The 71,580-nt window shown below is 46.6% G+C and overlaps 2 protein-coding genes across 2 annotated transcripts in view; one reads left to right on the plus strand and one right to left on the minus strand.

Annotated features, from left to right (window-relative positions):
• Positions 1-18,541: 18,541 nt before the first annotated feature.
• Positions 18,542-28,261, minus strand: FAM167A (family with sequence similarity 167 member A; the record flags this gene model as incomplete). The annotated part of the gene is made up of 2 exons (XM_080340962.1): positions 18,542-18,805; positions 27,887-28,261. 2 exons carry the CDS (start codon positions 28,259-28,261, stop codon positions 18,542-18,544), a joined length of 639 nt encoding a protein of 212 aa, XP_080197088.1.
• Positions 28,262-63,758: 35,497 nt separating this feature from the next.
• BLK (BLK proto-oncogene, Src family tyrosine kinase) overlaps positions 63,759-71,580 on the plus strand; it is a gene marked incomplete at both ends in the record, with an annotated part of 29,391 nt that continues 21,569 nt past the window's right edge. The window contains 2 exons of the mRNA XM_080340954.1: positions 63,759-63,860; positions 66,592-66,640. Of these exons, the coding sequence (XP_080197080.1) occupies positions 63,759-63,860; positions 66,592-66,640 (151 nt within the window). The remainder of the gene's footprint in view (positions 63,861-66,591; positions 66,641-71,580) is intronic.

The raw sequence follows: 71,580 nt of genomic DNA on the forward strand, positions 1-71,580 counted from the left end.
CTTTCTCAGTGTCTCTGTGGATGGCTGAGAAGAGCCTGGCTCTGGCTGGGTGTCTGTTTGCTCTCTAAATGTGGGACGAGCCAACATTTCTGCCTTTTCATTTCCTGCTTGCACATAACTGTGCCAAGGAAATGTGAATGCATCCCCTCCTGGCTGCAAGAATTAATAACCTGTTTTCTGAGACAAATGACACCAGCCTCTCTGTGTTCACGGCTCAGCAAACACTGACGCTCGGCTCTCAGGCTCCCAGCTCTGCTCTGCACGTGATGCAGATGGAGATGCAGAGCTGCTCTCGGGGGAAAAGTATCTCCCTCTGAGACACCCCTTTCCTCTGTTTTCCAAGGTCCTTGCGGGACTTCTGGGCACAATGACACATAGAATCACAGAGTAGGTTTGGTTGGGAGGGACATTCAAAGCTCATCCGGTGCCACCCCTGCCATGAGCAGGGACATCTTCACCAGCTCAGGTTGCTCAGAGCCCCGTCCAGCCTGGCCTGGGATGTCTCCAGGGATGGTTCATCCACCACCTCTCTGGCCAACGTGGGACAGGCTCTCACCACCCTCACTGTAAACAATTTCTTCCTTATGTCTGGCCTGAATCTCCCCTCCTTTAGTTTAAAACCATCACCCCTTGTCCTGTTGCAACAAACCCTGCTAAAATGTCTGTCCCCATCTTTCTCACAGGGCCCTTTTAGGTACAGAAAGGCCACAATAAGGTCTCCCCGGAGCTTCTCTTCTCCAGCTGAACAGCCCAACTCTCTCAGCCTGTCCTCCCAGCAGAGCTGTTTGAGCCTCGGATCATTTCTGGGGCTCCTCTGGCCCCTCTCCAGCAGGTCCATGTGTGTCCTGTGCTGAGGACCCCAGAGCTGGATGTAGAACTGCAGGTGGAGTCCCCACATATCTCTGCCTTCCCCCATCTGCTCCTTCTCTGGACCTTAGGCTCCCTCAGAGTGTGTTTGCACAGCCCCTTGGGTAGGTAAGCATCAGTCTCAAGAGGAGTTGTGAGGATCTGGGTGGTACAAGCAGGATTGTATGTAGGAAATGTCCTCGAAGATCAGAACATGGTCCCTTAAGCCCACACTGGCCAGAGAGGTTTTTAGAGGGAGCTCATGAACCTGGCACTTGTCTGTGGACCAGTCCTCAAGTGCTTCCCCCGCTTCCTTACCTCTTGGGTTAGGGATAGTAGGGAGGACAACCACACCTGGTCTTTAACATCAATTTATATCCCTGCTGCCCATTACTATTTTTCACTCTTTTCCCAGCACCCTCCTACTTTGTGATGCCCACTGCCCCAAGAGCTAATTCATGTTATCTGTTTTGAACTGATTCCCTGATGATTCACCACTTGCTCGCTAGGACTTGGTGAAAGACAGGTCTGCAGTTATCATATCCACCTCCTTCGTGCCCACTTCACAGGGTCAAGGGTGCCTCAGGACAGAAGACAAGTCCAGGCACTGGTTAGTTCACTGCTATGATGTATTTAGTCTCAAGCGTGTCCACTGCTGGATAAATCTACTGATGGAAAAGCACTTGAGACACCTTTGTGGAATGTGACGTCTCTGAGATTTGCTGTTCTGTTGAATCTGGTGGGGAGGATCCTCAGGAGGTTCCAGACTTGTTTGGAGGCAATAGGTGGTGGACAACAAACAGAGAGACACACAACCAGCATCATTCGTAAGTGTTGTAGGAAAAAAAAAAACCAAACCAAAACAACAAAACGCTCCAAAAACAACTTGTTCATCTACAGTCAGAACTGATACCAAGAGAAGGAAGATCAGGACAAACAGGGAAATTTTACGAGGCATAATTAATCAGAACCACCAAATAAATCACAGCTCTCCCTCTGAGAAAACTGGAGAAGCAAAGAGGCAGAAAATGAGGCTGAGCCTCTCTCTCCCCCCACCACCCAATGTGCAAATCCATCATGAGCAAATTCTGGAGCAGCAGAAGGTCACCAATTGATTTGGAGACCCGAGTTTCTGAGTACATCATGATGCAGGCGGCCGCGCAGCTCCCACTGCAGCAAATGAGCTCAGAATATGAATAGAGAGGGGAAGGAGAAGGAGCACGTTTGACAAGCGAGCAACAGGGAGACAAAAAACCCTTCCATGCTGAATTAACACAGTTTTGTCTTGAGTTGCAACCTCCTCCCTGCCTCCCTTTGCTCTCCAGAGCAAAAGCCTGGTGGAGGTTAAAGGATGCTGGAGGAGGGGATTGTATGGGGTTGTTTTTTGCTTGAGCTGGAAGCTGCTTGCTTTGGAAAGGGTGTCACAGCTTCAATAGCCACAGCAGCTCTGGTCCTCCCCACTTCTCACCCTCCCCCAGCTCAGGCACCTTTTGGGAAGGACTGAGAGTGTGATGAACCTCATCTCAGGGCTGAAACCATGGTGGTGCAGTGGGGAATGGCTGCTCCTGGCTGTGGTGGCTGAGCACGGGCCCAGGAATGTGCAACAGACACATCTCCCAGCCAGCCTGGACTCGAACATAGCAATTTCCTTGAAAGACCTTCTTGTCTCAATCATTCTGGATGGGGCCCTGAGCAACCTGGTCTAGTTGAAGATGTCCCTGCTCATTGGTGACCTTTAAAGGTGCCTTCCAACTCAAACTATTCTATGATTCTATAAGACTTTGGGAGCTCTCAAAAACCTCCTGACTCCTGAGTCAATGCATTCTTCCCTGCAGACCCCAGCGGGTATGGAGATTCAAGGAGAGGATAAGAGAAATTAATGAAGAGTTGGTCTGTCCATAGCAATTGAACCCAGTCTTGCTTAGGAAAACCACACACTGATGGCAGAAGCTGAAAAAATGGGGGTCAGGATGAATATGCACCCTCAAAATGATATCCAGAGAAGGGAATGTTGCCTTCACCCTGTCCCACTGAAAGCCTGTGCCCTTTTGGCTTTTTACATGGTAAGTATAGCCACTGCCTGGACTGATGGGCCAGTAAAAGCTCTTGGGTGAAAACAGCCATCCTTCAGGACCTGGATGGACAACCATACAATTGTGTAGGGGATCTTGCAGATCCAAATGAGCTACACTTCTGATTTGTGGGCTCTGGCACCTGAACACCACAGCCTCCAAGTATAAAGCAACTGCCCAGATAAGTGATTGCATTGGGAGCTTCTGTGGTGGCTTAACAGACAGGTTTGTAGGTTTTAAAGACCAGCCCAGACGCTTATCAGCTCTGGATTTTGTAGTAGTGGAGTTGGATGAGTATTTGAAGATTAACTATGAAATACCCAGGAAAAAAGAAGGAAAAGCCACATTTTTTGGTGCTTAGAAGATCTCTGGGAGTGGTACGTGCATGGGTGCAGCCCCAGTCTGGTAAAGCTCCTGTGGTAGATTGACATAGTGAACCAGCTCCATCTAGAAAGGGACACATGACCAGGGGGGCAGCTGGGGCTTCCTCTCACACCATCCTTGAGGAGCAGTGCGAAGATGAGTCCCTGCCTGCAGTGGACTTGAACTTTGCTTTCATACAGTGGTCCAAACCCTACAGCAGCCAGGAGAAAGGATGCCCTTGGATGCGATCAGTGTGGGACGAGCAGTAACAACAGAGCAGAGAAATATCTGGGGACATCACTAAACAAGTAAAACAAGACCAGCACAGTCTTTATTTATTTCCTCTTTAATTATGTCCTCTCTTTTAATGAGATCTGTGGTGATACAGAGGACAGATGGGCTGGGTGAACTACTTATACAGAAAAAGATGCTACAAGAAAAAGCAAATATTTGACTGTTTGGGGTGTGGAGGAAGCAGAAACCAAAAGGTGAGCGGCTCCTTACCCAAGCAGGGCTTTCTGCAGTACCAGCACCATCCCCTGTCTGCTGGAGGGGCTGGAGTAGGAGTTTCTGGCAGCCAGCTGGAAGGCAAGACTAAAGGAACAACATCTGCATCCTTTTCAAGCACTTGCCCTTAGTCCTGTAGTCCAGGGCATTTCAGAGAAATAAAGGTGTTGGGGGGGATGCTGGGGATGGGAGAGGAGCTGGAGAACAGTGATACAAGGAGCAGGCTTGGGAGGTTGGTGCAGAGAAGAAGAGGGGGATTTGGGAATGAAATGTGTCATGAGGATCCATCCTCTGACAGTGACTCTCATTTGGGGAGGTCCTACTTAGGTACCAAAGGTATATGCTTCATCTCCTGTCCCCAAGGATGGCCAGCACAGCCCTCCTCCACCCTCCAACCTTTGCAGCCTTTCTGCACTTAAAAGGGGCCAGTAAGAAAGATGGGGACAGACTTTTGAGCAGGGCCTGTTGCAATAGGACAACAGGTAATGATTTTAAACTAAAGGAGGGGAGATTCAGGCCAGACATGAGGAAGAAATTGTTGACACTGATGGTGGTGAGAGCCTGTCCCAGGTTGGGCAGAGAGGTGGTGGATGAACCATCCCTGGAGACATCCCAGGCCAGGCTGGACGGGGCTCTGAGCAACCTGAGCTGGTGAAGATGTCCCTGCTCATGGCAGGGGTGGCACTGGGGGAGCTTTGAAGGTCCCTTCCAACCCAAACTCTTCTATGGTTCTGTGATTCTGTATGCTCAACTCACACACAGTGACACACATGTGCACAAGCACTGTGGCACACACATATGCTGTTTATTATCACTTTTAAATGTTTTGAACATGTTACCTGCACACACATATACATGCAAAGTCTGTTTTACACACATGTGGGTGTTCAACACAGTCTGAGCATGCACATGCCTGTGGCACATGCAGACACTGCACTGTGGTTCATACTGTGATACACCACACTCCTGGAAGCCAATTCCCAGACAGAGATCGCTTTACAAATCTGAGGCCAATTAATGGATTTTGGCAGCCATGTTAATAAATTATAATCCCTTTATAACAGTGCACAGAGCCCTCAAAACCCCAAGCTCTTTGACATGTGATTACCTTTCTGTGTGCCTGACGCCAGCTCCGACTCCCTGCGAGCATCCTCTCCTGGGATGGCAAAGGCAGCCATGGTCTCGGGGAAGCCAGCATCAGATTTGGCTTTACTGGGGTGGCTTTCCTGGTGCTCTGAAAACCAGGGCTTCATAAAAAGCAATCAGAGGGAGGGAGGTTTAGCACAGATGTGACCCCATCCATGTGGACAACAGCATCCTGGACATTTCAAGTTGAGGAATGTAATCATGAACACGTACCCTGGGACCTGGAGACAGATAAAATCTGAGGAGGGATGTTTTCACATAGGGAGGAGTGTTAATATCTGAATTACAAGTGAAAAGGAGGGCTTTGGAGGTTTGTCTGGGGATGTCCTGCAGTTGAAGCAGGCACCCAAAAATGCTGACGCCGCTGTCTACTCCTGCAAATTTCCCCTTCCCATCACCCACACTTCAAACTCAGCTCAATCCAGAGCACATGGGCAGCTCTGTAGGAGAGCATGTCCAGGTCTGAGCTGCAGCCTGGAGCACAGCATCCCTGGCACAGGGACGTCACCTCTTTATTTCCCAAAATATCCTATACTGATGAGTTTTGGCCCTTCCATCTGGCACAGCCACAGGACAGATGGTCACAGGAGGTATCTCAGGTATGAAGGCAGCCCTTCCTTGTTCCAAACCCCCACTTTTCTCTCTGCTTTCAGGCAGGGAAGGGACTGATTAGCACAAAATCCATGGCAACCCGGCCAGCAGCTTCAGAGCCAGCTCCTCGCTCCCTCCCCTCCTTGGAGCGCTTTGTCTGCCTCTGGCATATCCCTCAAGCCCTCACTTTTTGCTTTGCTCACAGATTTCAGGGGGAATGGCTTTGCTCTTCTTTTTTCCCCCAGGCAGCACCAGCTGGAGACAGAAGATACAGGTTTCCTATCCTGCAAGAGGCTCACCTGTAAAAAAAGCACCTTTGCTCCTTTTCTAACACCGCCAGCGTAACAAAGCCCATAAGTGATATACACAGATGCTCACTGGGAGCAAACAGCAAGCTGGCATGGGCGAGAAAGAGCTAAAGTGCATGCAAGCCTGTAAAATTCCTGGGGAAACCCTCTGTGGGAAGCCAGACGGGCTTATGCTATCAAGATTCATGGCTTGTTCTGGAGGTGGATAAATAACCTGGGCTTCCACCCCAAGCTGATCATTTCCACCTGCAAACAGCCCAGCAGAAAAACAATCAGGCTGTGACTGCAAAAAATCCTCTCAACAGCAACCTGGCAATTAGAAATCAGGGGGTTTGCCTTAGAAAAGACCCTACAATAACACACAGGTGTGGTCTCCTTTGAGGTTATTTCTGCATCAGCGAAGCAGTGTGTTCTCCCCTCTGGGGCTTGCAGGTCTGCCAAAACCAGCCTGGAGTCATGGCTTGTATGTGGGGCTAGAGGTCTGCAAATGCAGCCTGCTGAGGATAAAACAGTAAAAACAGGGAGATTTTACACCTTTCCAGGCAAAAAAAGGCCAGAGGAAATCCCTGTTTGAATCCTTTCCTTCAGAACCCACCCCAGACATGAAATCCATTTTGTGTCTTTTAAGAGCAGCCCTTGAATCCACCTTCTCAGTCAGCTTTCCCCCAGGGAAATAGCCTCCTTTGCAATGTATGAGAACAGTCCGGGTGCCTGGACATGATGAATTGAATCTTTGCATCCCAGGAAGATCATCAGCACTGTGCTGTTGTCAGAGACCACTGGTGTTCCCTCTGCCTCCTTAGCAATTGCCCTCGGAACTGGGGTGAGCCCCCAAGGAATCATTTACTGGCAAAAGCCCCCCAAATCCTGGCCAAGCAGCCCTATGTCCCTCTGTCTGGTGCCAGTAAGTGTTGACAGACAACCACAGCAGCAGTAGCACCATCCCTCCTGCATCACCTCGCCTGGAGGTTTCAGGCTGAGAGAGTTGGGGTGTTCAGCCTGGAGGAGAGAAGGCTCTGAGGAGACCTTATTGTGGCCTTGCTGTAAAAGGGGCCAATAAGAAAGATGGGGACAGACTTTTGAGCAGGACCTATTGTGATAGGACAAGGGGTGATGGTTTTATACTAAAGGAGGGGAGATTCAGGCCAGACATGAGGAAGAAATTGTTTACAGTGAGGGTGGTGAGAGCCTGTCCCAGGTTGGGCAGAGAGGTGGTGGATGAACCATCCCTGGAGACATCCCAGGCCAGGCTGGACGGGGCTCTGAGCAACCTGAGCTGGTGAAGATGTCCCTGCTCATGGCAGGGGTGGCACTGGGGGAGCTTTGAAGGTCCCTTCCAACCCAAACCATTCTCTGATTCTATGATTCCTGACCAGAGACATAGGGCAAGGCATGGAAAAGGGGTGACTTTGCAGCATGGGATGGGGCAGGGTATTTCTTGAGCGGCTCAGGAGGAGCTGCGATGCCTGGCACGATGCTCTCCTCGTCTCAGTATGCAAGCAGTCTTGCTGAAGCTAGTAATGTTCCTTCCCTTTGAAGATAAGCATGTGCTTGCAGGCTGGGCTGGCTGGAGCCCAGCACCAGCACAAAGAGGGCTTTGTACGAGCGCGATGCACAAGGCAATGGGGCAGAGCTGCTCTCTGAGGAAACTGGAGGCCCACAGACAAAACGGGTCCCCCGGGAAAAGCTAAAAGGGGATGTTTCTTTCTTTGCTTTTTTCGCAGAGACGGAGGAGAGCTGCACATCGTAATTAATAAGCCGCAGGTGATCAAACCCCTGTGGCCACTGAGCAGTGAAAGGAAAACAAAGAAGCATTGCGGGGAGAGGGGAGGCAGGAATAAACGCTCTCCGCAGGGTATGGCTGGGAAAGAAAGGCGAGCTGAGCTGGGAGGGTGGGAGGCTGAGACATGGTGGCATCTCTCAGATCTGCCGGGCTTGAACTCATCAAAAACCCTGTTTCTTATGGGTTGTGATGCTGACGGCCAGGATTGAGATAGACTCCCCACCTGTGAGAGAAAGGGGAGAGGAAAGCAGTGTGACACCAGGGGAAAAGCTTGTCTCTGTGCTTTCTACAGGACCTGTGTACTTGGGCAGACTGGGCTGGATGTCTGGCCAAGCTGAGGAAACACAGGCTGGTCTGGTGCTTGAGGAGGGAGCATCTGCAAATTCCATTTGCCACAAGCACTGGCTGAAGCATTGCAGCTGAACCTTTGGTGAATGTAAGACCTTGGATCCAGGCTTTGTATCTATGTCTATGCTAGTAAATAAAAGAGGTCAGGAACTACCATTTGGTCCCAAGAGTCAAGTGACATAGAACCACAGAATCATAGAATGGTTTTGGTTGGAAGAGAGCCTCAAAATCATCAAGTCTAACCATTAACTGGCACTAACCCATGTCCCTAAGAACCTTGTCACCATGTCTTTTGAACCCCTCCAGGGATGGTGACTCCAGCACTGCCCTGGGCAGCCTGTTCCAATGCCCCACAGCCCTTTGGGGAAGAAATTGTTCCCCACATCCAACCTCAACCTCCCCTGGAGCAACTGAGGCCGTTTCCTCCTGTCCTATCACTTGTTACTTGGGAGCAGAGAAGAAGAACTCGCTCCAAGCTCCTTTCAGGCAGTTCAGAGATCAGAAGGTCTCCCCTCAGCTCCTGTTCTCCAGCTGAACCCCCCAGGTCCCTCAGCCGCTCCCATCACACTTGTGTTCCAGCCCCTCACCAGCTCCGTTCCCTTCTCTCAACTCGCTCCAACACCTCAAGGCCTTTCTTGTCATGAGGAGCCCAAAACTGAAGACAGGATTTGATGAAGACATCCAGATTTTAACTAAAGTGACTGAACCATGGAGGGTGGTTAGCTGTCAGGTAGTTTGGCTTATGGAAGGGATCCAGGCCAGTTACAGAGAGAGAAGAACTGGCCCTATTTCATAGAATCATAGAATAGTTTGGGTTGGAAGAGACCTTCAAAGCACCCCCAGTGCCACCCCTGCCATGAGCAGGGACATCTTCACCAGCTCAGGTTGCTCAGAGCCCCGTCCAGCCTGGCCTGGGATGTCTCCAGGGATGGTTCATCCACCACCTCTCTGGCCAACGTGGGACAGGCTCTCACCACCCTCACTGTAAACAATTTCTTCCTCATGTCTAGCCTGAGTCTCCCCTCTTTTAGTTTAAAACCATTACAACTTGTCCTATTTCTAACCCATTTTTCCGGGAAAGAAAAACTTGCACTGTCAAGGTCTGTTCTCTGTCTTTAACTACCAACATTGCCTTATTCTTGCTAACTTTTAAGCTCATCAGCTGTCCTTGATCAATGCCTGTCCATGTTCATCCATGCATTTGATATGCTGCTCATAAATGTGGAGGAGCAGAGGACAAGTGTGGTCAAGGATGGCAGCTTGGTCTCTTGTAGCTGTGAGATGACTGGACTTGCATCTGGAGAGACATGAGAAGACAAGCTGTAGTCCTGAGGACCCTGCACCTCAGGAGAATTTACTTCAGCTTATTTGGGGAACTGTGATGTTTCTATGAGGGGAAATGTCCAAGACAGCTGTTGGATCTTTTTTGAAGAAAACTCATTCAGAGCTTGGGAACAAATCCTGCCTTTGCACATGAAAATCAGGAATTTCAGCACAAAACCTGCTTGGCTAATTAAGATGCTCCTTAGTGAAATAAGCTGCTAAAAGGGAGCATGCAAGAAATGGAAATAAGGAGAGAAAATGAAAGAAGAGTGCAAATGAATTTCTTGGGTACTTAGGGATAAAAGCAGCAGGGCTAAAGACCAGCTGGAGCAAAGACTGGCCAGGGATGCTAAGAGTGACAAAAAGGGGGTTAGCAAGTATTTTAACAACATACTTCAGGGAAAATGTGGATTGAGTGTTGGATGGTGGAATAGGCTAGTGATGGATGATTATGGAAAAGGTTGAATGCTGCTTTTTGCCTCATTTTTTTTAGGTCGGACTTGCTCCAAGCCTCTGCACACAACAACAGCATTTTGGAAGGAAAAGAACAGCTAGCAGTGGGGGAAGAAAAAGTTTAGGGACTATTTAGTGAAATTAAATGTATTTACACCTATGAAACTGGATTAGATTCCCCCTCATGCTCTGATGGAGCTCTCTGATGTGATTGTAAGGCTGCTGCCTGTCATTGACCAAAAAAAAACCCATGATGCCTGGTCTCTGTCCACCTATCAGGTGTCTCCAAGCGTTATACACATCTTAAGAAAGGGAAAGAGGAGGATGTGGAGAGCCACAGAGGTCCTCCTCACCTTGGTCCCTGGAAAGATCATGGAGCACATCCTCCAGGGATTAATTTCTGGATGTATAAAGAGCAAGAAAACAGGGACTCGGAGACCCCAAGTTACAGGACATGGTTGTATGTAGACTGGTGTACAAGCTGCTATGCCGAAGCAGATGTGGGACGCCAGGGTGAGACAGAGCATACAATGGAATTTGTTTTTCTTCTTTGGCAGCAACGACTTTAAATTTGGACGAGGAAGGATTGCATTTTGGGGGTATGAAGAAAACCCTTAGCACTGTAGTCCTGGTACTAAACCCTTTCCTTCTCTGCCAGAGCAGAATGGTGCGACAAATTTCTCCTTCCACTGTGATACGTGACAAATCTCCCAGTCTCTCAGTGTAGTTTGCGTCAAACAGTCACAGGTGAAGGCACAGAAGTGGTGAGAAATCCAGAGTTTCTGCTCTCCTGGGGACTGCCCTGACCATTGAACCATCACATGCACCTTCTGACTTGGTTGCTCTCAAACCAGACTCAAACCTGGGAGCCTTCCTCCCTCCGGACAAGAAAATGGAAGAAATACTGAGTAAGAAAATGGTAAAAAACCCAAAGAAGGGCTGTTTCCAGGCAGTGTGGCTGCCTATATAGAGCCAGCCCCTTGGCTAAAACTTTCCCCTTTGCCCAGGGCAGCGGCTCAGCCCTGCTCTGTGGCTTTTTGGCTGATCCCACCCAGGGCACACACTGGAAGATCTTTAATTTCCTTTTGATGGTTGTTGGTTTTTTTCCTGCAGAAGGATTTCCAGGAGCTTCTCACCCCGATAGGGCCCCTGGACCATCTTCCCTCCACCGTCCTCTCCTCTTATATGACAAAGAACTGTCTGATAAATAATCTCCCAGTTTATTTTTAATTGCATCTTGTTACCAATATGTCTAGGGAAAATTCTGACATCCCTGGGACCACCACTCAGAGCAGACTGGCAGCTAATGAAGATAATTAAGATTTTATAATCACCTTTCTTTAGAAGCTGGCCAAGTTTTCCCATGGGGATTTGAGAGGACTCATGTCTTCTGCCTGTGTTAGGTGGGCTTATAAGAGACCTAAGCAGGGAAGAATACCTTCATTAGGACTTTGCTAAGTTTTGTGCTATGGTTAGGCTTGTGCTAGCAAACCAAAAGGCTGAGAAGCATTTCCAGGTGATAGAGTTCAGTGGTCACCTGGCAGGATTTAGGCACGGGACAGCAATTCCCAGGCAAGGTCTGGGAGCTTGCCTGGGTCAGGGACCACTCCTAAGGTGTAGTTTGTCTGTGGATGCCCTGTTTTGTGGTTAATAATATGAACCTGGTCAGACTGGCCACTTGGCCTTGAGTCCTGGCTGCTGGTGGAGATGCAGCTCTTGGTGTTCCCCTCCACATGACTGATCTTACCTTTGGGAGGGAGGTTTGTGTGTCATGGCTTCAGAAAACTTGATCTCCACAACCTTGGCTTAAAAGTGCACTGGGGAACTGTCCTTTTGCAAGACTTGGAGTCTTGACTGCTGCTTTATTAGAAAGGTTCATTGCCCACCGCCCTGACTGCCTTTCTTCATGCAGATGCTGTGACTAAACTGGTGAACTGGAGGGCAGCAGGGTCCCTCCTCTGTCCCCAAGACCAACTTATATGGCCCAGACAGGCTCATATGGTTAAACCCTCATGCCCTAAATGAGGTGGTTGCACCCAGTTTGCCTATTCAGGATAGTGGCTGGCTTACACTCACTCCTGAGCCATACTTACCAGATGTTTGAGCCAGTTCTAGCTGGACTGGACCGACACCATGCCAGGAACCATGCTGAAAATTGAGAAGGCAGAGCTGACCCTTGGTAAACCACACGCCAAAGCCCCATGGGGGACAGGGCAGACTAACGAGCTGCTGTTTTCACAGGGTGAGCCTAATAGCATTAAGAACTTGATCCCTCTGATTTGGTTAGAAGCCTTGCAACAGGCTTCCAGTTTTAATTCACCTGCAGGACAGGCTTTTGTCTAAAAGCCCAGTCCCAGCAGCTTCCAGAGGACACGCTGAGCATGCCAAGGTGTTCACATCTGAAAGGCCAGAGGGTCCTCAGCTGTATTTCATACTGGGCAGCCACAGTATGGGGCGTCCCATGTCTCATTTTCCACCTTATAATCAGAGGATAATTGTTCTAACTACTTTTCTGGGGTGGTTGGAAGGAGGTGACCTTTGCAAATCTCTGCAGAGCATTGTTAACAACATTCCTGCTTCCCCTTGAGTTGCCTCCTTAGCTACCCAGGCTGCAAGATAAAGCAACTGGGAAAAACTCCCTCTGTCTCCCCGAGCAATCCCCATCCTAAAGGAAATCCCCTCGTAGCACATGGCATTTTGGGAGCAGCTCCCTCCAGCCCGCATTGTTCCCGGGGTGGAGAGACAATGATCTAAGAATGCAAAGCTCTTGAAACCCCTCCAGAAAGCTGTGATTTACGAGCAGCCTGTTCCAGCTGACAGAGGGGAATCGTCAGTGGAACAAAACCATTGTGTAACAGCCCCCTTCCTCCTTCTCCTCCCCCTCCAAGAGGCAGGCAGGGGTTCTTCCACCAGCATCTTGGGGCTGGGGAATTGCAAACCTCTTGCAGTGGATGACCCAGGGTGTTCTACAGCACGTTGAGATGCTGAAGGCAACAGTGACCAGGATGACTTGGCCACCCCAAGGCTCAGACTAAAGGGACTCTGCACCATCCTCCTTTTGCAAGGCTAGGGCAAGTCCAGGTCTTGGCTGCTCCGAGTGATGGGTGTCTTGGCCCTTCTTGATAAAACAGATGGAAAGGATGAGAGATGACAGCTTGAAATCAAGATCTTGCCCCGCATCTGATCTCCACTTACCTTAGAATCCACATTCAACCACTGCAGCTTGGGGCTTAACTTAACATGGCTCAGGGGTGTCCCCTGGTTGGGGAGGGAGGTGCTGGTGTTATTCAGCTTTCTAGATTTTTCAGGTAGCATAGAGACTGGTGAGGATTCCATAGAATTGTGTAACAATAGAATAGTTTGCGTTGGAAGGGACCTTCAAAGCTCATCTAGTCCAACCCTCCTGCAATGAGCAGGGACATCTTCACCAGCTCAGGTTGTTCAGAGCCCCATCCAGCCTGGCCTGGGATATCTCCAGGGATGGCTCATCCACCACCTCTCTGGCCAACCTGGGCCAGTGTCTTACCACTCCCATGGCAAAAAATTTCTTCCTCACGTCTGGCCTGGGAGCTGTTTACAGATCTTTTGGTGCTGCTCCTCCCGAGCAATGATTTTTCCCCGGTGTTTTGGGATGTCTCACTCCCTTGTGCCCATCTCCTGAGATACAGCACTTGGTTATACAACGTGCAGCGAGGGAAGCGAGCCCGAGCCTGGTTTCGGTATGCAGTCTGCCACCTCTTCCTTGTAATTCGTTTTTTTCTTTCCCTCCCCTTTTATCTTCCTTGATCTAAAATAAAACACACTTAGCAGACAGTCTGTGAAAAAAAGGAATTAAATCACAAGGTGCTGGAAACACTCCAGATGGTTTTTTCCCCCCCTATATAGATCTCTCTCTCTCTCTCTCTCTCCATATATATATACATATATATAAAAGAGGTTAGACTGTGATAGCAAAATTACCACGTAACAGAGGAAACCTGAATATTCAGTCTTTAAGTCTTTAAACCTGCCATTCCCTGGCTTTCCTGGTGTAAGTGGGACTTACTGGGGCATTTCTGTATTGGTATCTCTAATGAATTTCATTAATGGTTATATGGAAGCAATTGTGGGAGACATCAACAAAACAAATGACTCGCTGATTGTAAGATAGCACTTCCCAGTGACAAAAGAGTGAGGAATGGGACACTTTCCTAGGAACAATGACCCTTTTTATTGTCACTGCATTGGGGCTGTGACAGAAGAGCAAGGTCTTGTCCCTTGTGCCAGACCATGCCAGGGAGCATGGCCAGATGACCGTAAGTTCAAATGTGTAAAATTGCTTTGTGCTTCCTCTTAATTGACCCAAAAGAAGCCAGAAATCAAGCTGGGCCAATTAATTTTTAAATTGATTTCTTCATGCTGAAAAATATATAGAGCTTTGGGTTGACTGCAGTTTCAGGGGTTGGATCTATCTGGGTGAATGGCTGAAGAAGAGAAAGTGGGAAAGTTCCATTAAGGCTATTTCAGGGGAAATATTTTGACTGTTCATTACAAAACAATGTTTGAATGAAAATGAGGTGTTAATGGTTTCAGCTTTAAATTGAAGTTTTTAGAAATGTTTTAATTAAAACAAAATGTAACCGATTAAAAAACTAGACTGACAACCCTCCCCATCCAAAATTTGCGTGTACATGAGTTTTCTTGGGCAAGAAAAAATAATCTGAAATTGGGTCTTCTAGTTAACCCGGAGAAATCTGTCATCTTCCAGCCTGACCATTTACATTTTAAAAGGAGTTAATTATTCACATGGACTACTCTCAAACTTGCTCTTTGATTTCAGTGAGGAACATGTCTCGGTGCTGGGCAGCTGTGGACAACACTTAAGTCAACGTCCAGTAGATCCCTACTTCAAAGAGGTGGAGCAGCAACCACCTCTGTGCTGCCACTGGTGCTCCAACTGGAGATACCACCGTCTTGATTCAGTTGTCCACATGTGTGGTTGTATTAAAGGGTATTTTCTGACTGGGTTGCAGAGGCATCAACCTTGTTGACACCAACCTTTCTCTGCAGGCATCGTAGGTCATCTGGAAATGAGATGTGGGTCTAGGCCACTTGTACAAGGATAAGAACCATCACTTGAGGGCACAACTCATATCATTGAAGGCAGCTGAGACCTGGAGACTCCTTTCTGGGAACTTTCTGGTGGGAGTAGTGACCTGTACTCCTGTTTCTCAAGGCCAACCCAACCTTTGGATGACTCATTTGTTTTTTTACACTAAGTTCAGCAAAAATCAGACAAACTTCTATTTCTTTTTCTTCCCTAGCCTGATATTTTTAAAACACCTGGACCCACTTTTGACTCAGTGCCTGACAACAAAACAGCACCTAACATAAAAGAGTGCCTTTCTTTATTTTTTTCTTTTTTTTTCTGTTTTCTGTTTTCTTTCCTTTACTTTTTTTCTCTTTTTTTATTTTTTCTTTTGTTTCTCTATTTTCTTTTTCCTTTTTTCTTTTTTCTTTTTTTCCTTTTTTCTTTTTTCTTTTTTCTCTATTTTCTCTATTTCCTTTTTCCTTTTTCTTTTCATTTTTCCTTTCTTTTTTTCTTTTTTTTCCTTTTTCTTTTTCTTTTTCTTTTTTCTTTTTTCTTTTTTTCTTTTTTCTTTTTTCTTTTTCTTTTTTCTTTTTTCCTTTTCTCTTTTTCCTTTTTCCTTTTTTCTTCTATTTTCTTTTTCCTTTTTTCTTTTTTCCTTTTTTCTTTTTCTTTTTTCTTTTTTCTTGTTTTCTTTTTTCTTTTTTTTCTGTTTTCCCTTTTCTTTTTTCCCTTTTCTTCTTTCTTATTTTTTCTTCTTTCTTCTTTCTTCTTTCTTCTTTCTTTTTTCCTCATTTTTTCCTCTTTTTTCTTTTTTCTTATTTATTTTATTTTATTTTATTTTATTTTTCTATTTTTCTTTTCTTTCCCATACATTTTTGTCTAAATACATAATAAGGACTTCCACCTTAATTTCTTCTTATCTCCTCTGGACTGCAAGGCAGAGCAATTGCTGCTGAAACCATAGGGGTGTCCCAGTGATGTGCATTAACAGACAAACCTGACTGGAAACCTTGCACACCTGTAAAACCTGGAGACACCAGACTGGTGCTTCCCCAACCGCTCTCCAGGCAGAGCAGGAGCCACCAAAGACAATAAGAGACCAGAGGCAGAAATCAATACAGACATAATTTTATAATTAAAAAATTGTGCATTTTGATGAACAGCTGGCAGTTATAACCATCTCCCATTACACTTAATGCAGAAAATACATGTCTGGAACCCAGACATCTGATATTTCTAATACCATTTATAATGACCTCCTAAGACTGTGCTTGTACTAACCTCTGGCATTCGGCTACCAGACAAGAGCCCAAAGGCACATTCACCCAATGGCTGACTCCAGCTGACCCTAAAGAGGACAAGTCCCCCTCTTCCAAGGCATTATTTTCACCGAAAAGTCATCATTGCTTTCTTTTGATCGAAAAAGCCTCTGAAAATCAACATGTGGGACATGAATTGATTTTAATTAAAAAAGTAAACAAGTAAGAATTTTAATTACTTTTTTCTTTTTCAAGACTTGCATGGGGAAATAAGGCTATTTCTCTAGTGGTGTCATCACTGCCGGTTGTCTTCTCCAGAATCCAGCTGGTAGTCTGGCCACAATTCAGTTAAACCTCCACCACCTGGGCAGCATAAGGTTCAGCACCCAGGCATGGCACTGATTAACTTACTGGCACAGACAGACCTCCAGTGCCCAAAATACCTCTTTCCTTGGCAGAAGGAAATTATATTCAGTGAGATTTGGAGTGCAGGGAGAGGCATTACTAGGGGTTATGTACTATGGGAGCTTCTGGAGATCACAGAATAGTTTGGGTGGGAAGGGACCTTCACAGCTCATCTGGTCCAACCCCCCTGCAATGGGCAGGGACATTTTCAGCAAAATCAGGTTGCTTAGATGGAGGATTGAACTCAGCTCCAGAGTCCCCTGCCAGTTCCCTGCCCCATGTGGCTATGAACCCCTTTGTGATGTTAGTTTGTTCCTCCTGTGGAGGGAGATGAATTATTCGTCTTCTCTGCATCAACCTAAGCTCTCTGTGGAAACCCCAAGCCCTGAAGCCTCATTGCATCTTCCCAGGAATGGCAGAGCCTCACTGGCTTCTAGTTCACCTCGTGTTTGGGAACAAAGGCGTAGGTCCACCACTCGGCCTCCCAAGAGAGGCGTCCTGTGGGCTGACATGCACACACACACCAACTTATGCACACACACACAACTTACAGACATGGTGAGGTACAGGCACATCAACACGGCCACGCAGCTCTCAGCTTAGCACTGGCTTGCATCTCCTGCTCATCTCCAGCTTGGGCTGGTGCTGCGTGGACACAGTCACCTTCACTTAGCCACAGAGCTCTCTGCTTGGGCATGGGGTGGTGAGCAGAGATGGGCTGGGGTGATGGGTTGAGAGATTTCACTGCTCTGACGTGGCCAGGAGAGATGTAAACACAGGAGAGAGAACCCAGAGGAACCCACAGTCCCTCTGGACAGACTGTATTGGGTGTCAGGTGTCCCAAGATTTCCATGGCTAGACTGCTTGTGTCCCTGCCTTTGCTGGGCTACACCATGGGTGTCTCTGCCCTCCATGCCACGTATAGGCAGGTGTGCAGCTGTGTGCACTGAAAGGCAAGAAAATAATACCATCCATCTTTCATCCTGCCAAGCAGAGAGGGAATCCCGTGTGTCTGCTGCAGGTCCAAAGCTCATCGCAGCAGTATTTCTCCCTTTAATTTTATAGTTCATTACACAGTCCCTTTTGTCCTCTCAAAGTTCCTTTCTCTGATGGATGTGTGTTGCTACAGAGGATCCAGGATTTGCTGGTGCTGCTGTAGGGGGAATGACAGCCCGGGGTGATTTTTCCTATAGGATATGTCTTGGGTGTAAGTTACCTCCTTTGCCTTACTGTTTGCAGGGGACAACCACATGGTGTCTTGTGGCCACTGCTGACAACAAGATCAAGAACATATGTTGCTCTGGGTATAACTTCTAGGGCACACAGGTGACTTCTGGCAGGCTAGAGCCTCTATATAAATGTGTCCATGATCTCTTCCTAATCTGTACCACAGGCAAAATCAAGCTAGAGTACACTGGACTCCATGGAGCAAATCAACAAACACATCTTCTCAACACTTTCTTTTGGGGCTGCATACCATTTAACCCACAATCTCTCACCTTCTAGGAGGACTCTTCTCCACTGGAAATCAGCTTCCCACCTGAAATAGCCCCGTGGACCCTGTGCTTGGGTGAGCAGAGGTTGAACATCAATGCTCAAGGCGACATCCAGGGAGGAGAGTGACTCTGAAGAGATGGCTGTAGCCTAGTAGGAGGTAAAGGGTAAGGGCAAATGGATTTTGCTTGGCTTTTTGGCTGATCTTTGAGCCCCTCCTTTGATTTTTGAGTACAAACAACCACTCTGGTGCTGCATTCTCTTAATTACTGTTGGGGGAAGAGGAGAAGGGACTTTGCAAAGGAGCAGGCTAAGTGCACATGGTGTGTTCAGATGCTCTCCACGCTTCCTCCACACAGGTCCTATCTTCTCAACGAGCATCTCTGGGCCATTTCAGTGCCCAACTCTGCTGCTCTGCCCTGCCACCAAGACCAGCTGTGGGCTCCCTGTTTGCTCCTGTTCCCTCTGCCCCTCTTTGGCCTCTTTACACCCAGCCATCAGGCAGAGAGAGCCCTGGTGCTGCCCAGTCCTCTCTCTCTTTCTCCCCCTTCCTTCCCTCTTCTTCCCCCGCTTCAACACAGTGAGAACCGGCGAGAGTTGATGTTCATCTTGGTGACCCCGATGAGCTTGAGCGGTGTGGAGAGGCTGAAGGAGCTCACGAGGGGGAAGTCGCAGAAGAGGTCAGAGAGCTCGTCCCTCTCCTCCAGCTCGTAGGTGGCATCATTGAGCATGCGCTGGTGGAGGTGGCAAGTCTGCTCGATCTTCAGCTTGTTGATGTCGCTGCGAAGGCGCATGAGCTGCCTTGCCAGGTGCTGGTCCTGCAGGCGCATTTCTGCCTGAAACACAAGACGGAGGGTGAGGAGGGAAGACAGTGCTCGTCATTGTGCTCCTCCCTGCAAAAAGCTGTGCCAAATCACTGGAAATGTAACTCATAGAATCATAGAAACAATAATAGAATCATAGAATAGTTTGGGTGGGAATGGACCTTCAGAGCTCCCCCAGTGCCACCCCTGCCATGAGCAGGGACATCTTCACCAGCTCAGGTTGCTCAGAGCCCCGTCCAGCCTGGCCAGGGATGTCTCCAGGGATGGTTCATCCACCACCTCTCTGAGCAACCTGGGCCAGGCTCTTGCCACCCTCACTGTAAAAATTTCTTCCTCATGTCTGGCCTGAATCTCCCCTCTTTTAATTTAAAACCATCACCCTTTGTTCTATCATGACAGGCACTCATCTAGAGATGCTACACTATTGCAAAGAACTGGGAGAGAGACAGGGATCTTCCCAGCCAGCGATGCATCCCAGTCAAATATCAGCTCAGGATGGCAAATTTTTAACATTCAGGAAATCTATGGCTGCTCAAATTTTCAGGAGCACCAGGAAAGTGGAATTAAAGCCATCCATGACAAAGCTGTTGGCTTAGGAATCCATCGGCGCAGGCTTCGGAGCTTCCACCTCAACCTTTAGCAAAGCCCAAATTAATTTTTTTCATAAGGGAGCAGCCACAGTGAGAAGGAGCAATTAGAGGTGGAAAGGACCAATTAAAAGAACCCCAGAGAACCAATGCCCAAATACTCGGCTTGGGTTTCCAGTCTGCATAAATCAGAGCTGGTTCACGACAGCCGGGAACACGGCCCTCCACATCCCCCGTGGCTTATCTCACTGATTTGAAGTAGCTCTTGGGATAGGACCTCTGTGGTTTCCCACAGGAGGGAGAACAACTATCCTCCAGGCTAACAAGCTAAGTGTTTTGAAGGGTTTTTTCCTCCCCTGGCACCTAACTTCGGAAGGTGGAAGATGCAGAAGTGATGAAAGAAGTTGTTTTTTTTTTTAATTCCAACCTATAATTAAGCAGAAAATTTATTGCCGCAGGATATTGGGGGTGGTGGAGGAAGCAGGTGAACACTTGGTGCAAGCATCAACCTTTGTCTGGGGAACAGAAGCAGGCAGAGCTAGAACAGCAGATGCCAAGAAGACAATCCCCACGTCTCACCCCACATCCCTCCTTAGAGAAAAGCAACAAGCCACAAAAACCACAAAGAAAAGAGTGGGATGGGAGAGAAGCTGAGAGCTGTTAGGAAACTTTGCAGCTTAAATCTCTCTGTAAGTGCTGGAGATAAGAAGAGAGCAAAACTAGCTGGAAAACAGCCCAAAGCCTGCCCTGATGCGACGTCCTGCCTCTTTCCCTGGTGTTGCCTCCATTGCAGGACACAAGCTGGCACTGGAAGGAGCCCCTTGGGACCAAGACTCGTGATTTTGTTTTGTTTGTTTGATTGGTTTTTTTACCTTCCAGTGCACCCTGAGCTCAACCCCAGCTGCACTGTGGAGCTGCCTTGACCCCAAATCCATCCTTTACCTCACTCCTTTGATTTACATCATTGGTTTCTTGGCTCCCCGTGGTTTGAAAGAGAAGTCTGGGAACAGACCCAGGCTACATCTAAGCAATACATTAAATAGTGTATTGCAACAGAGTCTTAGAATAGAATCACAGAATTGTACAATCATAGAATAGTTTGGGTTGGAAGGGAGCTTCAAAGCTCACTCAGTGCCACCCCTGCCATGAGCAGGGACATCTTCACCAGCTCAGGTTGCTCAGAGCCCTGTCCAGCCTGGCCTGGGATGTCTCCAGGGATGGGGCATCTACCACCTCCAAGTCTTCCTCTCCACTCAGTTGTGAGCAAGGTCCTGGCATGCTTTGAGCTGAGGCCAGCTCTCACAGTCCCAAGAAATTCCTCACAGTCACTCTTCAGGAGTTAACAGAGAGGGGTTCATCCTCAGCAGGCAGCCCCCTGTCTGGATTTTAGTAGTATGGATGTGGTCACACTACACCAGCTTTCCTCCAGGCCTGAAAAAGAGCTGTTTAGTTTACGAGTACGGATTTAGCTCTAGGGGTGGGGGTAAATTTATTCTTGGTCTTGTGGATTGTACATAAAATCATAGAATAATTTTGGTTGAAAGAGGCCCTCAAGATCATTGAGTCCAACCATAACCTCACATTGTCACTAAACCATGTCCCTGAGAACCTCATCTCTGCATCTGTTCAACCCCTCCAGGGATGGTGACTCCATCACTGCCCCGGGCAGCCTATTCCAATGCCTGACAACCCTTTCCATGAAGAAATTGTTTCCTAATCTCCAATCTGAACCTTCCCTGGTGCAACTTGAAGCCGTTTCCTCTTGTCCTATCACTTGCTACTTGGGAGAAAAGACGAACGCCCTCCATGCTGCAACCTCCTTTCAGGTAGAAGGGAAAGGAGGGGGCAAAATTCCCCTCGAGAGGCTCTACAGATGGCCCTGATATTTCTACAAGAGAATTTTCTGATACCTGATGTCTTCTGCAACCAAGCTGTCAAAGCAACCTCAGGGATGCTCTAGGTTGTGGCACAAACCCTCTTCCTCTAGGCAATGCCTACAAAGACATTGGGATTGCCACTTGCAGCTTTGCCAGTTCTGCAGCAAGGCAAAGCCACCAATGACAGGAATATAATGAAAACTGATCCAAGCCAAGCAAGGCTTTTCTCAATCCTGCACCATGGAGGCATCCTGGAGGACCTTGCCTGGTGCTCTCAGCCAGCAGCTGGATTCCAGTTCAGTTGCCTGGAGAGGATTAAGTCACCTTTGTACAAATCTCAGAATGAATATCTCAGAATAAATATCCTTTTCTCTCAATCTCTCTCAAATTGTTGGCAGGGTTGTGATCATTTACCTCTTAAAAAAACCCCACTATTTCCTCACAGACCTTGTTGCCTGTGCACCCAGCAAAGTAATGTCACTTGGCAGATTTTTCTTCTCTCATGTGAGTTGCAATTAAAAAAAAAAATAATTTTGTCAATATTTTTGCCTGTTTCACTATGAATGCTGCAACTTGACATTTTATCAGGAAGGCAATCATGGGTGCTATTGAACTGACCCTTGGTCGCTCTTTCTTGTGAGTTTATCAAGCTACACAATAAACGTCAACAAATGTTCTCATTGAATGTTTTGAAGAATGTGGGATTAAAAAAAGACACCACTGCCGAAAAGGGTTTAAAAATGAATTATGAGGCTATTGTGAAGAGGGATGTGAGTTGGAGATTGCTATTTTTCCCCTTGCAGACAGCTTTCCACTTTTTGACCAGTTCTTGCTTTCCTTGCCTTTTGAGAAAGCCACCTTGATTTCATGGAAGCTGGAAGACAAAGCCCTTCAGGGCATGTCCTTCAGGTTCTTGGCCTTCTTTGCCCCTGTCAGACTTGGTGACTCTGGGGTTCACCAAGCCAGCCACATGGCCTGCTGACCCATCTGTAGAGTAGGGGCAAGGTGGCATGGGGCAAACCCACCACACATCTACACTGATCACCTAGGCTGTGACACTGGCTTGAACACAACCCTTTCTGGTTGCGCTCTGGGGCTGAATGGGGAAGCAGAGATGACCTGTCAGATGTGAACCATCATCAAGGCTTTTCCAGGAGGATAAAAACCCCTCTTCTGCCCTCCAGAAAACAAAGGTAGATGGGTGAGGAACAAAGCTTGGCAGTGGTTGACTAAAGGACGATGTGCACAATGAGGAGATGGCACAGCCTCTCCCACTCATCACTCATCACTCATCACTGGGGCTTGGCTTGAGATACAAACACCCTGTCCTCCTTCCATGGACCTGTCCCGTTAAACGCTGCTTTGTTCAAAACCACCCAGAATATTAGCAGAATTTGGGTCAGAACCCAGAAATCCTCATTCTCCTTCCATTTCCCAGAGGGTCCTCATGAAACATTCAATCCATCCCACGCTGACGACAAAACCATTGCTAGAAATGATGAATAATCTGTGTTTAAAAGGTGCACTGTTAGGTCAGCAGAGCTTCACAAAGCTCCCTGGAAAGAAATAATGGGATTACAGGGGCCACATCATGGGAAGCCGTGGGTTTTCAGTTTATGCAGTTTACCCACAAAGTAACTTGATGCACCAGTTCATCTGTGTGGGATGACAACATGATCCCACCTACTCTGTGCAATGTCCTGGAGAAACACAAAGGGAGCACCCAGCAGAAGCCATGAATTGGCTTCCTTCAACTCTCACATGCCAAATGCAGGAAGAGCCTCAGGTATGCCTTACTAACACAAACCATCTTTTTTAACACACCCTGTGTCTTTCTGCATGCCCAGATCCATCAGAGCTGCCTCTCATCTGCATGGCTGGAGCACGCTGTTGGGGTGGACAAGCTGCTGCCTTGAGCTTCAGCCAATGTCAGTATCCCAGATACGGATAATAGCAGTTGATAAATGTCTGACCAGTAGGACATGGGCATTTTACAATTTCCCAGGAGAGATTTGTGTCTTTTCAGGTGTCTTTTAATAGAATTCTACAATAGTTTGTGTTGGAAGGGACCTTCAAAGGTCATCTAGTCCAACACCCCTGCCATAAGCAGGGACATCTTCACTCAGATCAGGTTGGTCAGAGACCCATCCAGCCTTTTCCAGCATTCTGGCTCACACACTTCAGATTTCAGTGCCAAGTATTGGTGAATTTGAGACAGAAAACTTATTTTCCTACTGGGACAAAGTCAGAACTGTCCTAAGTTGTCCCAGTTCATGGCAACTTTTGTTCTTTCACCACATCTAGGAGGAAGAGGACTTTGAGGGCTTAATTTTAGAACGTGTAAACATTTGTTCTGACACATTCCATAAACAAAGAAGAAATTACAGTCTGACCACTTGGGTCTGTCACCATACCCTGGCTGGCGATGGCTTTACTTAGAGCATTGATGAAGAGCAAACTCGAGGGCAGAGAAGAGGCAGGAGGAGTTGGGGAGGGACGACCTGCAGCCCCGGGGCAGTTCTGCACATGCTGAGAGCTGCAATTTGCTCGTACACCTACACAGAACCTCTCAGCACAAAAAACAAGAGCAGGAGTTTGCGTGTCTGAATAAATCAGGTTCCCAGGGCCAGGTTCTCAGCAGGTCCCAGCTGATGCGGATGGCTGGAGCTCAGCGGGCATATGTCAGTCCTATAAACCAGGTCCAGGGCTTAACGTGCAGAATCAGGTCCTGGGACAGGTCACATGAGGTGAAGGACCAAGAACAGCAGATGGACAGTAAGACGTTGGGTTTGTCCTTCACTTCTGAACATGAGGAGCCTGAATCTGGCTGAAGCTGAACCAGAGCAGACTCTGGAGGCACAGAGGAAAATTCCTTGCAGTTCGGACGACTGGAAATGATGCTTCAGATTTAAAGGTTAACTTTAATTCCAAAGCTGGGCACTACTGGACTATCACTTTACCAGCCAATTAACCTGTGCCGTGGTCCATTCTGCAGTGCCATGGCCCATTCTGCAGTGCCATGGCCAAGGGGAAGCTCAGGCACACACATGCTCCTAAATTCACTTTGCTTCCTATACTGGTTTTGTCTGGAAAGAGTTAACTCCAAAACCGGGTGGTCTCATACAAGTTGCCTATTGGGAACAGTCTCCAGCATGCATGAACTCCTGAAGCTCTAACTGTTTGGCAAGGGTGCTATGTGGTACAAGCCAAGACCATGCTGGGGCCTTGCTGTAGAAATAACCCAGTCTAAACACGCTGGTAGCTGTGAGGAGGGTTGCACAGCATGGGTGATGGAGCTGCATGTCCTGCATCTTTGCATTTTGTTCAGTAAGGACACAGGCTGCTGCACTTCTTTCCTGGATAGAAATCTCCATGTACACCAGTTTTTGGTGTACATCATTGGACAGATGAATCCTACATGTTCTGTTGTGATAGGACAAAGGCTGATGGTTTTAAACTGAAAGAGGGGATATTCATATGAGATGTGGGGAAGAAATTGTTTACAGTGAGGGTGGTGAGAGCCTGTCCCAGGTTGGCCAGAGAGGTGGTGGATGAACCATCCCTGCAGACATCCCAGGCCAGGCTGAACTGGGCTCTGAGCAACCTGAGCTGGGTGAAGATAGAACCATAGAACCATAGAATCATTTTGGTTGGAAAAGCCCTTTAAGGTCATCAAGTCCAACCATTAACAATCTTGATATCCACCTGCTAGAAGGATGATGCCTAATCTCAACAGAAAATGGTAACTTTTGTCTGGAAAGCTTGTCACTACTCATGGCAGAGGGATTGGATTTGATGACCTTTGAAGGTCCCTTCCAACCCAAACTATTCTATGGTACTATAATTCTACATACTCTAAATTGACTTTCTCATGAAAGACTGTGTAGAGTTGGGAAATGTTCACCCTGCAGTGGAAGACCACATGGCAGAGGCAGATTTTACCCCATCTATGACTACTGGGTCATTTTTGGATGATCTTCATAAAGATACCTGGGATACTCACACCAACCTGGGGCAAGGCTGAGTTTCTTGATCCTCCCAGGTCTGTGGCCCCCTACATTAAATCAGACCAGAATGACTGATTGCCTGCTTAGGGTGACCTTACCCAGTGCGTGGGGTGCTGGTGTCCTGACCGGCTGCCCCAAGCATTGTCCTATCTGAGAGATGCTGCTCAGTCTGGCCTTGGCTCCTGTCTTAAATAAATACATAAACTTAGACATAACCATATCCTGCTCTGAAGCCTTCCTGACTGTTTTATTGTTACAACATGGGCATAAACAAGGAAAAATCCTGGCTGCGTTGGGAGGAGTGGAAGCTTGTTCATTAATTTGAGAAGAAGATGTGTTTTGCCCTTGAAATGTAATGTGAAATGCATCTTTTTGTTCCAGCACCCTACGATGCGATGGCCTCGCTTTGCTCTCACTGTTTGCTGGCAGCTCTTTCCCAACAATAGTGCCTCCAACATAGTTATTTTGCTGTGTGGTCAGTCAAATACATGTTCTCTTTTTTGGGGAAATTGTTCTAAATTACATGAGTCATGTCCAGATCCAGCAAAGACTGGTATAATTAAGAGGCAGGAAAATGGAAAGTGAGGAACAATTAGAGTTTGCTTTGCCCTTTTTCCTCTTTAATTTAAACTCTTAGCTTTTATCAGATGGTGGTTTATATACCACACCCTAGTCTAAAGGTTATAATGGGACTCTGAGACAATTTATACTTCCACCATGGGCAGAAACTGAAAGAAGGAATCAAACTTCTTAAAATCTGGTGTTCTGAAGAGGAAAATCTGCTTCTCACTGTCTTTGGGCACCCTGAGACTTGAGCTTTAAACCAAGTGCACTGTGAATTTAAGACTGCATCCCAGATGCAAGCATGGACTCAGATTCAGGTCTCAGATCAGGAGCTGAGATTCTCCAGAGACCAAGTGATTTTAGGGTAGCAGCTCAAAACTTTTCATAATAGTCCTTGATTCTTGAAAGCACTGCACTTAACTTGTGAAAGTCATGGTCCTGAGAAACATCTCAGCCACCAAAACTGTGACAACCAGAAACACCTCTGTAAATAACTTGTCTAGAGATCAATCTAGACGGGCAAATACAGAAAGAGCAACAAAAGGTTGGCAAAGAAAAATTATCTGGAGCAAAAGTCACAAAGAATTTTTAAAAGCTGTTGTTCGTTGATGTGCGTGATGAGTTTTCCTCGAAGATTTTCAGAGATAATCGAAAGAAAAGCACTTGCACAGGAGCATTTTTCACAAGTCCATCTGAACCACAAGTGATGTCCCAGCTCCCTGGGACGCTGTTGCAAATATTTCTGCTGTCAATGCAGTTGCAAATGCTGGTGGGGCTCACAGGAAAACTTCCAATTAGTCAACAGAAACAAATCCATGTGACAGGAGTTATTTCCAGTCACGTGGGCCAAATAATAAAGATTTCTCATTCCAATGAGAAGAACGGAAGGATCACTATAAAGTGTGGTTTTGTTATCTGTTTGCTCCTGCACTTGTGAAGAGCAGCCAGGGCCCATTGCCCAGCCCTGAAAACAGCTGCTCCAATTTGGTTGTGGCCGTCATATCTACCTCCTGTGGACTCCTGATAAGATGTGCTGCACCCATCCTTCCTCTTGGGAATTATCCCCAGTCTGTGCTGACTCCTGAGCTGGCTTAGGAGCTGCTTGGTTCAGCACTAGCTGTCCCAGGTGAAATATGTGCCAAAACCCATGATAGCAACACAACAGATAGAATATGAGCTTCCAGCATCCACACCCTGGCTCTACATATTTTCTTAGCATAGGTGTAGCCTTTTTGTCACATCTTCCTCTCTGTGAAACTACCAGTTCATATGTGTAAGACAAGGCCCAAGGTTGGGATGGGAGGATGAAAGGAATGTGGACCATCTTCTAGCAAAGCAGGAGTCAACAGATGATGAACCTGTAGGAGCTGGGTGAGGAAGGATCTGAGATAAGGTTCTGGCATAATGAATACAGCAGAAAAAGGAATGTTATTCATTAGATATTGCATGGTCAGAAGAAAGCGTTTTCACAACAGTTTGAAACAAAACGAAGCACTTTGCTAATGACTGTTAAACACAGTGGTCAGCGTACAGTCTCCTGCTGAGGGTGTTTCTAAACCACCATCAGCCACAAGCTGCGAGGACAGGTCCAGGGGCTGGATCTATTTATGCTTCCTTCCTACAGCCCTGAAAAGCATCCCTCCATGATGCCTGTCAGAAAAGAGCTATTGCACCAACAGTGCTCATGTGTTCATGGTGTATTCATACCTGCTGTACTCCTCTGAGTGCTGAGATATAACTAAAGTAGCAGGGGAGGGGGCAAACTGCTAAAAAGCCCCAACCAGTGCAAGCTACTGTATGTCCCCAGCCTGCTGCATCCCAGCAGGGATGCTGAGATGAGTCTGTCTCCTTCTCTGAAGTTATGGATGTTTTGATATTCACCTTTTCCCTTCCCTGGGCTGCTTCTGCTCCCACCAGCCTCAGAAAACACAACGATTGCCTTTTCACCTGTGGCTAAAGGCAGATAGGAACAAGGAGCTGATTGTTTCCTCATTCTTTTTTTTTTAAAATCCCCTCTTGAAAAAACACAATGTCTAACAGGGACAGGAAAGTACTTACCAGCTCCTTCCTCAGCCACGTCAAAGCTTCATCGATGCTCTCAAAGCCGCCTATTCTCCCTGAGGTAAGAGTCACCTTGTCCTGGGCAGGGCTCCCATTGAGATGCAGCTGCACCTTCCTCAAGGGGACAGTCTCCCCCGTGGCCTTTTTGGCCTCGTTCGCCTCCTCGTCCTCTCCCGCTGGCTGGGGGCTCTTCCATGCCTGCTCCTCCAGCTTCGCCTTCCACTCCAAGTAGGAAGGGCGCCTGGTCTCCAGTCTCAGCTTCTCCGTCAACGCCTTGAGGCTCCTCAGATGGTCATCAAGAGGAGCGGCACCTCCAGAGCCAGCATCCGTGTTGTCCAGTGCCTCTTCTATTTGGATTTTGGGCAGAGACATCCTCTTTGGGAGTCCAATAGCATAGGGGTGTTCTGTAAAGGTCCAGGGATGGAGGTTGGAAAGCCTCAGGGCTGGACCAGCTCCTGCGGTGTGACAAACACAACCCCTTGGAGGACAGCGTGGCGGTGGTGGCTCCCACTCAAACACCACGCCGGCCTTGGCTGAACACCTAGAAAGAAAACAGAGGGTTGGTTTCCAGTCCAAGAAGGAAAAGGCAGTGAGAAAGAAGAGATGTCTCTTGCTGCAGAAAAAGGAGGGCTTTGTGAGAGGCATGGTGCCAAGGTGCTGCTGGGGAGTGTTACCTCACCTCCGCCATCTGCCTGTTTTTGGGGCAAGAACAGACAGGCTCTGGCTTCTAGGGAAGCTCTGGTTACCTGCATCTCCAGTTTTAACTCAAGGGGCCATGAAAGGGTTGCCAAGGAGGCCAGGACATGTTCAGAGACCTCTCTGGAGATGTATCACACAACCTAACATTCTCTGGTGACAGCAACTGCTGTTCTTGGGGGTCAGGGTGTCTGTGCACACTGTCTGGATGGTTTCCTGGCTGGCAAACCTTCATCTTTCCACTTGGGCAAAACAGGGCCAGGTGAAGTAAGAAAACCCAAACTTCTCCCAAGAGTTTGAGCCAAAAGCAGAGCAGGGAAAAATGGCCATAAGATTCAGCTCCCTCCTGTCCTTCGGGCTCAGAGTAGGAGCACAGTCCCCCGAACAAGTGTGGCAGTAACTGGGGTGCTGGCATGGCTTGGGTTCAGATGCCTGCCCTCGGGGAGACCTGGACTTGTGGTTTCCACCAGGTCATCTCCAGTCTGCCCACTGGTAATGGTCCCAATGGTCTCTTTGAAAACACTGAGCAGCCAGGAGCTTTCCTCCCAGCTTCTCCTCCTTCCACCATGTGTGGACTCGGGGAAGCTGTGCCCAAAGTTGGTCTACCAAACCATGGCACCTGGAGGAACAAAGGATTCAAACAACTCCGCAAGAGTTAAGCTCAGGCAGCTTCTGCATTCATTTGCGAGAAGGATCAGATAAGAGACTTTCTCAAGGTCGTATGCTCATCTATGGCTGAGCTAGGAATAGATCCAGAGCTCTTGTCTACACGTCAAACACAAAACAAAATTCTTTTTCACCTTCCTGGTAATGTGCCCAGAGAGACCAGCCAGGACATATGAAACTACCTAGCTGGATGCACTAAACCACAGCAGTATGAGTTACTCAGCCCTTCTTTTCCCTGCTATTTGTGCCCACAAAGATGTGTGTAACTGAAATCCAGACCATAATTACGCCTCTTGAACCTTTTCAGTGAGAAGACTCAACTTAAAATAAACACTGACAGAGAGCAAGATTTATCCTACAATTGTGTGCAGGCACATGAGCTGAACGAGGAGTTGATAATATACACACAGACAGTCTGGGGGTGGAGAATTAGTCATGTTGCAGTCTTGTTCCTGCTCCTATTTATGTTAATGAGAGTTTTATGGTGAGCCGGAGCAAACACAGATACTCTATCAGGGTGAAGCCAACAGCCCTCATGCCTGAAGCAGCAATGATTTTCCTTCTTCTGTTGAAAAATAGATCGAATGGAGTGAAAAGCAGAGGGCTGCCCTGTTGGAGAGTCAGGTCTTTCACCAGCTCTTGCATGGGTGCACTGAAGAGCTGAGAGCACGTCAATGAATTCCACTTGCCGCCAGCTCCAGCCTGCCGAAATCAATAAAGGAAAACACCTAACGACTTTAAAGACCTCACTTCTGAGCTTTTTTTTCTACCTGTTGAGATGGGAATTTATAGGGGTGGGCAAAACCAGCAGCCCAATAGTCTGCTGCAGCTCTGCACAGGGCTACTGTATTTGGTAACCTCTAACAAAAGAATATTTTTATTGTAAGGCTGAATGTCACAGCTACAAAGCAGAGGCCCCACAGACTCCTTTGTCTTGTGTCTTCAGGATGTATAAAATCCCCAGAGTGGAAAAGACCCTCATTTGAGCCCTGGATACCACTCAGTTAGCATTTATGGGATTGCATGCTGAGAGCATAACAGCAGTTTGGAGCATCCCCTTTGCCACCACCCTGCTGCTACCTCTCCCTCCCTGTCACTGCCTCCCAGTAGCTTTGGAGGGATTTGATTTTTCTACTCTAAAAATGGCACTGATCCATCCCTCACCTCCTCTCAGGTGCAACATGAAACTTCTCATTCACTCTGTAGGGTCACCCCCTAAACAGTCAGGTCTGTTCCACAGCCTATCCAAACTCCAAAATGACAGAAAGGAGCCGCCTCTAATTTCCTATCGATGTCTTGGACTTGGGTCAAAGACCTGCTGTAGAAAAAGAGATCTGAAAGTGGTAAGGGTGTGAGAAATGTCTGTGTGTGAGGCTGTAATACAAACCTGTTTGCTGCCTGAGAACTAATTCCCAGGAACAAACCTTGTCCCTGACTCAGATCTTCAGACTTCTCCTGGTCTCCCGGCCCCAGGCTCAATTTTCCCCTAGGCTGGCCTATGCGAGCGAGTTTAAGTGATTAACCCTTGATTTGTCTTCATTATCACACTTGCCAGGCTCAGGGCATTCATGCCTTGTCTAATTACAGGTAATAGAATTTTGGGATCCAAATGTGGTAAGGGTCTCCTGCCACTTCACTAAGATCCTTTGTGCAGTGGTTTCCCCCTTCTGTTGCATGAACCCTGTCGATCCCGAAGGCACAAGGATGCATCAGGACACCAACTAATCAAAAAAGCATTTGTTTCTTTGTTGGGTTAGGTTTGCATTAGAGAAGTCAGCTTGACCGACCTATCCTGCAAGCCATAATGCACAGGAATCAGCAGAAGCACACAACCAGAATGGAGAAACAACTGGACTATCAAAGCGGATTGGGTGTGAAGTCCTACCACACCAAGACTCTAGGAGCTGGCATGCTCTGAGGCTTGGGTTTTGTATGGTTGCAGGTCAGCAATGAAAATTCTTCTCTCTCCCATGCCAGACATACTTTGTGAAGCTCATGGGGTGTCCTACTGAGCACAGACTTTTGAGCAGGGCCTGTCATGATAGGACAAGGGGTGGTGGTTTTAAACTAAAGGAGGGAGATTCAGGACAGACATGAGGAAGAAGTTGTTTCTGCTGAGGGTGGTGAAACCCTGTCCTAGGCTGCCAAGAGAGCTGGTGGATGAACCATCCATGCATTCGAGCAGGGGAGCAGGACACCCAGATGAGGTTACACAGAAAGGTGTCCAGGAGGGTTTGAATGTCTCCAGAGTAGGAGACTCCACAACCCCCCTGGGCAGCCTGGGCCAGGCTCTGACACCCTCACTGGGAAGAAGTTTCTTCTCAAATTTAAGTGGAACCTCTTGTGTTCCAGTTTGAACCCATTACCCCTTGTCCTATCACTGGTTGTCATCGAGAAGAGCCTGGCTCCATCCTCCTGACACTCACCCTTTATGTATTTATAAACATGAATAAGGTCACCCCTCAGTCTCCCCTTCTCCAAACTAAAGAGATTCAGTTCCTTCAGCCTTTCACCCCCTGACAAACCAGGTGTGATGAAACAAGTCCTAAGAGGCACAGGGAGGTGTACAGGGGTGTGAGAAAAGCTTTTCTTTATCGTCACTGATGGTGGATAACAAGAAATTCAGATGCTGTTCATGATCGAAAAAGAGATTGCAGAAAATGATGCTAGGCAAGGCCTTTTACCCTGCGGGAGTTTTACATGACTGAGAACTTTTATACGTCTGTACCTTCCCCATCAGTTCTCTCTGCCCTGGTCAGCTCTGAACATGAGGCATTCGTGAAGCAGCATTGGTTGGTATATGCTGGAATAGAGCAGCACAGGTACAGCCTGCTAAATTAAGGGCTATCAATAAGGTCACACACTGAGGAGCAAGTGGTCTAATAGAAAAAAAGGGGAAAAAAAGAAGAAAAAGAAGGGTGAAACACTCAGGATAGAAATGAGAGGGGAAAAAAAAGAATAAATAAAACTATCAGCCAGGGCAGATGTGTGGGGAACAAATTATTTTACTCCTTTTACTATTCCTGGTGGACTTTACTATAATATAGTTTTTTATTGCAGAGGACCAGCAGTGGTTGTAAGAGCCTGTATTACTCTGTTCATCTAGTCTCTGAGAAGAAAAAAAAGAGCCTCAATATGACATAAAGCCCAGGCCAAGGGAAACCCTTTTGCAGAATGAAGTGGTGCCCACATGGCATTCCTGGCGTGGGTTAAACAGAGCAGAGGTAATGGTTCAGCCCGTTAATAACCTTCAAAAACCACTTCAGCCCCTTTTATGCCTCACTTTCCCTCTTACTGATTATATAGTTCATGCAAGCGACCTTCAAGAAAAAAGCTCTAAGGATCTTCAGAGGTGTGCAGAGATTCACCTCTGATATCTCCAAGTCTCTCCATCTCATCTGGGCCACATGTTCTGGTTATAATGTGTCCACGGATATCCTACAGGAGCAACAGAGTTCAGGATGCGGTTCTCCTGACCATTTGCAGGCATTTGCTCCAAGGGTTTCGTTAGACAACTTCACAAGTTTGCACAGGTGTCACCCTATGGGCCATACAGACACCCCTTGATCCTATAAAAGAAAACCCTGGAGTAAATCTGGGCCAATAAGAAAGGTGGGGACAGACTTTTTAGCAGGGCCTGTTGCGATAGGACCAGGGGTGGTGGTTTTAAACTAAAAGAGGGGAGATTCAGGCCAGACATGAGGAAGACACTGAGGGTGGTGAGAGCCTGTCCCAAATTGCCCAGAGGAGTGGTGGATGAACCATCCCTGGAGACATCCCAGGCCAGGCTGGACGGGGCTCTGAGCAACCTGAGCTGGTGGAGATGTCCCTGCTCATGGCAGGGGTGGCACTGGGGGAGCTTTGAATGTCCCTTCCCACCCAAATTATTCTGTGATTCTACGATTCTAAGAACTGGGGAGATTGTGCCAGGTGTGCACGCCCTTTGCAGGCAGAGCTGTGTTTGCTTTTCTTTTCAGTGCAGCATAAAGATGGGGATGGGGTGGGGATGGCTGACCCCCTGGAGGTCTGCAGCAGGTTGGCAATGGGGGCAGCGAGGAGGAGACGCCTGAATGAGGGGGTTGCCATAGCAATGGAGTAAGGGAGGACTCCTGCTGCTGCACGGTGGTGGATGGAGGCTCTCGAGCATCCTCTGGGCAGCCGAGATGCTGAAGCCCTGGGCAGCAGATGAATGGAGGTGAGACCCATGGGTGTCAACGCCGCGGCTCCCTGGAGCCAGCTGTTGCCTTTCAGGGAGGCTGCACATGAATCACTCCTTTTCCCGTGCCAAAATGACCTCACTCCAGAGGGGAGCTGCTATGCTGTGTGGGCTTTGGCGAGCTCGGGCCCTTCCTTGCCCTGTGGTCCCCTGTCACAGTCTCTCCAAGCAACACAGCTGCAGCACGATACTCTGCACAAGGTTTCTACAGAGATGGAGAGCAAATCAGTCCTCCAGCCATCCCACTGACTCAGAAGAGAGTCCATCTCCCTGGGGTATGCTATCCAGCATTTGGCCACCCGATCCCTTTGCTCCTGCAGAAATCTGATCTGGATCCTAAATGCTTTTCTTACCTGCCACAAAGTGACCTTCAGCCACCTTCCTTCAAATCAAGGCTGTAGGGCTGCCCACATTGGCTGTGTCACTTCACACACACACAGACCTGACTTCCAGCCTAAAACATAACAAAAGCCCAGGGAGGAGATGGAGTTTCTGTCCCAGGGTTGATCCAGGATTCAGTGTCCTTGCAGGGGTTTGGAGAGGTAGCCACAGAGCCACCCCACACATTGGGCTGAGATATGGGTACAGAACCCAGCTGAATGTAATATTAGGATATTTAGGAAAAGGTTCTTCACCCAGAGGTGCTGGACACTGAACAGGCTCCCCAGGGAGGTGTCACGGCCCCAAGCCTGACAGTGTTCAAGAAGAGACTGGACAACGTCCTCAGACACATGGTGTGAACTGTGGGGTGTCCTGTGCAGGGACAGGAGTTGGACTCCATGATCCTGGTGGGTCTCTTCCAACTCAGGACATTCTGTGATTCTTTAGATATTCCTGTCCATTTACTGCTGTGAACAAGCCCCCAGAAGACCTCCCAGACAGTGTGGATGTTAAGGTCAGCAGCAGAGAAGCAGCCCCTTCTGCTGCTTCAGCCCTTTGGATGTGGCTTTCACATACACATCGGAGAAAGAGAGAAGAAGTGAGGCTTTCCATGACCTGGAGCAGGGTGAGGGCTCACTCTGGCACATCCTTCTGCCCGAATGACCCCCAGATAGATCCCAAAACAGTGCAGTGGAGGGAGGAGGGGACAGCAGTGGGTGGCTGCAGCCAGGTACACCAGCCTGACAAGAGGAGCGGAGCAGAAGTGCTGAGTTAACAGGGGACCAGCTTGCACTCCCTGCCCTGAGGTATTTCTCCCAGGCTGATCTCCAGCATCATGAGTAGAGTCAGAACACGCTTCAATAAATGCATCTGTCCTTTCCTGCCTGGCTGCATCTTGTCCCTTGTGCCTCCTCTGCACAAAATCAAGCAGGTTGCTTTCGAGGAAGCAGGACTGAGATTGCTGCCTGCTTTCCACGGACCCTGGAAGCTCCATTTTCTGCCCAGCTCAACTCCTCTCAGTCAGCAGATTTCCAACAGTTGTGTGGAAATCCTGCATGAAGATGGGCATTACCAGATGTCTGTCATTCCCACAAACCGGTCTTCCAGTGAGTGAAAAGCATTTGCAAACTGTGAAGCTGGGGAGGTTCAATGATCTCAGCCCATCAGCCAAAACCAGATATTAATGGTTTAAGTAGCAGCAGCAAAGACAAGTTCATAACCTCCCCATGAAGGCACCTCTCCATTCTACTCATCTGCTGGTGAGCTGTCTTGCGATGCAAAGAGACCCACAGATTGTAGGATCATTTCGGTTGGAAGATCGAGTCCAACCATTAACCTCACACTGACATTAACCCATGTCCCCAAGAACTTCATCTCTGCCTCTGTTCAACCCCTCCAGGGATGGTGACTCCACCACTGCCCTGGGCAGCCTGTTCCAATGCCTGACAAGCCTTTCTGGGAAGAAATTTTTCCTAATACCCAATTTAACCCCCCCCCCCGGCACAATTTACGGGCAAGGGTTGCTCTTCCATGCACTCCCCCAGGGTGCTAGCATGTCTTGGGACATAATGCTGGATGTGGAACACCTAATCTGTCCCAAATATCCCCCAAAGGACCTGTGGCTTGACAGAGCCAGTTCCTTCTCTCATTTTCCCTGCTGCCACCCAAGCACAGACACATTTTAGCAAGGAAAGAGCAGACAGAGCCGGCAGGGACGTCTGTGCCCGTGCGACCAGGGGGATGTGAAGGGCTGAGGCTCCTTGGGAACGAGCCAGATCAGGCTTAGAAATGCTCTCTTCCCAGGAGACTGTCACGGGGAGTTATTTTTCCCTAAATGCAGCATGGAAGGCAGAAGGGTATGTTTTCAGGAAAAACAAAACAAAACCTTGACAATTCTTTCCAGCTTTGCTGGGATTCATTCTGCTCAGCACTGAGCTCCCTCTGCAGAGACGAGCTCCCAAGGCTCCAGGTTAAAGTGATGGGGGTAACAGGGTCAGCCTCCCAGCAACCCTTTAATCCCCTTTACATTCTCCCTGTCCCATCTAATTACCCGCTTTAGCTGCTGCCTGGGCAATGATCATACAAACCCTGTACTCAGACCTGCTCAGCCCAATGCACTTTGTTATTTCATAGTATTTAAGGAAAACTGGTTGCAAAGAGATCCCCCGCTCCCATCCCCCAGAAAGGCTACGTTACTCTGGGGCTGATTTATTATTATTATTATTATTATTATTATTATTATTATTACTATATTTTTATGCAGTGTCTCTGCTACATTTCACAAACACCTAATGGCTGCAGAGCTATTGCAAGCCCAGAGCATGGGAGAAGCTGGATTCTTCCCATTCTGTTTTAATTTTCTTCTTTTTTGGTGTCATATAGATCCTCCCATGAAGAGGAACCACTGCAATGGGCATTCAAAAGCAGAGGAGACCTGAGATGCGAATAACAGCGACAGTCTCGGCATACTGAAATGATGGCTGGCAGAGAGAAAAACCACAGCAACCAAAACAGGCTTGTTCCCACTAAAAAGTGAGGAGTCCCTGAGATACTGGGGATGAGCAGACAAAGCCGAGACAACATGGTAACAGCCAGACACAGATCCTCACTGGAAACATGGTTTTCATCCATTTTACCCCCACTCCACTGATGTAGAAAAGCTCCAAAGGATAGAGCGGTGTTCAATAATACAGGGAGCATCATAGGAAAAAAAGGAGGGTTCTATATGGACCGGTGAGGGTGCAAGCTGGACGATTTGGGAGGTGTGGGTGCAGGGGTGTGCATTGCATTGGGGTTGCACAAGTGCTTGTGCTGGAAAGGCTGTGGGCTGGTGGAATAATTTTAGTAATTAGCCCCAAGCTGTTATAAAGGGCTCTGGGGAAGTTCTGGGTGATTATTTTCTTCTTTTTGGTTCTGTTTTGTGAGCTGCAAGGGCCAGACCTGAGCAGGTGGAAACCTGCTCTGCTCAGAACACGCTGCCTGCTTCAAAAAAATCAAAGGTAGCTACGCCCTGTGAGGCTACCACGCTTTATCCCATTATGTCTGCACCGCACAAGCCAAAAAACCTTTCCAGGGCTCTTGCAAATCTCGGGGAGGGGGCAGAGGGAGCAACAGGTGATTGTCCCGAAACCTGGTCAGACTCTTCCCTTGTTACATCTCATCCAGAGCAGAAAAATCGCCCCAAAGGTGGTGAGGACCCCCACACTGCTCCCAGCTGAGAGCAAAATCCACAAACCCCATTGCAAAGGAGGACTCAGACCCTGATTTCCAGCCTGTCCCAATCAACGGGAAGCCAAGATTCCCTCCATTTCCAGGGGATTTTGGCAAGGCAGGAGCTTGTGGTTGGGGGGTACTATGCAAGCCCCACATGTCACAGCCAGACCCCAGTGCTGAACTTCATGGTGTTTGGGGTCCCCAACTCCCCCACTCTGATGCTTCTGAGGGACCTGCTCCTTGTTGCTACCCCATTCCACAGGGCTAGAAAAGATGGGGGGTCCCCCCATCACTGGGGACCTCTCAGACACCTCCCATCCTGGGTGCAGCAGGGCGTCCCCAGGGCTCTGCTCCCCCCCAGCCCCAGCACAGCCGAAACAACAGGAGCCAAAAACTTACCGTGAAGCGAGTCAGAGGGACGAGTGCACGGACATCTTGGCTCCCTCCTTCCACCCCAGGTCTCCAACTTGGTATTTGCAGCGCGGTGTCACCAGTGCCTTCTGGGGACTCTCTCATCCTCCTCTGTGTCTCGCTTCAGAAATCTGTGTGTGTGTGTGTGTTTTTTTTATTTAAGGGACTTTTTTTTTTCCAGCGGTTGCGTCAGGCCTGTTGCCTGGAGACAGGCGAGCTATTCCAGTTTGAGCTTTTCAGTCCAGATTTCCTCCCTCTCTCTCTCTCTCTTTCATTCATACCACCAAGCCCTGAACCTACCTCCCACCAAGCAATAACCCTGAAGAGACCTGAAAGGGAGGAGCTGCACAGCCCGGGTCCTAAACATCCTCCGACACCCAAACGAGGGAGGAGGGGTAACGATGCCCTGGTAACGATGCTCTCGGTGTGGGTAACAGGGATGAAGGGGTGCTGTCAAGGGCAGGGACCCAAAATGTTTGCAGGAGACGCTTGGAGAGCTGTTGTATTCCCAAAGGATCCCGCGGTTCTTCCCGACACGAACCGGGGCTGGTGTCCCCGCGGCTGTTCCCGTTACATGCCGCGGAGAGCTGTGAGCCCTTCTCCGAGGAGCCTGGTGTCCTCTGGCACTCGGGAGAGCTTTGGGAAAATGTTTCCCAGATGCCACGATTCGCCCGGGGGTCAGTGTACGTGTGAAGGGGAGTTTTGCAAAGCTGCATCAGTGTCTCCGGGAAGCCCCAGGGTGGGTATCTCCGGGCACCGTGGCTTGTACCCGCTTGTTGGCACCATCCATCCCCTGACAGAAACCAGCTCAGAAACCAGTCTTTGCCTGTCTTTTGTACCGGGAAAGTGCCTGTTGCTCCCACGTCTTCCTCAGAGGGGATGGAAACCATTTTAACTGCTTCCAAGGAGGGACTGATAGAGGTATGTGTCCCAGCTGCTGGCTGATTCGGGGCCAGAAGCAAAAGCAGGGGACACAGAGGGTTTCATTCCTTCCCCAGGAGCTGAGGGTTAACCCCTCGAAGCCTGGGGACAGCTCTCAAAGCATCCCACACGCCAGCTATTGTACAATTGGTGTCTCAGGTTCACTGGCTGTGTTTGCAAACCTGGTCATGCAAAGGGTTAAGTGTTGGCCATTGACAGAACACCAAACCACCCAGGCCCCTTCCCACCCTTCAGCTTTTATGAGAAAAAACCCCTCACAGCCTTGTGGCTTTTTTTTTTACCCTTCCCCTCTCCTGCCTCAACTGTTCCTCCTCTCCCCCACGAGATTTACAGCCCTTTCCTTTTCCCATCCCAACAAGAGCCTTACAAACTGCACCACAGGGCTAGGATTTGTCACCTCCCTTCAAATGCCAGCCAGACTGTGGGGTGCCCTAGACCCCCCCAGTAATTTAGAGCCTGTGTCTGCACAGCGCTGAGTACAGGAGAAGCAGGTGCCCTGCAAGATGCAGCAATGCAGACTTTGAAGAGCGAAGAACAGCATTTTCACATTTCTGATGAAAATGCACTTTTTTTCTTTCTTTTTTGCTTTGCCAGCACCCTTTTTATTGTCAGATTTCAGATATGTATATGCAAACTCAGTCTGCTGATCAGCTCTCGCTGTGCTGCAGGTGGGGACCCAATTGCTTGCACCCACTCTTCCTGAGGCTGCTGAGGATGGAGAGGGATGAGGGAGATGGAAGAGCTGTTCCCTTCATGCTAAAACCATCTGACATGGACCTATAGTTGCATTTAAGCCCTTAGCAACAGACGGGTCGTTCAACATTTCGTGAAACATCTCATCAAAACAAAAATTGGGTCCGTGCCGATGAACCAAATGATGTCAGGGAATGGGCACGGGACTCTGGCAAAACACATTCCCTGGTCTGGTTTTGAAACGGGATAAGAAATCTTGAGACATGGATCAGGAATGAGCAAGACCAGGGCCCCTTCCTGACGGAGAAGTTGGATGCTGCCACCCAGAATTGATAGCCAAGAGCATTTAATTGCACGGATGTGGCCACACAGGGTCAGTTGGCCTCAGGGCCAGAGACCAGATCTAGCAGGGGTTAGTTTACTAGCAGAGGTGTTGCTACCAAGGCTGGACATCTACCTCATGGTAGTAACAGACCACACAGTGTCACCCACTCCCTCTTCTGTAAATGTTTATTTTTAATTTCGTTGTGTAATGGTTTTCAAATGAGCTGCCATAAGACACCAGTGAAAGGCTGAAACAAGGTCCCTATGAAGTATTTTCATGGGTTTTGAACATTTTTTGGTCTGCGTTTATCTCATTTAAATTGTCTTTGCCCATAAGACCTGTGGTGGGAGGTGCTGAAGAGCAGTGATGCTCCCACTGATGAGGCTCTGACCCCAACCATGTGCAGTAGGCAGCTGAGATTAGGTGTGATAAGTCAAAATAAACTTCTGCAACACTAACACTGTCTGTACCTGTGGCTTAGACCTTTTTCTTTTACTCAGATGAAGCGACATCTTCATTTTGCACCCAGAGATGCAGAAGCTGTCAGTTCCCAGAGTTACATCCCGCAAGACCCCTGGGCACAGCGTCTTTTCCAGCAGATGCCTGAATCCTTGGGCACACTTGGAACCAAGCCTGGGTCCTTGCTGGGATGTGGTTTTGCAAAGCTCAAACTGGAGATTGCCTGCTGTAGTGATAATTCCCTCCAGATGGGAACCCAGATCTCCTGTGCCAGTCTTAGCACCAGAAAAGCTATAAGGCAGATGTGCCCTATAGCCAGCTAAATCTCATCTGGACCTTCTGAGCTGCCTTTGTATCATCATAAATGGGCAGAAATGGCCATTCCTTTGTCATAATGGCAGAGGTTCAACATAATTTGGATTTGAACCATCTGCTTCTCTCCCTGGCTCCTGGCTTTGGGAAATTTCTCCTTGTAGGCATCCTGCCAACAGAGTATGGAGTAGCTGGACCTCCCAGTCTGGCCATTCCGTGGGATCACGTGCTTGGATCATCTTGGAGGAACATCAATGGTTGCTTTTCAGTTGGTCACCACATAAATTCCTCTCCCTTAAAGCAAAGTCCCTGGGGCTCAACCTGCCCAGGCTGGGATGGGGAAAGGAAGCTGTGGTGCTCTCAGCCACCACCATCATCTCCTAGCCAGGTGTAGTCTCCACTCCCCATACAGGGGTCTGTACCAGGAAAGTCCTTTGGCATAATTCGAGAACTACATGGGAGCCAGTCAACCTGGAAATGTGGCAGATGCACCTACAGATGGCAGCAGGTCTCCAGCTAATGTTGTCCCTTGGTCACCCCAAGGGAACCCATGCAAACACAGAGACCTGCAATGGGTTGTGGTCACCTGCCTGCTCATCTCCATGGATCACTGAGGGACCTGGGACTGGCCTTTTTCAGTATGGTGCTGTCATTTAGTCTGTTTCAGCTTAAGAGATGTCTTTTCCCAGATAGGATGACACACAGTTTCTGATAAACATAAGCAATAGCCCACTGCAAGGACAAATCCCCTGCACGTGTGCATTTGGCCTTTGTCTGCTTCTGGAGGGTGCTTTGTGGAGGGTGTTGGTCTCTTCACAGGCTGCTGAGGGAGTTGTCACAGCTCCAAGCCTGATAGCGTTAGAGACTGGACAATGTCCTCACACACGCAGTGTCAACTGTGGGGTGTCCTGTGCAGGGACAGGAGTGGGACTCAATGATCCTCGTGGGTCCCTTCCAACTCAGGACACTCTATGATTCTATGATTCTACCAAGTAGCAAGTGGTAGGACAAGAGGAAATGGCCTCAGGTTGAACCAAGAGAAGTTTAGATCAGATATTAGGAAAGGATTATTCCCAGAAAGGGCTGTCGGGCATTGGAACAGGCTGCCCGGGAAAGTGGTGGAGTCACCATCCATGGAGGGGTTTAAAAGGCATTTAGACAAGGTTTAGTGCTAGAGTTAGGTTATGGTTGGACTCAATGATCCTGAGGGTCTCTTCAAACCAAAATGATTCTATGATTCTATGGATGATGATGAGCATCCACCCCTCACCCTGCCCAAATGATGTGCATACTGGGACTGAGGAATTGCTTTTCTCACAGAAAGGTGCCCTGTTTTTGGCTGGGATAGAGTTCATTTTCTTTCTAGTAGCTGGTATAGTGCTGAGTTTTTGATTTAAAATGAAAATAATGTTGATAATATGCTGATATTTTATAATAGTTGTTGCTAAGTAGTCAAAGACTTTTCAACCTCTTAGGCCACAGCAGGTACAAAAGACACTGGGATGGGTCACAGCCAGGACAGCTGAACTGAACTGGCCAAAGGGATGTTTGATACCATATGATGTCATGCTCAGTACATATTTTGAGGGAAGTTAGCCTGGGGCAACCACTACTTGGGAACCGTTTGACAGGTGGTGAGGAATTGCATTGTGCATAACTTGTTTTATTTATTATTATTATTATTATTATTATTGTTGTTGTTGTTGTTGTTGTTGTTGTTATTAATATTAATAATAATATTGTTATTATTTTATTATATTTTGATTTTAATGTTTATTTTCTGTCCTATTAAACGGTCTTTATCTTAATCTATGAGGTTTATATTTTCTTTCTGATTCTCCACCCAATGAATGGCTGTGTGTTGTTTACCTGCTTGCTGGCTTAAACTGCAACCAAATGGTTTTCCATCCCTGTCCTTAGGCCCAGCCTGGAGTGTGTTGCAGATTTATTGACAATTACTGGGATGTGACATGGGGAGAAACTGGTCTCCTGGGAATCTGGAATAAGGTGGCAGAAAATGCTGGGGCTGTTTCAGTGTGAAACAGGTTCAAGCAAGAGGAAAGGCGTTTTTTGGACCATATGTGCTGCAGGTAGGTGGAGGTATAATAGTGATGTAGGGATGCAGCGGCTGAGGGACCTGGGGAGTTCAACTGGAGAACAGGAGCTGAGGGGAGACCTTCTGATCTCTGAACTGCCTGAAAGGAGCTTGGAGCCAGGGGGGTCGGGCTCTGCTCCCCAGGAACAAGCACCAGGAGCAGAGGAAACGACCTCAAGTTGCGCCAGGGGAGGTTGAGGTTGGATGTGGGGAACAATTTCTTCCCCAAAGGGCTGTGGGGCATTGGAACAGGCTGCCCAGGGCAGTGCTGGAGTCACCATCCCTGGAGGGGTTGAACAGACATGGAGATGAGGTTCTTAGGGACATGGTTTAGTGGTGAACTTGGCTCTAATGACCCTCTTATCCTTGATATGCCTTGAGATGACACCAAGAATAAGTTGTTCCATCACTTTCTCAGGGATGGAGGTGAGGCTGACCCGTCTATCATTACCTGGGTTCTCCTTCTTGCCCTTTTTCAAGACTGGAGTGACATTTGCTTTCCTCCAGTCCTCAGGCATCTCTCCCGTTTCCCAAGACTTGAAAAGATGATGGAGAATGGTCCAGCAATGACCTCAGCCACTCCCTCAGCACCTGTGGGTGCATCCCATCTGGACCCACGGATTTATGGATGTCCAGATTGCCTAACTGCTCCCTAACCCAGTCCTCATCAACCAAGGCAAACTCCTCCATTGTCCTGCCTTCCTCTGGGGCCTCAAGGGTACAGGGCTCCTCAGGACAGCCTCCGGCAGAGCAGACAGAGACAAAGAAGGCATTCAGTAACTCTACCTTCTCTGTATCTTCTGTCACCAGGGCACCCACCTCGTTCATCAGTGGGCCTACAAGATGTTTCAAAGATGCAAAGAGGTGGCTGAGCAGAGGAGTGAGGAGGCTAAGTCCACTATAGGAGAAGCTGAATGCTTAGCACGACCAAGGTGTTAAAAACCAGAACATCAACAGGAAATCAGATTTCATAAGTTTCACCGTCACCGTCATGGAACACTATGATATTTTTTGCGTTGTGTGTTGCTTTGGGTTATCAGTGATATTTTCTCTGCAGGTTTCTCCCAAGTGGGTCAACATCAAAGACAAAAGCAATGGACAATTGTGCCTGAAGTCCTACTGAAATTGCTGTGGGATTTTTTCAGCCAGCCTGTTTTTTCTTAAGTAAAAAGAAATAAATTTCATTACTCCAGAGTTAACTTTGCAAGTGTGTGTATTGAGTTAGTGAATTATTCCTCTCTCCAACTGCAAAAAAGTTACCAAGCCCTGAAAAACTAGAAATCATTTCCAAAGAAAATCAAAACCTTTCCCAAAGATTCAAAGTGACTTATTTGTAATTATTTTCCTTTGATAACATTGCTCACCCAATTCATTGCGGCAACTCATAGAAGGAGTAAGCATTTAAAATCTAAGGATCGATATGCAGCTTTTTCTACCTCTCTGCTGGAAAAAGGACTTAAGTCCCACTTTCATGCAGAATATTTGTTGTAAATTATTTTCCAGAACTGCTAGTGAACAAAAGCAATCCCTTTCCAGTCTTACCTGGCTAGCCAGTAAGGCATTTTCACTGAGAAACACAAGAGAGGAGGGATCATGGGTGGACACCATCTCCTCAAACTTCAGTCAAAAAATTCTGTTATTACCCTCAACTTATTACTTTGGTTTCCTGAGCCGAGGAAGGGAAAGGCAAGGAAAGCCCATCTCAGATACCTGCTTTAAATTGGGGTGAATTAATGATGAAGAGACAAGCTGCAGCATCCCTGTCCTTGTCATCCCTCTCTGTGCCAGAGTCAGTTTCTACTCACTCCGATGGCAATAGCTGGGTGAAATTTCCTGGATTTGTGACTAGTTGTCAGAAAACACAGTTTCACTGCAACCATCGGTGGCTTGATCAAACTCTATAAGGAAAACAGCTTCAACTCAGGGTAAAAAATTAACAGCGAATAATTGGTTTTGCTTTCTTTCAGCCAGAAGTTTGATTTTTTGTGTTCTTGGATCAAAATGACCCCTTCTTGGGGGCAGGAAAATGAAAACAAGTGAAATATTGTTACTTGTCAGATTCTACTGCTCTGCTGTTTTTTCAGCCTGGTGAATGAACCATGAAGTCAAATGTTTGCAGCACTCCTGATGACCATTGTCCCAGAGAGACCAGTACTTCAGAGGTTGTCTCCATCCCCCAGACACCCATCAGAAGGAGGCCAATGATGTTTCCTGAAACTGCAGGACTGAGATCCAAAATTCAACCTTCTCTTACATAAAGTTGTCATACTTCATCTCCAAAGAGTTGATAAACAGCCCACACTCAACCAGCCTCAGTCATGATCCCTGTTGTCCTGTTCAATGAAGCTCTGTGTGGCTTCCCTTCCTCTGTGTCTTGGTGTGGCAGAGGATCTACCCAAAATCCAGCAGGACCAGTAAGTGACACATACCAGCCTTACGACCTCCAGGTATCTTGGTGGGTCCGAAACCCTGCTGATAAGGGTGGAAGTGAGAGCGATGGAGCTTCACAGTATTGCATGGTTGGAAACAAAGCTGTGCCCAAAGACCCTTGAGGATAATAGTCACCAAAACACCCCAGCATAGGGAGATCTGAGTTGATCCTTGGCCACCACAGCTCCAGGTGGGCACTGGGTAAAGCCTTTTGCAATACAGCAAGTAGCTAATTGCACAAAATAGAGGGAAGGCAGATCTTACAAGATCTTACATGCAAGTGATAAAGAGATATCAGGATGTGCTGTCAGCTATCTCCTGTACCTCTCTTCCCCCCTGTGCCTTAAATGACATAAACTGTGCTGTACTCATTGGCAAAAGATGGCCAGCTCTGAGGAGGAACACAACCACTCTCTGTAGATGAGATTTTCAGCAGAAGTAGAACCTCAAATTGAAAGTAAGATTACAGCACCATAACCTGCATGATTATAAAAGGGGAAGCTGTTCAGACTAGAACCTGATTGGAGATAAAACTCTCCCCGAGATTAAGCATATGCAATAAATATCTCCACCCCTGCTATTGGCCCAGACTGCTCTTAGCTGTGAATGGGCCAATCTAGAAAACTCAAGGACCCATATTTCTCCTCCCATTTGCAGACCACTGGTACACCCTGTGGCTCCAGGGGATGAGTTTCAACTCACACCAGCTTGAATGAGAGCAATTCAGGACATCATTTGTAGTGGGACAGTATTTTTTAGAGCCTGCTGAGCCTTTGTGGGTAACGGTTCTTGTAAGGTAGATGTCATGCTAACATTAGTGCTAAATGAGCAACGTGGTTATACTACCAGCCCTTAATTGCTATAAGTGTAGCAAACCAGTTCGATTTGTCATTCAGCTGTTGTCGACAGGAAACCACTAACAGCAGTCAACTGACGACACCAAGAAGAATTAGACTTTCTCTTTCTACGTGCTCTAAGGATTAAAACTTATCAAGACGCGCTCATGTTCTTAAGTACGCAGCCTGCAAGGGATTTTTGAGCTCTGGTGGACAGCTAGGATCAAGCAGGATATGATTTAACCTGAACATAGGACTCACCAGGTAAGTGCAAACAATTTTCCAGCAACTTTGCTTCATTCCTGCTACCTGCACTCCATTGGGCGCATCCCCTTACAGCATTTAAAGATTTGTCCCATCTCTGGTTGTTGTCTGTGGACTGGTTGTAATTAAACCCTTAAAGATTGGAAGTAGGATATTCAATGGACCATACTACTGCTGTGGACTGGGGCAGGGTGCATCGCTTTCTTTCCTTCTGATAGTGTCTCAGTGCTGAAATCGGGGCACTCTCTGAGGTGGGACTGATGTTCTAAGTCAGACGCTGACCTGGCAGGTTGTCTCTTGGACACAGATCAACCTCTTTCTCTTAAAAAAACAACCAACCAAACAAAAGACCCATGATGAAAGCCCTTTAAATAGCAAAAGGTGAATGAGTTTCTTCCAGCTGAATTAATTGGGGATGAGAGAGCATTTAAGAGAAGGTAGAAGTTTGGATGCTCAGGCTCTAACTCATCAACCTTTGAGTTTGAACCCATGGGTGCTGCATATGATGCAGAGAACGGTTGAGACTTCAGAAGGGTTCCCTTCTGCCAAGAGGCACGTTTAGAGCTCAGGATCTTTGATTTCTTTTGCCCCACAGATGGGTTGGATGGTGTCCTTGGAGGTAAAATGTTGTTTTCACCAGCACCTCCAGTCAAGCTGGTAAAACCGGTGGCAGGTTAATGGTGGTTGTAGACAAAGCTTCTGGAAAGCTGGAGATCTCCAATAGCATTATATGAAGGATGAACTTAGTGCTTCTCCCTCTGGTCACTTCCCATCTCCACACATGCAAAGTCTGCACTAAGTTCATAACTTTCCTTCTTGGTTAAAATTAGGCCAGGCTCAAATTTCCACAGCACTCTAATTTGGAGCCTGGGTATCTCAGAAGCCACTTTGTCTGCTGCATGGCTTCTGGGAGGGAAGAGCAGTTGCAATGTCATGGGGTATTTGCATCTCAGACCTTCTCAGGTGTTTGCTTCAGGCTTTGTGGCCAGTGATGCTTGGCAAGCCAATGCTGTTCAAGGCGCTTCAGTTACCCTACTTGTGAAATTGAGGCATTTCTTGCCTGTCTGCTGTGATATTTAATTGATTATGGATCTTTAAAAGTGTAAAATCAGGACAAGGTGCGTATACCCTCAGCAGCAAGTGTTCCTGCTGCATGCAGAGCACATGCACGTGGTCCCTGCTCTGGTACGTGCTGGAGAAGAGAAGGCAGATGGAAATTTAGAAGAAAAAAGGACAGCTGCAGGGCAGCAAAAGCATCCTCATTAATATGCTCCACTAATCATTCTGTCAAGGTTTAAGTAATTTTTATCAGAAGATACGAAGTCTATAGAGCTCATGATTTCTTGCCTACATTTTGTTTTTTTTCCTCCCAGACATCCTGCAGCATTATCATAATACTGATGCACAAAAATCTGTGAAAAAAATACTTCTGACCCATTCTTGTTTCTTTCTGCCCAAATAGCGCTATTGCTGCACCTTCAGGGTTACAGTGAAAAAGCTGAAGGCTGAATTTTTTGATGGAGGAGAAAAGACTCAAGATATATTTAAGTCAAAATTTTGCAAAACTGCTACTTGTTTTTCTTTATCTGCTTTTCTAATGACTTTCTGTGTTCTGCTTAATCAATGTTGGGTGTTCCTTCTTACCCTGAGCTCTCAGCTGAGATGGTGTGCTCCCCAGCCCCTCTTAAATAAGCCCATGGTATCCCAGGCTGAGCGTCCCACTCCTGTGCTATCTGGGCTGTGTGCCTGTTTCAGACAAGACTATCAGCTCTTTTATTTCTGCTTTGTGATTTTCCTCGTGACTGACCTTTCAGCCTTTAATTCTCCATGGCACCTTTATGGGTACATCAAAACCCCAAAATGTCTTGAGGCCATATTTAGGTGCAGACAAGGCTTTTTGTCATCTCCGTCTGGTGTGGAAACAGGTCACCATGGATTTCATGGGGGTCAGGGCACTGTGTTGAGCAGAGTAGAAGCACTTGGGCACACTATTACTTCATCATTATTTGTCTTCCTTCCTTCTTTCCTTCCCCTCATTCTTTCCATTCTCTCTATGTTAAAAAAGGAGTTTTCTTGCTGTTCTTCCACGGTTGACAAGACTCTGGAGGCAACCAAGCATTGACTCCACGTGGGTGAGCTCCCCTGTAGTCAATCGTTTCCTGTGAGCCCACAGGGTTCAATCATGGGCAAGAATTTTGCAAGATACCTGAGGCTACATCCTGCTGGAGCACTTGGCAGCCCCAAAGTTTCCATTCATGGCTTCCTTTTATGTGGTGCAAGTCAGCTTTCTCGTTAGGTCTGTACCACACTGCAAGATTAGAAGTAGCTGAGAGGGTAAAAGAGGATGCAATTCCTCCTTGGCAGAGGTCTTGGCAACAGATTACAACCTCAGAGTCCTGTTGCTCGTTGTGGGAGAAGTCTCTGTACTGCTGGACGTGACTGTGAAATGCAAAAAGAAGTACATCACCGTACTTAACATGATACACAGGATCACGGTTATTGCTTAAAAATAAATGTTAAGGCGCAACACACGCAAGGGAAATGTAAACCAGATCTCCAGTATTTCACGTTGGACAAGCCATTTGCTTCTCACAGGTCAGCTTGTCTTCCATATCAGGGTTAAATCCATGTTAATTCATTTCACTGGCCAGCCAAAAACAGTCTCCCCCCCTGCAAAAAAAACCCCAAACAACAACACCAAAATTCAAACTACAACAGCTTCTTCTGTTGAAACAAAAAATGGGTTTCTAATTATATTTTCCAAGAAAATGTTGCAACTGAGTGGGAGAACAATGTTTTTGTGGTTTTACAGAGCAATTTTGCCTTTGTTAGTGTTGGTGGGTTCTAATTTGGAAAACATTGTGGGGTTGCCTATTCAAACTTCCAAACCCAATTATAAACGCCCGAAGGAGAAGACGACAGCTGAGCAAAGGTGTGGAAAGTGTGATCAATGAGAAATTTTTGCAAGAAGTAATCTTGCTTCATTTTCTGGAACCCCTGTGGAGAAGGAAGGAATAAACTTCTTGTCCACCATGGGCAGCACAAGCAGTTGTAGGTGTTTCAGCAAAGAAAATTAGTGCTGATCATTTAGAAAACCCTTTAAGACTCTGGGAGTTTGAGGGCTGATGGGGAGCAGTGGGAATTTCCATCATTGAAAGCTTTGAAGTGCAAGTTAGGTAGTTTCTCAGGTCCCCCACATTAATGACCTTTTAGGGGCCAGCCCTACATTTCTGCCATTCTTCAAAATATATGTGGCCTCTGAAGTGAAATCGCTTTTCAAAATCTCTCTCCTGTATTTCGCCCTTTTTATTTATTTATGTATTTATGAAATTATTCTCAAAATGTGACTGGATCTCACTGAGCGTTTCTGCTCCTCTGGAAAACATGAAATGTGTTATTGATCAAAAAGCAGCGCGCAGGACTCCTCGGGTCCTGTATGTCAAGTGCACGGGAAACAGACCAGAAGTAGAAAACACATGGTTTACAAATGAATCCTTTGCTACCCTAATGAGGGGAGAAGAGTGAAAAATATTCAGTTGTCCGGGATGTCTGGTCTGCCTTAACAATGACTGAATATGCACCATTTGTGGTGGTTCAAGGCTCGTTGAAAAAACTCCTTGTGCCATCTCTTTAAGTGTCCTTATGGCAAAAGAAGCAGTTGACCCAAGTCTCCAGGATCTGAAATTACTGCATTATGGTGTATCCTTGTACACAGAGGGTCAGAGACTTTTCTCAGATGCCTGTGCTTCCCCAGGTTATGGTGACCAGTGGTAAAGGACCACCAGGTCACACGAGATATCTTCATAAGAAGGTACCCCTCTTCTCCAAGAAACTGCGGAGTGGGAAAGAAAAATCTTCATAATATGCTGTGCGTAGAGGACCTGCAGAACTTCTTTCAGACCAAATGGTTGCCTCCTTGATATCCAAGCCATGATGGCAACCACGTTGATGTGAATAGCTACTAATGATGAATGGCTTGAAACCATGAGAATTTGGGGCAGAACATCTCAAAATATGTGTATGGGAGGATGATGCTTGAGAAGTGGGCTTTGAGTAGAGGTTAAATTTGATGTATGGAAAAAACAAGGCGTCACCTGTGATACGTGATAGAAGGAGGGAGAACTAAGGTCATAGTAAGCAAATGCAGAAATTGATATAAAAGTTTAAACTTGACTTTTATCTCAAGAGTTTTTCCTGTCAGACTCTTACGTATTTGGCATTCACCATTTTAGAAGCACAGGAAGAAGACCACAACTGCTTGAGACATTAATATAGCACACTTGTATGGGAAATAATTACTTTTTCCAGTGAAAAGTGCCAGTATGCATTGTATCTTAGTGACAGAACTTTCCAAGGGTGTCAGTTTCTCATGGAATACTTTTTTTTCCAGGAGATTATATTGGAAAAGTGGGAAAAAAACATTCTGTGTAAAAGTCTCTGCGTGGGCTGCCAATGAATAACAGCTCTACACAGAAGGGAATTGAGACCATGGGACTCTTTACAAGAGAGATCTTACCTAGGTTGGAAGAAATCCTCATTGTTGAAATGCAGTACTGCATGGGCACCAGCTGCTGATATTAGTGAGAGTATAGACACTGACAAAGCAAGAAACCAGAGGAAATATTTCTTTTAGCCTGATGCAATCGAATTAGACCAGATCAAAGATGAGGCAACTTGAGAGTTAACCAACCCCGTCACTCCTGTGCCATAAATAATGACTTTCTGCAATAGACCTGGCTGCAAGGTTTGACTTTGTCCTGCTGCGTTTCTGTCTCCTTCAGTCACCCATAGGGAAGTTTGAACATTCTTTTAATTCTGGAAGTCAAGCTCATCTTATAATTTTGAGTAAGGGTTAGAAAACTCTGGTGTTGTTTATGGGTTTTTGGTTGTGTTTGTTTGGTTGGTTTTTGTTTGTTTTTGCTTGTTTGGGGTTTTTGTTTGTTTCTTCAGTTGCATAAAAAGGAAAATTATATTGTGGTAGTGTCTTCTTTGCTGCATGTAGTCAAGATTAGGAATGGTGTGAGCAGTGCAGAGGAACCAGGGTTGGTAGCAGAGAAGAACCAGCACAATCATGTCCAGCATAGGCAGGGTCTTGGGAGCAAGGACCACACGCTCCTCCAGCAAGGTTTTGTGAGGGCCAGTCCTGCCTCGGTGCAGAAAGCTGTGCTAGATGCTTCACTAGTGGCTATTTTCTGCAAGCAGTTGTACTGATTCTGGATGGTGGAAATTCACAATTCTATGAGGTCACCAGGAAGGCGTCTTTTTTAAAAACATTTGTATTTCTCCTCATTATTTCTCTTATTTATAAGTGAGAAGAAAAAAAAGAAAAAATAGTCACTTTCTCACTCCAAAAAAGCTTTTCCTAAGTGGGGCCAGACAAAATCTCTTTGTCATCCCTATTAGTAGAGTATACTCCAGTTAATCTTCCTGTTACAATGAGCCAAAACCACTGCTGCATTGTCATGCCAGTCCCTGGAGAGAGCCCTACAGTGCCTATGGGATTCAGTAACAAATAACGATAGTGAAACATGAGGGAACCCATCACCACTGTGTGCTCAGGGTGGTCAGTAGCTGGGGCTACAAAAGGCAACTGTGTCTGAATGTCATCCCAAACACAGCAAAAACTTTAGGATGGTAAAACAGGGGAAAAGAAACAGCATAAACCAAACAGATGGGCAGTGCAACCTGAGCAATTTAGCTAAACTTTTCTAAGCACAGTCCAGGAGCCAGAATGAGATGGAGACTTACAAGGAGTTGGGATGCAGCCATCTAATTTTGAAGGGTGAGAGAATAATACCTGATACTGTCTATTTTACTAGCAGAGATGCTGTCCGAGAGTTCAGAAAGTCTAAATGCTTCAAAATGGAAGATGGTGGTTTGGTCAAAATGCATCAACATCTTCCAGGAGCAATGGTACATTGCAGTAAATAAGCTTTTAATCTGCCAGGGGAACGGAAACAGGAAGGTTCAGATGAAAAACTGAGCTACTCATTCTTAAAAGGGAAGGGAAAAACATGGACAGACCATGGCCAGACCATGAAAACAACATCTAGAGGGAATGAGCTGCCCAGCTTTCATGGCAGAGGTATGGAGAAGCAGCCCTGGGGGATAGTTGGGAGAGAAGAGGTGCCTTCATCCCTCTGTGTGTGGTTTCAGATCAAAGCTGGAGTCTCCTCTGCATTAGCCCCTTAACAGAAACACTTTTGGTTTGGTGTGATCTGGATAAAATGCAGTAGAAGTGGGTGCTGTTGCAGAAGGAGGCCATGCAGTAGGCCATCGGTGTATGTGTCTGGCTGTGGGGCCATGACTGTGGGCTGTGGGTCATCTGTGGAGGGCTCCCACATTTTCTGATCCCTCTCCACATCCCATGGAGTGGTAGGTCCTAGAGGTCTTTCTTAGAGGCTCGCCTAAGAGCCCATGGGCATTTACCACATGCACTGGACCTCTGGTTGTGCATACACGTCTTATAGGAGGCTGTAAAGGCAGGAGAGACAAGCCAGCCTCAGGTTTGCACACTCATGTAGAGATCTGCAAAAATACTGGAGAACATCTAGAGACTGATGTATGAAAACAGATTGGAAACCACTGTCAGACAGACCCTTCTCGGCTGGGTGAGATTAGAGCCTGAGCTTTCAGGTCAGGGAAGAGGAGGCAGGTAGAGCCCATCTGGAGTGACCCAGGAGATGCATATGAGAGACTTTCTCTGGTTTTAGTGCCACTTTTCACATGTTTTCTCAGTGATCTCCTCCTGGCTTCTTTCAAAGGACAACCACAGGCTGTCATTCAATGATTTCTGAGTAAGAAAACTGCAAAACGGCACTCACTGCCTGGGCCTCTTGACTCTGTGTCTCATCTCCATGAGATGCCAGCCTGGAGGCAACAGAAGAGGCACAGGGATGGAGGGCTGTACCCCAGATGACATGCAGGAGAACAACAAGGATATCTTAGATACCAAAAAAAACTCCTTGGGATGCAGCAGGTAGGCCACATCATATATAACCCTTTTTAGTTTTACTTCTTGCTTCTGAGACAATTGAACCATGGCCATCACTGGAAGCATCTTTGCAGCAGCCTGGCTGCAGCTGCTGGGTTTCCCCACTGTCAGCATCAGGAACGTGTCTCAAATCAGAAGCAGATTTCTGTCTGGAGCCACCACGTTATTGCCTTGTTTCCCAGGTTGGCCTGGCAGATGCTAGCTTACTTCTAAGCCTTTGCTGCACCTTGTGGTTGCTCCTCCTTCCTACCTCCACGGTAGTTGACAAGCAGCTTTCTAAAAAAGCAGCTTCCCTTTTCATAGGAATAGGAAGTGAAGCTTGTTTAGCGAAGAGTGGTCAGGTACCACAAATGCACTCTCCACCAAAGGATGAGCCCCTGCCCTAAAGCTCAAAGTTCTCCAGTTAAACCTGAAGCTGTCCTCTCCTTCTCCAACCCCAACCTGATTGTCTCCATCTGTCTCCTGTCTCCTCTGACCATAACTGGAGGAGGACTGAGCCAGCAGAATGCAAACCAGTAAGGGAGAAGTCTGACAAACCTACAAGGGCTTCCTCATTTCTGTATCTCCTTGGTATGCAAACAGCAGGCCTGAATCTGCAGCACATCTGGCTGAGGGGTAATGGGACGGGTCTTGGTTGTGTTCACAGTCACCTTGTGCTGACCTTCTAGACTAAGAGGCATGGTGCGATGCACGAGCACTTGCAGACTCCTGCTTATGTCCCAGGCAACCCTGCAACCCTCCACAGGGTTTTCTTCCTTTGTCAGGAGCACAGAACAGTTGCAGAGTCAAGGCGGATTTCCACGCCATGAATACCATGGGGCTTATCAGGGAGGGCACTTCACAGCCCCACAAGCAGTGCTGGGCATCAATGGAGCTGGGGAAGGGTCTGGACCACAAATACGATGGAAGCAGCTGAGGGACCTGGGGGGTTCAGCTGGAGAACAGGAGCTGAGGGGAGACCTTCTGATCTCTGAACTGCCTGAAAGGAGCTTGGAGCATGGAGGGGTCGGGCTCTGCTCCCCAGGAACAAGCGCCAGGAGCAGAGGAAACGACCTCAAGTTGCGCCAGGGGAGGTTGAGGTTGGATGTGGGGAACAATTTCTTCCCCAAAGGGCTGTGGGGCATTGGAACAGGCTGCCCAGGGCAGTGGTGGCATCACCATCCCTGGAGGGGTTTAAAAGATACATAGATGAGGTTCCCAGGGACATAGGTTAGTGGTGACAGTGTGAAGTTAATGACTGGACTCTATGATCTTGAGGGTTTCTTCCATCCAAAATGATTCTATTATTCCATGATTATGTCAGGCGTGTGCATCCTGGAGCAGCTGCTCCCAGTCTCACACAGGCTCGTGTCCTCAGCCAGCTTTGTCTTGCCCTTGTGTCTTATGGCTGGTAGAGGTCCTCTGCCTTGACCTCAGCTTAGAGCCTCTCCACAAAGCCTTTTCTCCTGTAAACAACCTCACCAGCGCGTGGGCGACCTTTAGGTTGTGCATCGCCCTTGGCGGATGTCGGCTTGTGTTTGTCCTTCTCAGTGAGAGCAGCTCAAGTGCAAACTACATGAGGTCATTCCAGCCTCAAGGAGTCACTTACCTCCTGCTGCCCCGTACAATGCACAAACAACGTCATGCCACTACCCACAGAGGTTTGCACGGTGCTTTTTGGTGGCCTCATCTCTGCAACAGCTTAAGCAAATACACTGAAAACAATCTGGAGAAGTCAGCTCTTTATGCACGTACAGGAAGCCTCAGGAGTCTGTAGAAACAAATCCTGCTTCTTATACAACATTTATCTCCTAAGACAGAGGAATTTCAATCTCCTTATTGAACATGCTGAGGCAGAATGAGAAAGTCGCTTCCTCAGAGTCACAGAGTCCGGGTCTCCATTCGTTAGACCACACTGCTATGGTTCAGTAGGTTCATAGAGGGTTGGGGCTTGCTGGAACAAGACGCATTTCATCTGCAGAAGGTCTTTTTTTAATCACAGAAAGGAAAGATCATTGCAAAGCCAGTTTGTTCAGCTGTTTTCTAAAATGTGTTGGTTTGCATAGTGGAAGCACAACCCATTCACAGTCACTGTAGCTGTTTTTAATGACAGCTGTTAATAGCCTGTGGGTTGTGCTGGGGTTTGTGTCTGGATTCTCTTTGGGTTTCTCGCCTTCCTCACTGCTATGTTCATAGGCCAGGTTGTCTGGGAAGTGCAACTCCCACCCCCCTCCCAGATGATCGTTTTTATATTCAAAATAGAACAAGGAATCCTCAGGGGGAAGAAAAGAGTTAGTTCTGACACAAAGACCTGATTAAAAAAAGAAAGCCCATTAAAAGTGTTTGCAAAATCAGGCTGCTCCTGCGATCTGGGAGTGTAACATTCAAAGCGGTCAGTCCCATGGATTGTGTGGACCTGGTGGGAGCCAGAGGTTTCTAACAGAGAAATCCTGCAAGGGCCCTCAGCCCCATGGAGCATCTGTCATGGGTCGGACAAGTGGTTCGTCCATCCTCGGATCGTGTCTCCAGGAGCAGCTGCATAGGAAGCAGGCAAGTAGGGAACATCTCACCCCCATCCACGTTCCCCTGAGGGTGGGGAGAAGCCCAGCAGGTTTTTCTCTATCTTCTTCTCCTCTCCCATCCCTCCTTCATGTGATAACCTCGGGCCCTGTTTCTCTTTCCCAAGATCTGTGGGGTACAGAGATGATGGGGGCACTACTCAGCGGCTGCCAAGATCCAGTCCCAGGGGATGGTTTGCAGGGATGCTGTTCCCTTGGTTTACTGCAAAAGGAGAAGAGGACTGATAAGTCCCAACTATGCACACACTGGTACTCCCTTTTCCCCCCCGGGGCTTGGAGAGGAGGAGGGGGTATATGAGTGGGGAAAATATGAGCTCTGCATCCAGTAGCTATTTTTGATGTGGCTTTCCAAGCAGCTGGAGGTGTTCAGGTGGGGAACTGGAGATGTATGTCTTTCCCTGCAGCCCCTTGCCTCATCTGAGGATGGTGGGAGTGAGCATCACTCCCTCTGAGACTCAACCCAAAGAGAGGGTCTCTGATAGCATCATATGCCTCAGCACCAGCTTCATTGCTCCTCTTGGGACATGGCTAACAGGTCCTACAAAATGCTGTCCTCTTGCTGGGAAAAGGCAGCCTCTGAGATGCAGGGACTCCAGGAATGGGCCTTGTCCAGGGCAGAAATGTGGGTGGCCACATGTAGAGGTGTGCATCCATCTCCCCATGTTCCCAGGGCTGTGAGGGCCAGAATATCTCCACATCCCTAAAGATCACCATGATGCACCCTCAAAACACTGTGAAACAGAGCATCATGGATCCTGACCAAGTGAACACGGCCTGTGCCCACTTCCAGAGGACTTAGATGTCAGATAGGGGTGGTCTGCAGAGGGAATTGCTCGCTGCTGTGCTCAAGCTCGCCCATAGCCCATCCACAATTCTGGCCCACACTCACGTTGGGCAGCAGATTTGAGTTAAAATTTGAGTTGAAATCTGGGTTGAAATTCTGGTTGAAATTCCAACCACTGCAGAACTTGCAATACCGTTTCGTTATAAGACCTCTCACACCTAAAAGAACCCCAGAGATGCTACAGACACCTAAAGAGATATGCATGCTTCTCCTGGCCCCATTCTCCTCCTTCCCCTCTCCAGTGCACCCCACCTCCTTGTGCTGCAGGACCTCGGGTCCTGCAGAGCCATCCTCAGCAGATGTCCCACAGGGCTGGTGCAGTGTCTGGGATGAGCTCATGAAGGAAGCGTGTTTTAGGGAGGTGGGATATGCAGTCTGCCCTCCTGCTTGTTCTCCATGATGGGAGCCTGAGCCCTGGCTATGATTCCTGGCCCACAGCCTCTTGCAGTTGAGCTGAGCACCTACCAGGTGCCAAAGGATCTGTTGGAGAGAGTCCAGAGAAGGCCAAAAAAATGATCAGAGGGATGGAACAGCTCTGCTATGAGGGCAGGCTGAGAGAGTTGGGGTTGTTCAGCCTGGAGAAGAGAAGAGTCTGGGAACAACTCATCGTGACTTTTCAGTACTTAAAATGGCCCATAAGAAAGATGGGGACAGACTTTTGAGCAGGGCCTGTTGTGACAGGAGAAGGGGTGAAGGTTTTAAGCTAAAGGAGGGGAGATTCAGGCTGGACATGAGGAAGAAATTATTGGCCCTGAGGGTGGTGAGAGCCTGTCCCAGGTTGGGCAGAGAGGTGGTGGATGAACCATCCCTGGAGACATCCCAGGCCAGGCTGGACGGGGCTCTGAGCAGCCTGAGCTGGTGAAGATGTCCCTGCTCATGGCAGGGGTGACACCGGAGGAGATTTGAAGGTCCCTTCACACCCGAACTGTTCCATGATTCTATGATTCTATGATTCTATGATTCTATGATAAGAGTGTGATACCCTATGTAAGCAGCTATTTTTCCTCCAGACAGAAACTTTTATTATTTCCCCCCACCACCCTCACCATCAGCCTTGTCCCTCAGGCTGTCTCAGCTCTTCAGAATGGCCTGAAACAGCCAGATTTTCTGTTTAGTTTGTTTGCATGGACCAGGCTCATCTGCAAAGCATGACCTACGAAAGATAGCAAACTCAGGGCAGGCTTAAATTGCAATGGAAACGATAAACTGGCTAGATTTTAATTGCAGTGAGTAAGAGATCCCCAAATAAGCCAGTGGGCTAGAGTCTCATTCCTGCAATGCATACCCCTTGCCAAGGAGTAAATCACAGAGCTCCTGTATTTGTCCTCTAGCTGCCCTGAGCTGGCAGGGAAAAACTGTTGTCAAGACCGATTTGGCCACACTGGCTGTGCTCGAAACTGGGACCTGCAGCAACACAGCACCAACATCAACAGGAAAGCCTGATTGCTCCTGGGGGTTTCCCTTCATGGTCCCTCAAAGGCCTTTTTACATTCATCGGAGTATTTGAAAGAGGTCTTGATGCAAGCACAAATGCAGCCCAGCTTCTTTATCCAGCAAGGACCAGGAACGGATCATAGAATCATAGAATCATAGAATCATTTTCGCTGGAAAAGACCCTCAAGATCATTGAGTCCAACTGTTAATCTCACACTGTCACTAACCCATATCCCTGAGAACCTCATCTACGCATCTTTTCAACCCCTCCAGGGCTGGTGACTCCAGCACTGCCCTGGGCAGCCTGTTCCAATGCCTGACAACCCTTTCCAGGAAGAAATCGTTCCCCAGGTCCAATCCAAACCTCCCTTGGCACAGCTTGGGGTTGTTTCCTCTCAGCCCATCACTTGTTACTTGGAAAAAGAGATCAATGCCCACCTCGCTCCAAGCTTCTTTCAGGCAGTTGTAAAGAATGAGAAGGTCTCCCCTCAGCTCCTGTTCTCCAGCTGAACCCCCCAGGTCCCTCAGCCGCTCCCATCACACTTGTGCTCCAGCCCCTTCCCCAGCTCCATTCCCTTCTCACAACTCACTCCAGCACATCAAGGGCTTTCTTGGTGTGAGATGTCCAAACGTTCCAACACAAGGCTCTGCTCCAGTTGTGCTTTTGCTGCTATTTGGATGATGTCTTTGTGTTGGGGAGAGGATGTGACTAAATGTCCTATCACTCCCCCATCTTCAAAGAGGATTGGAGAACATACCCTACAGAAGCAACCCGTTAAGGTTAACCTGGAACTTCAGGAGGATCAAGGTCCAATAGAGATGGACACAAGCTTTTGCTAACCACAGGGTTTGGAGACCTGCCTCACACCTGTGTTTGGTCTATTTTGAGTGCCCAGGGTGGGCTAAAGCAAAGAGGACAGTGCCGAATCAGTCCTGCTAGTTGTACTTCTCTTGCTGCAGTAGATCAGAAGGTAGGACGGAGGTACCCAGGCTAAAACAGGTTCTGGAAGCGTGGGCTTTTTGCCCATCTCATCTTGACGGTAAGCAGCCCTGCACCATGGGCGCACCATCTACTGCGGTTGGCTGGTTTCCGCTACCGGAGCAAGAGAGCTCAAAAGATGTTTGTGATGTGAACGCAGAAATGTCTTCTGCAACAGAGATGCGGATGACACAGAGAAACGTCCTTGGGATTGCATGGGTGGGCGTGGGGGAAAAAAAACCAAGACAGAATATAGCATAAAAGCAGAAGTCTTGGCTCATTATTTGCCTCACCCCCATGAAACTGTGCCATGGAAAATAGGTTAAGATGCGAGAAAGCCAATAGTGTTTCACTGTGAGGGACGCTCCAAAAAAACCCACAAGCACAGTGAAACCTCAAAATTAGCCCCCTTTCCATTCATATTCTAGGGTGGGTCCAACAAAGATTTTCATAGTTCACCAAGATTAAATATTTCACTTAATTTTAAAGTTTCAGAACGTCTTTTTAAAGAAAAAACACTTTAAAAAGAAATGACATTGAAAATCGTAACAAAAAAAAAAAACAACTTTGAAAATGCAGAGATAGAAAAGTATAAAGGATTTTAAATTCTTAATTTCTCTTTGTGTGTCCTCCTTCTACCATAAAGAATTGCAGAAATCAATTCATTTTGGATACAATAATAGATTTATGCCAGATTTGCATTTTTGCATCAGAAAGGAGCAAAAAAGTTTGGTAGAGAAAAGATTTCCCCAAGTTCTAGACACATCCCAGATGCAGTAAATTCTCTTTTTTCCTCAATAGTAATAGCTCTTCATTACATTTCCTGACCTGGCACCTCTGGATTGCTTTGCAAGACACAAAACTAGAGAATTACTGAAGATCCTGCTGAGATCAGATACTTAAATGGGAATCAAGATTTGCTGCTGAAGGGTGTTCTAGAGTGTTCTGTTCTTCTGTGACTACTTTCTACTATTGTTGGGGTTTGGTCAAGTTGTTTTTACCTTTTTTATGTTTTTTTTTTTAAATATTTAGAGGTTTTGTTGCTAGGAGGTGGTCAGAAAACAAGTGTGCTATGCTATAAACAGCACTGACCATGTAGGAGGTCTGTCTCAGAGGCAGAAGGTGGAGGTTATGGCCACTGTCCTCTGGAAGGACACAGTGGCCAAAGTCTTGCTGAAGACCCCTTCCTGCAAATGGGAGGGCAGAGAGACCGCCTGTGAGGATACACACAGCACTGGGTCTCCAGCTAACATCAGGGGGACTTCCATAGCCAAAAGTTGATGCTCAGTAGGACCAGGCTGTGTGAGGAGGAGCTGCAGCAGTGTAGAAAGTCCTCATGAAGAGCGGGAGAGAACAGAGCAAGAAGCATCATGGCTTTTATTTGGTGAGGAGTGAAGCAAATGTCTGGTTGGTATATTGTATCCTCACTTGGTAGTGTAAAGTTAATGGTTGGACTCAATGATCTTGAGGGTCTTTTCCTACCAAAATCATTCTACGATTCCATCTTCAGAAGATCTCCCCTTGACCTATTGATGCTGTAGCATCTGTATCTGCATCCAGCTGTCCCTAGCCAAAATGTGACCTCAACTGCCCTCTGAAGGTTACTAAAATTACCTTCTGTTCTCCTACAACAGAGGACACACAGCAGGTTTTGGATGTTCTATACAAGCACCTAGTGGGCCTGTGACCGCTCAACCATTCTGGTGTCTGTTGATTCCTTCAGCAAACACTTGCTTGACTCTCCCAGGAACACTTCAGTGTCAATTATTTTAACTCAAAACTTATCAGCAGCTAAGCTGGACTATTTTTTGCTATAAATTTCAAGCACATGGAAAAAATTTGCATTGCATTTTCTTTTGTTTAATTTTGATTTCTGGTTGCTTTAAAAAGAGCTTGTTTTATGAATCTTCTTTTTGAACTTGCGTAAAGTTGAGGAAATTAGTTTCCCCGCTCTCGGTTATTAAAAATATACAAACATTTTTAGATGTGAAAAACTGTAAATTCACAAATGGAAATTTTCATGCTTTTCTGAGTTATGTTTTCTCCCCACTGCTCTTTTCCACCAGGGGAAGAAAAAAGAATATAAATCTAGGAGAAGTATTAGTTACTTTTCTCAAAATATTTTAGTGAAGCTAGTTTAATAAAGTAATCAGAAGCAGAAATACCATGGAACAATGTATATTCAACTCAGCCACATTAAAAATAAAAATAAAAATAAAAATTACTTTTTAAAAAATGAAAACTCCATCAACTGTGGGCTGGGAGCTCACCGGCAGCTCTCCACATCTGACAATATTTTCTGTAATGCTGTATTGGGATATTTTTTAGCACCAGCCGACATGAAGGGTGGTCACGTTGGCTGCTGAAGGCTGCAGAGATGACCTGGGAAGCATGAAGGGTGGATGTGGTGGTGACCATGAATACCTAGGGCTGTGCTAATGTCTTTATGTGTGGGTGGGAGTGAGTGACCTTTGTGGCAGACTTTTCACCGGTTCCATTTCCCACCAGTGCTGGGACATGCTGTTCAGTTCTCTGTGCTGCTTTGCACCGACGTGTCTTCAACACACGTGTGTGGGGAGAAAGCTCAGGTGTGCAAATGTCCAGAAATTTGTTGCTGGTCTCAGCATGGTGCATAAAGGGTTGTAATGTCCTCCCGAACACAGGAGCACCGTGGGGAAATGCACAGGTTAGGGCATGGTCCCCACTTCTCTCAAACCCTGTAAGAGCAGCTGGGATGGCCACAAAGCCTCTGATGGGACTTGCTGAGGTTGACCTTCCTCCACACCCTTTCCTACTCTCCCCCATCAGTGCTGTCACTGAGAGCAACTCAAAACCCCAAAACATGAATCCACCATCCTGCAGGAGGTCCATCAATCCTCTTGTAAGGTCATCCTGGTGACATGACTGGTCATCAGAACATATTGCTGAGCTGTGGTATATCTCATATCCCGTAACTCTGACCAAAAGATGGCAATTGCCATGTTTGTATCTCTCATTTGGGAGTAGAGTATATCAAAGATCTCAAGACGCTCCAGTGAGATAGTAACAAGGACCATAGATAGATGTCCAACACATAGGTAGACTTTGTGCCTTTCATGGTTGGTAATGAGTGGTATCTAAAACTGCTCTATCATCCATCCTCGACTTAAAATGATACTTTGAACTTCCCTGGGTGAAAAGGCTACTCCAGCTCTTCTCACTTACCATCCTGACAAATAACACCATTCAGAATCAGAAATCATGGCACAATGGTATTTTCCACCAATTTGCAAGTGGAAGAGCAGGAAAGGCTAACTTAAGATAACAAATGGCGTGCCATTACATGACAACCAGATCTCCTAAGTAAAGCAAACCCTGGTTGCAACCTGGAAGGAAGGTTGCCAAATTAAAATGAACTTGCCACAAGAAATGCAGTGGCTGATTCAGTGGGTGAAACTTCTCCCTCAACTGTGTTGTCAGTTCTGAGACCTGGGTACAAATGGATGGGCTCAGAGAAGGTTGGATAGTGAAAAGAATTTAATTGCGGGGAAAAATGCATGTTGGACTATCCTGAAATATTTCACCAATTCCTTCCATTTTGCTCAATTTATCAGTGAAAATAAAAATGAGGCAGAAGGGAAAAGATATTTCAAAAAAAAAGAATACCTTAAAATATTGAGGTGGCTCTGTTAAAAGCCTCATTTCAGAGTTCCAGTTTTTAAAATACTAGATATGTGCTAGAAAGCAAAAAAAAAAGTTGTTTTTAGTGGATTTTTTTTTACTGCAAGTCTGGTTTGCTGGAAACATTTTAAACACATCTGTTGTAATCTGACTATCACAACACAGTGCCAGACTGACATTTGTGGGAACTGACTAAGCACATTAGTCCCTGGACCACCAGTCCCCAGTCCTCCACGTTCATCGCAGACATTGAGGTATTTTGACAAGAAAAGTAGTCAACTTGTCTTTTCTCAACTACAACTTGGGGTTTATTTTTGGTTATTTGTTTCTTTTTTACCTGTAGCTCAGACCTTTCAATGCTTTTGGTGTTGGGTCAGACTTTGATGCTGGGTGGTGTAGATACCTTCTATACCCACAGCAACAGCATTTCAGTAATACTGTCTTCAACCACTCCCTACATTTTCAGGGGGCTGAGAAGGCTGAATTTGCCATGGTTTGGCCATTTTGGCTACCCAGATCCAGTATTGCTCTAGAATTATTAACCAGAGCTGAAATTACATTTCTGGGCAGATAGTTAAACCAGCCCCCAAGTGCAAGTGTGGAAACCCTAGTGTGGACCAGAGAACAGTCCATGGAAAGGGTTTGATTCATTTGTGTCCAGTGATCCTTCAGATGTCCAGGAGATCTGAGACAAGCACATGGGATTGGGAAGCAAAATTCAAAATGTATAGGAGACCCATACCTTGTGAAGGTACATCAAGGGGTGCTGGAACATTGCACATGGACAAATGAGTCAAGCCCTAGGCCAATGTTTTACAGGTTGGACGGATACAAGCTATGCCACATTTGACTCCTCAAGCTTCTTGCAGTCCTCCAAAGTGTGGCATGAGGTCTCATGCCTTTGTGGACAAGCTGAGTGTGTGTCTGTGCTCCTTGAGCATGAAGAATGGAATGAGTAGGGCTTGCTCTTGGTCCAGGGACTATGTGACCCTCCTGAAGCCCTGGTAGACCTGAAGAGCTCAGCACAGGGATATTCACCATGATCTCCAGCATTCCCTCTTCCCTCCTTGCATCAGTGCATGCATGCAGCATCACTCAGCACTGGAGCAAGTTTACTCAATGCCAACTAGGGTTTGCTGCATTGGAGAGGGGACATATCCAAAGCAGTCATTTGTGCTAATTTTATCTGTTGACTTACAGTGCCTATCTGAGCTTCATCTGCAAAGTCTCAAACAGCAGATTTGTGTGGGAACAGAAACTATGCGGTTCACAAGGTCCAAGGTTGTAGGAGGACTGTAGACAGAATGATTTTAGACTCTTCTCTCCATTGTCCCATTGCCCTGCATTCTCATCTTCTCTAACTTGTTCCTCATTATTAGAAGATTGTTTTTACCCTCAGTTTCTGCCCCTTTCCCCAAGAGCAGTCTCATCAAAAAAGTAATTTCTGGTCTTCCTTCCAGGATGGGGTTGCTTGGGAGCAAAAGTCAGCTGACGTCCAATGAGAAACACCCTTCTGGAAGCAACCCAAAACACAAGAGTAAACCTCCTCTCACCTCACCCAAGGTAAGTCTGCAGTTTTGTGTCCTTTTGGGATCCTCCACAACCAGGTTAGTGTCCGAAGTGATGCAGGCAATATCTGTGTGTGCCAACAGGAGACTGAGTGCTTCTATTTCCTAAAATTTGGTCATCAATCAGGAAATGATCAAAGGGCAGAAAACAAATATTTATGCCTGGCTTTCCCTCAGAAACTTCTTTTTATGGGGTGAACTGTTATATCAGACTTTACTTGCTCTAGGCTTTTTCTCTGCCAAAAAGGATGTCATTTGATCTTTGAGGGTATCTTACGGACATGAAAATGATCAGAGGGATAGAGTACCTCTGCTATGGAGACAGGCTGAGAGAGCTGGGTTGTTCAACCTGGAGAAAAGAAGGGTCTGGGTGGTCTTTATTGTGGCCTTTCAGTACTTAAAAGAAAGATGGGAACAGACTTTTGAGCAGGGCCTGTTGCAATAGGACAAGTGGTGATGGTTTTAAACTAAAGGAGGGGAGGTTCAAGCCAGACACGAGGAAGAAATTGTTTCCACTGAGGGTGGTGAGAGCCTGTCCCAGATTGGCCAGAGAGGTGGTGGATGAACCATCCCTGGAGACATCCCAGGCCAGGCTGGACGGGGCTCTGAGCAACCTGAGCTGGTGAAGATGTCCCTGCTCATGGCAGGGATGGCACTGGGGGAGCTTTGAAGGTCCCTTCCAACCCAAACTATTCTATGATAATTGTCTGAGTGGGCTAGGGATGGTGGTGCTCTGAAAGGCTATGGCGTGCTGAGCCTACCATGATTATTTGCATGGGCTGGACTGGATAACAGGGCAGGAGACAGGGAGAGAAGGTGCAGAGGCCACTACCCCGTGTGCCCTGCATCACTTGGTCACAAGAGCTCCAAGCTGATCCCTGTATCTCTTAGACAGGGCTGCTGCCCTCAGCAGTCTGCAACCCAAGCTGATGCTGCTGACTTGCTATCAACACAAAGATTGGTCAGATTCAGGCTAAGATTCAAAGCTGCAAACCGCAGTGGAAACTTTACCATCGGGGAAGACAACAGGTTCACCAAAGAGGGTCTACAGCTAATTTGGTGCGGTGAGAATCAGGAACCCTGAGCATCTGCTGCTCCCTTTGGATTCATATGGCCCCTCCTTACATGGACACAGATCAGGAAGACATTGGGACAGGATTTAGGAGACCCCAAACGACAGACTCCTTGTTTAAACCTGGGAAATCACTCTGTCTGTTGCTGTGCAGAGATCGTGAAGTCGTTTTCTCATTTCTTGCCCTTGTCAGCACCGCATCCAGCAGCCATCACAAGAGAAACTCTAGGTGCAACTCTCAGGTGAAAACTATCTCAGGTCTTGGGCGCTGAGAGGGTGAAGGAATTGCCTGTAATTGTTTTTGATGAGAGGTGGAGATATTTTTCACTCCTTTAGTTTAATTTCTGAGTTCTCCCATGGTTATGGAGTCCAAATTTGTGTCAGAAGATATCAGATTGACCAAGAGGATGTTTTATTCCTAAATTTCCTTCTCTCCAGCTCACTGGAGAGCAGCTGCTATCAGTGTAAATACAGTATCACCAATCACCTTCTGACACTCACTTTTTCTTTTGCCACGGGCACTAAGCTCTGACATGTCAGACAAAGTCCATGTTTCTTTCAATTAAATTAGAAAGGACAGTGGGTTAGCAGCTCTCCCACCCCACACTGCTACCAAGTAGGAATCAAAGAGTGGTGTGAGCTGAAAACAGTAGATGTTTTTAGTTCAGCGTCTGTAGTTCACTCCTTTTGTATGTGTATAAAAATACCTGGCAGCAGTCAAACACCCACTACAGTCACTAGGTACTGTGTCACCAAATCACAGAATGGTTGGGGTTGGAAGGGACCTGTGGAGATCATCTGGTCGAATCCACCTGCTAACACAGGGTCACCAGAGCAGATCACACAAGTGGGTCCAGGCGGGTTTGAATGTCTCAGAGAAGGAGACTCCACATCTGCTCTGGGCAGCCTGGACCAGGCTCTAGCATCTCAAAGTAAAGACGTTTCTCATTGGACTGATAACAGGATTGGCATTTGGAGTTGGGTAGGGGCCAACACAGTCCACCTGGCCATTGCCATAATATTAAACTCTTAGCCCACAAAAAAGGTGGTTGATCTGAGTCCAGCTGCTGGTTAGGAGTGGTTTGTGGTTGGTTGGCCACTCTCAGGGTCTGGGCCAAACCAAACTAGAGACCATGTCAACATTTTCAAAGTGTGCCTACACGAGTTGCAGTACCATGCTGATTTTTAATTTGCTAATATAGTCATGGCCTCTGTTTATTGGGCAAAGGATATTTCATGAGCCTTGGGACAATTATGCAAAGAGTATCCTGGGTTTTCTGCCTCAAATAATATTGCAATTGTAATTTCTCAATGGAGCCATTCATTTCTCATCCCCCATTGATCTGAAATCTGGCACCAGCAAACAAGAGTTAGATAGACCAGGGTCTAAATGAGTGGGTAGCAGATTTGTGCTTTTATTCAGAGGGAAGCCAAGGATTATTCAAGCCGACAGCCGCGACAGCTATGAACACATCACGGCAAAATGTTCTAAAACTATCATGACACATATGGAGCCAGATGCAGGGACTACTAACTAACTACAGTGGGGTCTGGATCAAATTCTCACTCATTTTTGAAGCTGAGAGCAGGTCTTCCTGCAAACACAGCGAAGTAATAATTGTCTTATTTTTTTTTATTTCTATTTCTATCAAAGGGCAGAGAATTTATCAACATCCCTCATCTAAACCAAGCCTCTGTACAAGGTAAGATTCTTAGCTGAATTGCTGTTTTCTTCACCTTCCCTTGGGGTTTTGCAAGGTGGTGGTCCCTCAGCAGCAAGTCTTGAGAACAAGTCGTCATGTTGCAGGCTTGCGGTTTCTGTATCTTTAGCATTGCCAGGAGGGGAGTTTATCAGCGTGTTTCGGAAGATTCAGTTTACATCACTAACTGTTTGTAGCTGCCAGTTCCCCCTACTCATCAAAGAAATTAAAAGGGAAAAGGACTCCTTTTTCACTGGTTGAGCAAAGTGAGATCTGAGACATCAACTGTGTGAGATTTCTCTGTCTGCAGCGTGACAACTTGTGGATGCTGCATCCAGCCGGCTGAAAATTTCAGAGAAAATAGCAGGAATCAGAGAGCCCAGGCAGACTACAAAGAGCAGGAGAAGAAAGGAAAGAGCATAAAATAAGGATGCACAGGGCCCCTGCATGGAGACTGTTTGTTGGCTTCATCCACCTCTGCAATTATCTGCAGGTCACAGATGGTGTTTGGTAGATGATTTTAGCAGAAAGCCCTCGGCTACCTCTGCCCAGACTCCGAGTGTAATTTCTATATATTTATGTCAAAGAAGTTTTGCAGATTAATGAGAGAGGGAGAATTAGAAGAGGGAAAAAATAGGTGAAGCTTGGAAGAAAGCGTTTAGTAACACACAAGGATTCCTCACATGGGTGAATATGTAGGATTAGGGCAGATAGGGCATGAGGAAAGGAAAAAGTGGGGTGACAAATAAATGGGATGGATGAAACAGCAGACCTAGGTCTTATGGATGATGAGGGAGAGTCTCTGCTGTGGGGCAAACAGAGGAATTCCTGCAATGTCAAGATGTTCTTCAAAGTTGATGTCATGGAAATCAGGTTTGTGGGAGGTGTAGCTATCCAACCATGTGAATGAGGGTGCATTTCTGTTGAAGCACTGTTTTTCCAGAAACCATGTTTTCTTCTGCAAAATGGTTTTCATGGCACATTTCCAAGTTGCTGTGCTTTCCTACCTCCACAACCAAGCAGACAGTGCCAGTTTTTCACAGGTTTTTATCAACATTCTCACTCTGGTGGGAAGCACAACAGAAATTATCTTCAGGGAGGCAGCTTTTACTTCTGCTTCATGCCAGAAGACAGAAGTGGGAAGATGCTAAAAAATGAGTTAAGTAGCATGTTAACCATTTTCAGCTCTCAAAAATATTTTGGTTTGTCAGATTCAGTTCCAGTTTGGGGGGAATATTCACACTGGCAGTCTGGGGAACTTCTTATTTTTCTGTACCAGTGCCTGAGTTTCCAGAAATGATGTTATGTCTGGCTCTGTCCTGTGTATCAAAATGGGCTGATAGGAACCATGCAAGATCTTTGAGATACCTGGGAGATTCTTATGAAAGAAGGCAATTCAATTGAATTGACAGAGGAAGCACAAAACCCAGACAATTCAATCATATGAAAAAATCAAATACCTGAATTATATTCTGTGGGAGCACTTCAAGCTCAATCAGGCAAAATTATTGACTACGGAAGTATACGGCATGTATTGTAAAATCAAAACCTTTTTATTACTTTTATTTTTTCTTCTTTTTTTTTCATTCCTTGCCATTTTTATTTTCTAATCTTGGTGTTGTGCAACTTGTTCCACAGTTTCAAGCTTTCTCACTGCTGCCTCATAAATTATTTAGTTATATATTTATTGTTAACAAACCCCTCATTCCTCCTGACTACTTAGCTTAATTGAAGTAACACAAAGGCAGGCAAGGAGTCTATACATCTGGATTTGACTGTGGTGTTGGCAGCATCGCCAAGCTGCTTTGCACTTGGGGTGGGTTCTTCCATCGTGTGAGTCTCTCACTCATTTTATCATGGTTCTCCAAACACTCCTGGTGTCTTTAAGGTTGACTCTATATCTCTATAGGGTCAAAAATTACCTTTAATTCTGCACCTCTAAAGCTCCTGGCACAGCAAAGTATCTTCTGATTGAGGAACAGCAACTTCATACAGCTCTTTTCACTTGCTTTTGGCTAATCATAGTATGATTTTCAGGGGTGGGAGTTAAGCATACTCTGGAAACTGAGGTTTTTTGAAGCATCTCAAGATTGGCATCAAAGCCCTTAGTTGTTTTTATTGTTGTCCCCTGAATACAGATTTGAGTTTGAAAGAAATGCTGTTGGAAACGTGGTTTTGAGCTTAACTGGGAAAAGAAGGGGTTGTTTCTACTGAAAACACTGACCTTTCAGTGAGAAATTAAAACTTCTCATCAAAAATGGGCATTGCAAATAAAAGTAAGAGGAAGGAGGAAGATCAGAGGGAATTGCCTGAAGTATTTAGATTTCCCAATAATAAAGTCATGAGTTTGGGTCCAACACGATTTTATGAGGAAAGCAGAAGTAATCCACAAAAACATTCACTATGTCAAAACACAAGGCAGAAAGGTATTTGGCAAAAAGCAAACTTGCCATTCAAGACTGGATATCCTAGGAGACATCTCCCACATCGTCAAATCTGGGCATGCTGGCCAGCTGGAAGATGCAGCAGTCCCAGCCCACAGTATTCTGTATCTCCACTCATGGTACCGAATGATGTTCCTCTCGGTGACAGCAGCAACAAGGCTGGTGCACCACCAGACACCATGTGTTTTGAAGGTATGCTTTTCTAGCACAGGTTTACCTTGGTGAACCATCCCATGCTGTGCTGAAACGGAATACTGGACCCATTTTCAGCAGAAGTAACTCACAGTTCAGTGCACCCAACTGGCAAACACATGTTCTTCACCCCAAGATCATCCTAACATGGCTCTAGACCAATTCATGGTCCTCTGGAACACCCTGGCACAGTCTCAGCGTGGCTTCGTAGCCATGGGATGGTCGCAAAGACCTTCATGATGGGGCAGCGATGGGGAGGCTGGTTGACTTATTTCCATTAAGCCATCAAACTGGCACTCAGCCTATGCAAACCCAGCTGGTATCTGACTTCCCTGACAGCAGCTCTGAGCCAAGATGTATTTGGCTTCTAATCAAAGTGTCGGGGCTGCCGGCACTATCTGCAAAGCAGTCACTCCTAGCAGCCCCGACGGCTTCTCTGCCGTAGAGTCACTCATGACCTAACTCGATCAAACGGGCCAAGAAAGTTTTATCGACGCTGTTTCTCAGTGGGGTGACAGACTTGGAGACGGGAAGAGTCACTTTCATCATGAGATGTCAAGTCTCACTGGCTTGAGCAGAGAGAGCTTTTCTTCTGGCTCCCTTAAGTGTGTGGTGTTTCTCAACATGTGTGTTGAGAAGGGGATAAGAGGTGATCATAATATTTTTTTCAGCATATAAAACCTTTTTGTCCTTGCTATATTTGCTCCTTTTTCTTTCTCCCCCTTGTCCTTTTTGCTTTTGGTTTCATTTATTTGTACCTATATCAGTTGCTTTGAGATCAGAACTATGTTTTTCATTTTATTTTCTAGAACACACAGCCACTCTGTGCTCAAAAACGTTTACACTTTTACTTCTGTTTTTCAAAGCTCTAGTGCGACCACTGCGTTGTCTTGCTTCCAAGAGGAGCAGAACAGTGCATGTGGATGAAAACATTTGCTGTGGACACCTTTCAGTAGGCACATGCCCCAAAACCTTTCATGCCAGAGAAGCTGTGTGATAACAACCTCCACAAGTAGGCAGCAAGAGTTTTGGGTGCAAACGCTTTGAGATCCCTCAGGGGAAGCCACTAACCATGAAAGCTATTTTCAGACCTTAAAGGCTTCTCCCTTGTTACAAATCAACCTTTACCCCATACGTAGGAGAACGTGAGGCCCTGCTGAAACCTCTCCTGGATCTCCAAGTTCCTCCTTGCAAGCCTGGAGGGAACTGCTCAGAGCTTTGGTTTACAAAGCTGCATTTACCCCACACTGACCCTTTCTCCTGCCTCCTCTCCAAATAATCGCCAGCAGAGCAGCGATTGGTCCTTGCACAGACACAAAACTCGAGTACCCCAGGGACATGTTATCTTGCGATGACAAAGGGCCAGTCTGGCTCTCTTGCTGGTGGCTTTATTTGAAAAGGTCACACAGAGACCGTGGCTTGACCGTCTGTTTTGAAAAATGCTATTTATAGACCATTCATCGCTCTCAGTGCATTAATTAGGCTGTGCAAACTAAAACCTTTCCACAGCAAATGATTGTCTTTATCTCTTTTTCTTTTTCTTTTTTCTTTTTCTTTTCCTTTTTAACTTTTTCTTTTTGCTTTTGTTTTTGCTTTTGTTTTTCCTTTTTCTTTTTCTTTTTCTTTTTCTTTTTCTTTTTCTTTTTCTTTTTCTTTTTCTTTTTCTTTTTCTTTTTCTTTTTCTTTTTCCTTTTCTTTTTCTTTTTCTTTTTCTTTTTTTCTTTTTCTTTTCTTTTTCTTTTTCTTTTTCTTTTTCCTTTTCTTTTTCTTTTTTCTTTTTTTCTTTTTCTTTTTCTTCTTTTTTCTTCTTTTTTCTTTTTCTTTTTCTTTTTCTTTTTCTTTTTCTTTTTCTTTTTCTATTTCTTTATTTTTATTTTTATTTATTTTTATTTTTATTTTTTATTTTTCCTTTCCTTTTCTTTATTTTTATTTTCCTTTTTCTTTTTTCTTTTTCCTTTATCCTTTTTTACTTTTTATTTGCTTTTTCTTTTTCCTTTTATTTACCTTTACTTTTATCTTTTTTCTTTTCCTGTATTATTTCCTTTTTTTTCTTTTTCACTTGTTGCTTTTTTGCTTTTTATCTCATTTCTTTTTTTTCCATTTTTCTTATTTTTTCTTTTTCTTTTTTCCTCTTTATTCTTTTTTTTCCTTTTTTTAATCTCTTTTTCCTTTTTCTCCTTTTATTTTTTCTTCATTTTCCCCCCTCTTTTTCTTTTTCTCTCTTCTTCTTTTCATTTATTCTATTTTTCTTTATTCACCATTGCACTTTGATTTGATTTTTACGTCAGTGTGTGTGCGCTGATACTC

This window comes from Nesoenas mayeri (assembly GCF_963082525.1).
Source record: "Nesoenas mayeri genome assembly, chromosome: 3".
In the NCBI taxonomy this organism is placed as follows: domain Eukaryota; kingdom Metazoa; phylum Chordata; class Aves; order Columbiformes; family Columbidae; genus Nesoenas; species Nesoenas mayeri.